Consider the following 72089-nt stretch of genomic DNA (forward strand, 5'->3'; position numbering starts at 1 on the left):
TAATAATAATAATAAATAAATAAAAATTGTCCAATTCATGGGTTCAATCCGACCCATGTGAGTTGGATTGGGTTGGGTTGAACTTATATGATGGGTTGAATTAGGTTGAATTTTTTTTAACCTACCATAATGGATTGAGTCAAAAAATGTCCTTAATTTGACCCAACCGACTCATGCACACCCTATTATAATATAAAATTTTAAATCACATTTGATTTCTACACCTTTAATAAATTTATTATGAAAAATTTTAATATATATATAAAAAAAATCCATTTAAAGCTCGATTTTGCTAGTACCTACCAATAACGTGGGCGCGAGCATCAGTGGGTTCTTCTGCTTCTCTCGTTTGTGTTAACTTATCAGCCCACACAGTAGGTTTGTGTTTTCATGAATTTTCTATATTTGTTTCCATTCACCACCTTTCAACCTCTTGGGTTGGACTAGTCTGCGTAGCTGTTGCTGAAGTTCCGGCTTGGGATTTGGCTAAGGTAGACCTCACTTTTCACTACCTTTCTTTTTATGCCCTGAACGTGTTTGACGTTTTGTCTAAACCAAAAAGCAACATAGTTATCCTCGCATTGGAATTGTCGTGGCATTGCTAAAGCCTAAACAAAAACCACCCTTGGAGCTTTAACAGAGAGCAAAGCCCAGATTGCATCAACTGTATAGCTCTCTTATACAGCCATACTCTCATTGCCAACATCTCAAAATCCCAATCATGAGATAACTACAATGGAAGTAGTCGTAGCAGCCCCTCAGTTGAAAGCAGTAGGACTAAGTTGTGTTCATGCTCATACTGTATCCATTTTCCCTAGTAGTACTAGTTTAAGTAAAAGTAAGTATGCACTTCAGATTCGGCAGCCTCTACGCAGCCCCAAACAAAATGTTTTCATCATTAATGATGATAATAATAATGACAAAACCGATACTTCAAAACCAATGGAAATGGCAATAAAAACTACTACTACTCCTAATAAGAAGAGAGGCAGCAGCAGGTGCACAAGCTCGGATATTTTGCGATTGATGGATGGGCTTGGCCTCCCCATACCCTATGACATGTATGCTTCCCTTATCCAAGAATGCACTCTCACTGCGGACTCTGCAAGAGCTATGGAGTTGCATGCCCGCATCACCCCGAGGCTCGAACTTCCATTGCCTTTGCTTAACCGACTCCTTCTCATGCACGTATCATGCGGTCTATTTGACACTGCCAGGCATTTGTTTGAACAAATGTTCCGTAAGGACATCCTCACTTGGGCCACCATGATTGTTGCTTATGCCAGCAATGAAGACTACCATGAAGCTGTAACTTTGTTTGTGAAAATGCAATCCCAATCCCAATTTAATTTTTTTGAATTACCCACATGGCTCATAGTTTGCGTTCTCAAGGCATGTTTGTACACTATGGATATGGAACTCGGAAAGCAACTCCATGGCAGCTTACTGAAGTTGGGTATTGCTAATGATTTCTTTCTCAACAGTTTCCTAATCGAATTTTATGGGAAATTCAAATGCCTAGAAGGTGCTGACTTTGTCTTTAATCAACTCCCACGTCACAATACTCTGACATGGACGGCCAGAATCATTAGCAGCTGCAGGGAAGAGCATTTCCATGATGTTTTCACTTACTTTAGGGAGATGGGAAGGGCAGGAATTAAGAAAAACAAGTTCACATTTTCTAGTGTTCTCAAGGCATGTGGTGGGATTCATGACCATGGGCATTGCGGTCGACAGGTCCATGCCAATGCCATCAAGCTTGGGCTGGATACAGATACTTTTGTGCAGTGCGGGTTAATTGACATGTATGGAAGAAGTGGGCTACTGCCAGATGCAAAACTGGTGTTTGAGATGAATGGTGACAACAAGAGAAACACTGCATGTTTGAATGCAATGGTTACCGGGTACATGCGCAACGGCTTTTACATTGAAGCCGTCAAGTTTCTGTATCAGATCAAGGCAGCTGGAGTGCAGCCCCCAGAATCTCTGCTCAACCAACTGAGGCTAGCTTGTGGTAGTAACGCTACTGAAAGCAAGATCTAAACGGACAGGTGGAATATATACTTGAGGCAGATGACATGCTCTTATAGTTTTCTTCTGTGACTCACCATCATTTGCGCATGACATTTTTGTCCAACAGCATTGAGTGGACGACCTTGCATAGCACCACTGAAACAAACCATAACTGGAATATTTTTTGTACCCCCCCCCCCCCCCCCCCTCTTTTATAAGTTTGTGCTTGTATAATCTGCAATAGAACCTAAAATCAGCTTTTAGCTACTGTAAATAAAACATACAACATATTTGAGTATAAGGTATTTATTCATCTTGGGCCACACATCTGAACTATTGATCTGGAGATTTTTGCATTTGCTGTCCAAGATATCCAGGTTCAAAATCATTGGTGTCACTGTTTAGTGTTTACCTTGAAGTTTTGAACAGCCTGACCTGGTGCTTTAATATTATATATAGCTATTGATGAGAGATCCGTGTGTTTTTTTAATGACTTGGGGAAGGAGGGGTAGGGGTAGGGGATTGCAGTTGTTCTGTTGGCTTTGTTTTCCCTTGGAATTTATGATGATGATGATGATGATGATGTTGAACAGGTATGTTTAACCACTGGTGGAGGTGCTGATATATGCGTATGGCATATCTGCATAAGCTGAGTTAGGATTAGTTTTTATTTTCTGCATCAATTTCTATTCAAAAGATTATCCTTCCTTTGCAAAAGTCAATTCTCTAATATACTATTTTTTGCTCAATACCAAGCAAGGTTTGATAGTTTTTGGTTCTAGAGCATTTATATATTCTGTAGGAACACATTCTGAAGGATCTACTCAAAAGGGAACAATGGAAAGCCAAAATTGGTTTCAGTTTAGACAGGACTCTTTTTTTACTACCAACAGTGCTTTGAACAAATAGCATCATGAAAGTCAGCCACAATCAAAAGAGTGTGGGAGGGGGGAGATCAACACATCCAATGGGGTAGGCACACTGACAATCTTCATTATTTGATGAAGTTATTTAATTTTCTTTATTCTGGATGTTGGATGTTGGTCAATATTCTTGTCAGTAACACTTCTGCACCCCCTCCCTCCTATCTTATTCCAACCCAAAGAAGATGAAAAAATAAAAGAGGATTTCTTATTATTGCTGAAACTGGTCCGTTTTGGTGAGACCTAGGGAGCTTCTTGCTTTATTGTGCAATAGATTACTGAGCAGTTAGTAAGTCCTACTCTCTCTCTCACACACACACATATCAGCACAACTTCAATAATAGCAAGGGTAGATGCATGGGCAATATTTCCAGGAGTTTAATTTTGATCTTTTATATTATGTATTCAGAAGCAGCCATTTTACAATACCCCTTGATGAAAATGGGAGATTTCTTGCAATCTTTATGATGGGAGGCATAGTGGCATACATATCCAATGGGTGAATTAGCATTCTGATGCAAGGCATTTCAAGTAACTATATGCCTATATCCTAATCCACTTGTGACTAATTAGTTAGTTAGTTAGTTAGTTAGACGATTTCTTAAGCATTAGCCTATAGGATTTAGACACTTGTCAACTATCTAGAGGCTGCCAATGCCAAACAACTAGTATAAGTAGGAGAATGTAAGCTCTTTGTAAATCAGTTTTTGGTAATTGAATGAATTGTTAGCCTTTGTGTTTTATTTGGAACTGTGTGTTCTTGCTGAGGAACTTATCCACCTATCAATGTGTTCTTAGCAACTCAGCCTTTCATTGTTTCTAAACCATAGACAAACAGCCCATCACATCCCCTGCATCACATTCCTAATTAATACACAAGGATACTAAGATGGATTTTAGTACGGTGTTTGAGCTATAAACTGTAATTGTTGGTTCCAGAATTCACCAAGCAGTTGCGGTGAGTGGCAAAATTGCACTTCATGATAAAATTCATTATCATCTTTCAGAAAAAAAAGAAAAAAAAAAAAGGTATGTCATGCATTTTAATGCTACACATTATTGTAACATTGTCTTGGTCCTGGTGTTATTACAATCTGTATTTTTTTGGCGAACATGTGCATGCACTTGACTTTTCATGCCATGGATACTTGAAATTTAAATGAATCCCTTGTTTTACTACTTACTGACAAATACAAGTTAGGCTTATTTATTGGTTTCATAGAAAATACAAGTTAATCGATCCCAGACGTTACTCAAACCTTCCTTGGAAAGATCTCTGTAGAAAATATCTCATGATTAAGATTGCTACAAGACGATCTCAAGCATGCTGTGAGAATAGGTCTTCCTCAGTAAAATTCTTTTGGGAAGATCTCTATCATACTTTGAGAACATGTCTTTCTTAGCAAATATTTCATTGGACAGATCTGTAAAATTGTCATAAGACAGACCTACATCCCGTTGTGGGATATATTCCTTCTATTTGTCCATTGGAGAGAAGAATCTAAAGTATTTTCTTCCACGGGTTCGGTTCTCACAAATATCAGGTGTCTTAGAAAAAAAAAACAAATTATCATTCTTGGTCACATAATATAAGGTTCATACATTTTTTATTAGATTCTAAATGTAGTATCAGTCAGACATTAATAGTGCCTGTTGATGTTGAATTTACGTAACCTGTGACTGTGATAATCTTTAACAATATGCAGGGTGACGGATGCAGACAATTGTTTTCAGATAGGAGGGGGAGGGGCCAATGATAATGAGTAATGGGGCATATATGAGCTTTGTCCATGCCAGATGGGGATGAAATGTTAGTGGATGTCATGTATTGTAAACATCTCCAACCTTGTTCTTGATGGGAGGATTAATGTTCTGAAAACGAAGGTAGAGATTATCTCAACTCCATTTGTAAGATTTTTTGTGCATTGCATAATTTCTTGACAGATCCTTTGTTAATGAGATTCTTGCTTTCAACATCGGGTCCCCCTTGCATCTGGATATATATGTGTATTTTTTTTTTTTCTTCTCCTGAATTGCATGTGGATGTATTAGCACTGTGATATTTGGACCAGATAAGGCAAGTAATGAGGATTTAATTGCTTGCTCATTGAAAAGGATTAGCAAGGAAAACACATCCGCACTAGTCACTACATATGAATATCTGGTTTTTAAGATTATTGATTTTATAAGATAAGATTGACTAATTGGTTGTTCAATTTGTTTGGTTTATTAATCTTTCAACCTGGGTTGGGTCAAACTAGAAAGAGTGGAATTAGACGATAGAACTTTAAGACTAGGGCTAAAAATCACTCACTTAATTATCTTGATCTCAAAAAATAGTAATGTCTGGGATACAATATTTTTTTTTTAATTTTATTTATTTATTCTTTGCAATTTTTTGTTTGGAAATAATTTTGTTAAAATAGAAACTCTATATTAAGGAAGAATAAATATATTATCATAATTGGGATGTTCATGTTACCCTCCCTTGGTTGAAAATGATTTTTTTTTTTTTGGTGTTGTGATTGTGAGTGAGGGTTTGGTTTGGGAATATGGGATGGTCCCCTAGCGCATTTATCGATACCAAAAGAAATAGAACGTTGCTATAGACACCAAAAATTCCATACACTCATAATTCATCTCCTTCTCACATGGAGTGGGACATTGCATACAACAATTGCGCAAAATAATAAATATGAGAGAGAGAGAGAGAGATAGAGAGAGTTTCAGTCTATATCTCTAGACTTTCGACAAGAAATATCAACTTTGAGCATCTTTTTTCCACCTCAAAATATCTATCCCAGATTGGCCCACCTAACCAACGAGGCATGAATATTGATACAATAATACTAGAGTACCATACACAACTCACAACTATTCTGCATGATAGAGAAAAAATAATAGGTTCATATGATAATAATAGATAACTAATCACAGTCTGTCACATAAAATAATTGTGATAAAATATGTAAGAACAATGTCTATTACACATGTATGCATCCACATCAGAATAAAAGCACCAAAATCATAACTCTTAAGTCAAGTTTTAAAATATGAAATTGTGACTTTAACAACCATTTTGAAAATGGATATTACTTACTAAAATTAGAGGCATGTATGGGTTTTCCCATTGCCATGGCCCATTTTATATTCACGTAGAGTAATAGATCAGGGGCCCGCTTTATCTTGTATGGTTGTATTCCATATATGGATAGGATAGTTTGTCTTACCATGGAACTTGGAAGTAGTGTGTTTTCAAAATTGTGGTCCAGAATATTTGCTTCTGCCTCACGCTTTATCTTGCGTTTCTTAATCTTTACTCTATTATATAGGATAGGAATAGTATAGTTTTATGGAATTTCTGCTTTCATTTTTCTTTTCTTTTTTCACTAAGGAAAACATTAAAATTACTATAAATTTTAATTTAAAAAAAAAATTTGTTTGCAAACTGATATGATAATAAATATAACCAAAATATATAAATTAATGTTACAGGCACAAACTATTTTATAACATTTTTACAAACTATTGATATGAAAATTTTTACTTGTTCTAACATCACATTTTTACTTATAATAACTATTTGGAAAATGCTAAACCCACATTAGTTGCTTGTAAAAATATTGTAAAATAGTTTGCGTATATAGCATTACTCATATATACTATATAAGAAAAGTCGGGCTTAAAATTGCTTTAAATGAAAAAATTTCTGAAAAAGAATAATAATTTTTTAATAATTTGCACCACTACTTTACTCTTGTCAATAAAATCTACTGGTTACCGAAATTTTCTAAATCACTGCCCCAAACTATGATTGAAAGAAACATGATAATGCCACGGTAATTTCTGATGCAGTATTGCCCAAAAAATGTTGAAGGTGTTACAAACTTGCATTACAAAATGGCATCTATGTGAGAAAGTTTATAAGTACAAAAATTTAATAATTGTTGATGTGACAAATTGTTAGTAATAATTAAAATTTAAAAATTTAAAAAAAAAAAAAAGTCAAAAGTGGGTCTAAATGAAATTCAGTACAAGCTTACCAACCCAATTGATGAAAAAATGCGGCCAATATTTATGTTTACTTAGGCGTTGCCCCATTCATAGTTCATTGGATGCTTAAGCTTGATTATCCTGCAATGTACGCTTTCCGAAGATCTGTCACTTTCTAGTGAAAAAATAATTCACTAAGTATTCACTCCTGAATTGAAGCCCATTACCCCACCACCATTTAAATGCCCATTCAGGACGCAATCATGGTATGGATTTTGCGAACAGTTTGGAAGTTGGAAGGAAATTGCAGCAACAACACATTCGGCAAGGACCCTACTTGTTAAGCGCCAACAGTTAAAGCCAAGCCATCAATTATTATTATAGGGATGACAAGAGGGCATGATGGGTCTGAATCTGATTATGGCCGTCAAGTTCACTTTTTAAAGGCAAGAAATTAAAACCCATGCTAGAATAAAGTGGATAGGTCAAGCCAAAGCATTGGTTTTGACACTACCAAGATAAAGATGAGAGAAAAAGAATGGGCAATTATTTGAGTTGAGAGAGAGGCTGAGAGAAAAGTGTTTTTCGAAATAATAATAGAATATATATATATACACATTATAAATATGATGTGTATGAAAAAGATTAAATTATATACATAAAAAAGAGAAACTCTCGCAAAGTACAATGGGTTGAGTGGAATGAGATAATTTTGCCAATTTTAAAAACATGTTAGGAGTTTTTCTTCTTCATCCAAAAAATTATATATGCTTCCTATATGCCAAAGTAAAAATTTAGGAGAGTAAGTATTATTCTAAGAAAGTATAAATACAAAGTAGATTTTACGAGTGATTGGGATGAAGGTTTCCTAAAGAACCAATCAGACTCAAAAGTGGTGCGGCTCTTGTGGTGTAAAAGATCTCTTTAATGGATCGCGTGATTTAGATCATGGGTCCATTTCGAATCTTCGATTGGATAGAATCCTTCTCCAAATTTTATAGATCTTGCATACTCAAAATGCGACCAATAGTGTAAGCATCAAAGTGTGTGGATATGGCTCACTGGCTTACTTTCCTTTAAAGGCTCATAAATAACCCCAATTAACAGAAATCTCTAACCCAATCCTCCCTAGCTTCCTCATAACATTTGTTGTGTTTACCCATTTAGTGGGGTAGTTGTACTTGTACATTTCTTTCGGAGAGGACCACAAAATGGATGCCTTATCTTCTTCTTTCCTCTCTACTTTCTCCACCCAAAAGCTTCTCTACCGAACAACACCACCACCACCATCATTATCTCCTATCCTCAATGTTAGGATTGAAGAAAAGCCCCAACAAACCACAACAACAAAAACTACACAACCCATTTCCACTTCAACCACCCCACCTCCAAAAACAACGTCCCAAACCCCATCCTCCATAAGATCATCATCATCATCATCATCTTCAAAAGTAGAGCCATCAGTGCCAGCACTGATTTTCAATGCATTAGACGACATAATCAACACCTTCATAGACCCTCCTATCAAACCATCGGTGGATCCAAAACACGTTCTCTCCCAAAACTTTGCTCCTGTACTCAACGAGCTTCCCCCAACAGAATGTAAAGTAATACAAGGCTCACTCCCACCATCTTTGAACGGTGCATACATTCGCAATGGCCCGAACCCTCAGTTCCTCCCCCGGGGCCCTTATCACCTATTCGATGGTGACGGCATGCTTCACTCTTTACGCATCTCACAAGGCAAAGCCTCGCTTTGCAGCCGATACGTGAAGACAAACAAGTACACGTTGGAACGCGAGGCAGGGTTTCCACTATTTCCCAATGTTTTCTCTGGTTTCAATGGCCTGACTGCCTCAGCAGCACGTGGTGCTTTATCTGCTGCTCGAATCCTTACAGGTCAAGTTGATCTTTCCAATGGCTTTGGCCTGGCGAATACGAGTTTGGTTTTGTTTGCGAATCGTTTGCTTGCACTAGGCGAGTCGGATTTGCCTTACTCGGTGAAACTGAGCTCAAACGGAGATATAGAAACTTTGGGACGCTACGATTTTGATGGGAAACTTTTTATGAGCATGACTGCTCATCCTAAAATCGACTCCGACACCGGTGAAGCCTTTGCGTTTCGATACGGCCCGGTTCCTCCATTTTTGACCTACTTCAGGTTCGATAAAAATGGAGTGAAACAACCAGATGTGCCCATATTCTCCATGACCCGTCCTTCTTTTTTGCATGACTTTGCTATAACAAAGAAGTACGCGATATTTGCTGACATACAAATTGGGATGAACCCATTGGAAATGATAGCAGGAGGGTCTCCTGTGGGATCAGACCCGTCGAAAGTGTCGAGAATTGGAGTGATACCTCGATATGCAAAGGACGAGTCTGAGATGAAATGGTTTGATGTGCCCGGGTTCAATATTATACATGCTATAAATGCATGGGATGAAGAAGATGGCAATGTAATAGAGATGGTTGCACCCAACATATTGTCTGTGGAACACACCTTGGAGAGAATGGAACTTATTCATGCGTTGGTGGAGAAAGTGAGGATCGACCTCAACACAGGGATTGTAAAAAGGTAAGTCAAAACTAACATAGTATTTTCTTCCAATATTTTCTTTCAGGGTAGTTCTAGTGTCACAACACGTCACATTGACGAATTATGGCACAAGTATTATTCATGGTTTTTTTTAATAATTAAAGGAAAATTCAACTTTCTCATGTCACGTCCCTTTTCATATCACCTTTTTTTTTTAATGGATTTTTCACGTCACCTTTAAACTAAGTTAAAAATAAAATTAATCTTTGTCATGACAATTTTTTTTTTTTTTTTGACAATTTTTTCTTGTCAATTAAACTCAAAGTAATCGGTTAAACATAAAATAATAACAATAAAAAAGTTATTTATGTCCTATTTTTCTACCGCGTTAAATACTTAACATCTCAATTCCTCTATTAATATATTTTTTTCTTACTAAAAGCTTTATAAGTCAACCGGTTGGTGTTTCTTGATATATCTATGACATATAAAATTCAAATCTCTCATCCAGTTGTAATTATCAAATTATAAACAACCAAAAAAAAAAACTTTAAAAAGTATGATGTGAAAAATATATTTTATTATAATATATTACATTTTGTATGATGTTTAAATTATAATATATTCATTTCTTCAAAACATTTTTTTTTCTAATAAAATATACAAAATATTTATTTGACCCACAAATAAAAATCAACAACCGCCGAATTATGATGAATGAAAATGATTAACTTTTGAAAAAAATAGAAAAGTCTCTAAGTACGCACATACTTAGAGGCTAGTTTTTATTATTGTCAATTAATTTTGCTCTCAATATTATCCCTTCTCAATATTATCCCTTGAACTAAAATCCTGATTCCATCACTAAAGGTATCCCATATCAGCGAGGAATCTAGATTTTGCGGTGATAAATCAGGCATATGTGGGGAAGAAGAACAAGTATGTGTACGCGGGGGTGGGTGATCCAATGCCAAAGATATCTGGGGTGGTGAAGTTGGACTTGTCCAAAGGAGATCAACGTGAAGATTGCACTGTGGCAAGTAGAATGTATGGGGAAGGGTGTTATGGGGGAGAGCCTTTTTTTGTGGCAAGAGGGGCTGCAGAGAATTTGGATGCAGAAGAGGATGATGGGTATGTTGTGTCTTATGTGCATGATGAGAATACAGGAGAGTCAAGGTTCTTGGTGATGGATGCCAAATCTCCCAATCTTGATCTTGTTGCCACCGTGAAGCTCCCACGCAGGGTTCCCTATGGGTTCCATGGATTATTTGTTGCGGAAAGTGACCTCAACAAGATATAGCAAAATTATAGAGAGTACAATAATGTCAAACCATCTCATATGAATAGTAAATCTCATTGATTTAATTTAATTTTTATTAGATTCTCCAAAAAAAATTTAAATTTTTATTAATGAGATTCACTATTCATATTATAAGTTTTATTATAATGTGAGAAGAAGGAGTTTGACAATGTTATACACATAATAAATTTCACTAATCAAGATTGTAAGTTATGATTAGTATAACATCTTTCACAACAAATTATATTAATTACTTATATCATTATTGTAATATACCAGTTACAACCATAAATGATTATGAGATTTATTGTTTCAATAAGAGTCTAACAAGTGGGGTTGTTTGTGCATAATGTGATGGCAGAAGAGTCAAGGTTTTTTGTGAGATGGATGATTTGATCTCCCAATCTTGAAGAAACCTTGCGTGGCCACTGTGAAGCTGCCACGCAAGGTTTCTTATATATGGGTAACATGGATGGTTTGTCCTGGAAATGAAAACGACCTCAACAAGCTCTAGTAAGTTGGTGTAATTTTGCCAAATAGAGTAATTTGAAGAAAAAATTAGGAGAAATGTATCCGGATAAATTTATTTAGTCATGTAGCACTTTTTTTGAAACTTAAGTTTGTCAAACTAGATTTCTAAGTATTATATTTAATCAAATTGCCATGTTAACCCGTAATGCTTGGAACTCAAGTTTGCTAAAATTAAGTTTGTCAAACTCAAGTTCCGAAAAAGTACTTTTAGTAATGTAGCACTTAAGTGCTACATTACTAAATAAGTTTTGCCGAATGTATTTCTCCTAAATCTTTCATAAAATTATGTTATTTGGCAAAAAATAAAGCCTGGTAAGTTGTAAGTAGCAAGTAGAAACTAGTAACTTCCCACCCCCTAGTTCCAAGAGTTAGAAATAATAAAATAGAAATAATAATAAAATACTAATGAGATACATATTTTACATTATTTCTCACTTATGACTTATGACACAACATAATAAATTTTACAATATTTTCGTAGGCTTGAGGTGTTAAATCAATGTTAGTGGTGATTACAATGAAGAGTAATTCTTAGGTACTCTCGAAACATGAAAAATAATGTTCTTTCCTCTCACATTCATAGTGAGATCCACTCGTTAAATTTATGATGTGGTCCACCATAAATGTGAGAAGAAAAATCATCATTTCACTGTATTTCGAAAGTACCTAATAATTTTTCTACAATGAAAATGATATTATAATTGTAAGGACGCGATTCGTGATGGACCGTAACAGTGTCGGGTTCGCACGTGAAAAGGCCCCTAACAATATCATTTGTAGAGCGTGGGTTTGGAAGGCTAGGCCTTGTTCGATAGGCGGTGGGTTTTTCGCGGTGTTCGTGTGAACTTAAGCTTTCCTACACCCCTGGAGTTTTTCTCCTGGAGGTGGGCTGGGAGGCCCTGGTTTCTGGCCATTTTTCCCAACTCCCCAATCGGTGCACCTTCCTTTTTATTATATAGTCCGTCTTGGTTGATCCTGACCCTCCACTTGTAGGCCAGGCAGGAGCTTGTTCCTGTGTCCATCCCATCAACTGTCCCGTCTAACTTTCTATTAGTTGCATGGATCGACGTTTGCACCGCCCAAACGTCTTTTCTCATTAACCAACTCTGGGTATTGGCAGGTACATTTACTGAAGGGGGTGGGACGCACTTTCCTTGGTCTGAGTTCACACCCTGCTTCCCTATGGGCCCCATTCCGTTCACATCCCTTTGAGGGGGCTGTTTGGGGATTGCCTACACCAAGGTGTTGGTCTTCCTGTTGAAGCTATGGAATGCCGAGGACAGGGTAAGTTCTCAGCCGTTCCCCTTGCTACCTCGGCCACTGAGCATTTGTCTTTGGCAAGGTACCTCCTCGGCACGGGCCCTGGGCCCAGATAGAGTTTGGGCCGGACTGCAGAGCTCTCGGACCCACAATAGCCCCTCAAAATCCTGCTATCCGTCCCCTCGGACGGATAGGAGGGTTTTGATGACATCATGGGTCTGCCAATGCCTATCAATCCTTGTCATCTAGCGATTCCCGAGGTTTTTCACCTGCCCAAGGCACGTTCCTAGAGCCGTTGGAAGGCGAAACGTGGCCTCATTAAATACGGGCGGCTTGGTGCTTCCCACGTTCAACGGTGTGATGGGAACCGAACGGTGGTGATCTCCTGGCCTCTTTGGGCGGGAAAAAGGGGTGCGCTGTTTACCCTAGAAAGTATAAAAGATTTTTTGGAGATAGATCCGTCTCTCCAGTTCTATACTTAAGAGTTTTAGTGCGTGTATCCAGGGTTCATCCGAATTTCCGCCCAAATTCAAGTCTATCTCAAGCACATACAGCCCATCCGAAGCGTAATTCTCTTTTTATGTAAGTTCCCTACCCCTATTAACTCACGTTTTTTCTTTTCTGGATTTATTTCTCTTTAGCTCCCTTTCTTCTCCGTCGCGGGTTAGGTTTGTTTTAGTAAATGGCGAAAGCGGCTAAACTGAGATTGAGGAAGTTGGTTGATACTGAAGAGGCGATGAATAAGTTCATCGTTGATTATAGGATTCCCCCTAACGTAAGGCTAGAACACTGTAAGATGGGGGAATGGCACATTAAGAGGGGAACGGGCGCGGTTGTAATTCCCGTCCTCGCCTTTGTAGAGGGAGGTATGAGAATCCCTATGGGACCAGTGACAAGGGGTTACCTCAGGCATTTCCGTTTAGCCCCTACCTAGTGCGCCGGCAATGTTCTTAGGATTTTGGGTTGTGTGGACGCTTTAAACGAGAAGATGGGTTTAAGACTGACCCACCATGATGTAAACTGGTGCTATAACCTCCAAAAATTGAAAGGAAAAACCTACTACATGAGGTCGAGGGATGATAGGATTCGGTTGATCCAGTGCCTCCCTGATTCCAACAAGGGACTGAACAAGGATTTTCTTATCGTCTCTAGGGAGTGGCATGATGGCGATCCATGCCCCGTAGTAGAAGGAGAACCAGGTGGGGTATTAGGAATGGAAGAGGGATAACCCTTTAAACCATTCTAAACTTACTTCCTTCGATGACTAACTATGCATATATGTTTGTTGTTTTTGTAGATGAACGCGCCTATAAACGGCATTTTCATTTAGTCAATCGGGCAGATTTGGAGACCGTTTTACAAGCGGCAGTTTTTGTGAATGACAGTGATGGCCAAGTTCGTGCAGCTCACAAAATACTAGGGTACCCTCCGGTTCAGAAGTCGTTCGGGGACGCGAAGCACGTGATCAGTGCCCGCCGTCCTTGGCTTCCAAAGATTACAGTGGTAGAGAAGGGGTTCTTGATCTCGCAGGAGCCAACTGTCCCCAAGAACATCCCCCTGGTGGGCCCTTCTTCGTCCCATCAAGCAGCAGAGGACGAGGGTGAACCAGGTCAGCCGGAGGAAGGGTTTGGGGTATTCGACTTAATCTACCAATCCGAGGACCCTCCGGGTGACCTAGGTGACCCAGCCTTGTCCGAGGCGGAATTATCATTAATAGGCACCTCTTCTCAAGCCGAGATGGGAGTCAAAAGAATACCTTTAACCCCCCTTCTCCAACTCCTCGAGAACCAACCAGGGAAGGATACCTAGGAGGCACCACAACCCAATGCTCCTCCTCCACCAGCTCGGCCCCTTACAATTCAAACCAGGTCATCCTCCACCAAGTCCCAACCACAGTCCACCCGTTACGAACCTCCCACTTCCTCCCAACCAGCTCGGTCTCCTCGACCCGAAGTTGCTGATTCTAAGAGAAAAAGGAGCCCCAAGGGCAAGGACATCGTGGACGAGGGAAAATCCCAACCTCCTAAGGAGAAGGATGAGACTCCGCCCACAAAACAACCGAAGATCGGACCCCAAGGCAGAGGCAAAGGACCCGCAGTTCAAACCTCTCAAGGCAAAGGAAAAGGAATTGATTCCCAATCCTCTCCGAGCGCCTGGCTTCCTGCCCCAATGCTTCACGGGGGTCCATTACTGGAAACTGCCTCTCTGAGGGACCTTGGAGACGGCGAGGGTGGATATGTGGCAGATGCATTAGGGAGAACCATGCTACTTCCTAATGACATGGAAGAGCTGAAGAGAATGAGGATGCAGGAGGTTTTTCTCAGTACTGAGAGATATTTGGGCATGGTAAGATTTCTTGAAACCTAACACTTTACTAATTCTTGTTACCAGTTTGTCACTCACTACACGTTCATCTTTCTTGACAGGCTCTCCAGGCAACCTATAGGATGGAGGAAGAAGTGCATGACAGGAGTAAGGTGGCCGAGAACGAACGCAAGAGGCGCATAACGGCCTCAAAGACTCTCGAAGCTACTGAAAAGGAACTTGCCCAAGTCAAGGATGACTTAACAATGACCACTCGCGAGAGGAATAACGTCTCGGCGGGCATTGCTAGTGCCCAAAAACAGGCCAAGGACCAAACCAAGCGCGCAATTGAAGCCGAGGACCAGCTGCAAATAGCCAGAACTCTGATCGAGGATTTAAATAAGCAGCTGGCCACGGCTCTGCATGAGAAAGGAGTGGCAGAATATGCCCGTGATGAAGCTGTAAGGGCAAAGCAGGAGGCCGAGTTTGCCAGGAATGAGGCGGAAGCTGCCAAGAATACGGCCGAGAACGATGGTTACAACATGGGAGTAGCTGAGACCCAGGCCATCCTTAAGGCGCAGATCCCTGGTGTGTGTAGGTTTTATTGCTCCCAGGTTTGGGAGGAAGCATTGAAGCGAGCTGGGGTGGATGCCTCATCCGATTTGTGGAGGGCGGAGAGCATATTCTACCCGGCAGCCATCCGCGAGGCCACTCCGACTAGCCCCGCGGCTATTCGTGATCAACCCGAGGAAGAGATCACCCCGTTGGAAGACTTGCAGGCCAGCGGTTCTTCTAGCAAGGCGCCCAAAGAAGGAGAACTTCAGGATGTGACAGTGATATCCCAGCGCATGAGTTCTGAGGCACCTAAAGAGGTTGCCGAGCCCGTGGCTGGCATTCAGGTGCCTAATACAGAGGAACCCACCATACTTGCAGAGCCGTCGCAGGCCACTTCCCTTGCTGTGGTTCCCCAGAGTACCAGTGCTGGTCCTGTTCAGCCTTCCCCAGAAGGGACCATCCTTCCAGGCACCGAAGCTGAATCTGCTCCCATTTCCCAAAATGTTACCGACAAAAAAGCAGAAAAGTAGAAACCTTCGTTGGGCTTTTTTGTATTCGTTTCTATTTGAACGATTAACTTGTTTCTTTTCCTTTCACAAACTTCCTAATTTATTGATGGTTTACAAGCATTTGAACATGTATATATGAAATCTTGCTTTTTCTTTTTCCTTCTGATTACATCGTTAACCGCCCTAATAGACGCGCACTATTTGCTTATGAACTTTGCGCTGATTTATTTTAACATGTACAAATAGCTATGCATGTAATACATTCATCACCATGTTCCCCGAACCCTAATTTGCTTGCGCCCACAAAGGCCTTAGATTTATTCCTAACCTTTGTCTTACGGAGATATAAGCACCATTTTTAACGTTACGCATAATAGTTAAAACTCGCTTAGTGCCTGGTTTTCCTCATCCAAGTAGTCGGTTTCCCCGTAGGCTTGAGTCCGAGGACCATACAATGCCTTGGTTCTGTCCAAAACCTAGTTTTCATTACATCCAGGTAGTTGGTTTCCCCTGAGGCTTGAGTCCGAGGACCATGCAATGCCTTGGTTCTGTCCAAAACCTAGTTTTCATTACATCCAGGTAGTTGGTTCCCCTGAGATTGAGTCCGAGGACCATGCAATGCCTTGGTTCTGTCCAAACCTAGTTTTCATTACATCCAGGTAGTTGGTTTCCCCTGAGGCTTGAGTCCGAGGACCATGCAATGCCTTGGTTCTGTCCAAAACCTAGTTTTCATTACATCCAGGTAGTTGGTTTCCCCTGAGGCTTGAGTCCGGTGGACCATGCAATGCCTTGTTCTGTCCAAAACCTAGTTTTCCATCCAGGTAGTTGGTTTCCCCTGAGGCTTGAGTCCGGTGGACCATGCAATGCCTTGGTTCTGTCCAAAACCTAGTTTTCTACATCCAGGTAGTTGGTTTCCCCTGAGGCTTGAGTCCGGTGGACCATGCAATGCCTTGGTTCTGTCCAAAACCTAGTTTTCTCATTGTGTGGGATCTTGGCTTTAGGGGAGTTAGCTCCTCGGCCAAGCCCCTAGAGTTTATCCATACGGTTAACGTTACAAGGTACCTAGTTTACTCTTTACAGGGGACCTTGGCTTTAAGGGAGTTGGCTCCCCAACCAAGCCCCTAATCAAGAAACACAGCCCCTAACAGAACTTTATACTAGAACTCTATAACCGACGGTTAGAAATAACGAAGAAGCTCCATCGACCCACTTCCTATACCAACACACAAGCCTTTCCCACAGACGGCGCCAATTGTAAGGACGCGATTCGTGACGGACCGTAACAGTGTCGGGTTCGCACGTGAAAAGGCCCCTAACAATATCATTTGTAGAGCGTGGGTTTGGAAGGCTAGGCCTTGTTCGATAGGCGGTGGGTTTTTCGCGGTGTTCGTATGAACTTAAGCTTTCCTACACCCCTGGAGTCTTTCTCCTGGAGGTGGGCTGGGAGGCCCTGGTTTCTGGCCATTTTTCCCAACCCCCCAATCGGTGCACCTTCCTTTTTATTATATAGTCCGTCTTGGCTGATCCTGACCCTCCACTTGTAGGTCAGGCAGGAGCTTGTTCCTGTGTCCATCCCATCAACTGTCCCGTCTAACTTTCTATTAGTTGCATGGATCGACGTTTGCACCGCCCAAACGTCTTTTCTCATTAACCAACTCTGGGTATTGGCAGGTACATTTACTGAAGGGGGTGGGACGCACTTTCCTTGGTCCGAGTTCACACCCTGCTTCCCTATGGGCCCCATTCCGTTCACATCCCTTTGAGGGGGCTGTTTGGGGATTGCCTACACCAAGGTGTTGGTCTTCCTGTTGAAGCTATGGAATGCCGAGGACAGGGTAAGTTCTCAGCCGTTCCCCTTGCTACCTCGGCCACTGAGCATTTGTCTTTGGCAAGGTACCTCCTCGGCACGGACCCTGGGCCCAGATAGAGTTTGGGCCGGACTGCAGAGCGCTCGGACCCACAATAATAAACTGTCACATCAACCAATTGGGAAAAATTTGGTGAAATTTATTTTGTTTTTAGTATTGTTTTTTTAGGTCCTGTTAATGGATACTTTATTAAAAAACTTTCAACCTAAAGTCATTTTTATTAACTTTTTGTATTTTTAAATATAGGTGGGACCCATTATAAGCCTTCTTAACTATTATCAATTAACAAAATCCTTGTTGTTTTTTCATACTACAGAATTATCAAATTTTTATTGATTTTCATATGATTTACAAATAACATCACTTTATTCTCTGTCATTATCACAATAATTTTTACAAAATATTTCATAACTATACAATTGTCATTAGATAATAATGTGATGTTAGTGGTCCCAATTTTAGGGGGTTTTATCAGACTGGACTGGTACCCAATTCCTAATTGAATCAATCAATCTAGTTTGGTTTTTAAAACTATGACAAAAACTCATAAAATTTGTCAACTTAGTCATCAAGAAAAATATCACCTTCATAGTTCTTGAGTATTTGTGAAAAATTTTACAACTTTATGCTTATGCTTAATTCATTAGAGTATTCACATATGAGGTTATAAAAAATTAGCTTTTAGTACCCAAAAAAAAAAAAAAAAAACTACTTTATTTATTTTAACATCTAACTTAACAATACACCATAAATTTCATGTTCTATTTCAACATGCAAATCTAATAAAATAATTAAAAAAAAAAAACTCAATAAAATAGTATAAGCAATACAATAAAAAATTCATTTAACTATGAGAGAGAGATTCTCCAAAAATAAAAATAAAAACTATGAGAGAGAGAGGGAATAAAAATAAGTAGCAAGTCAACTTATTCATATTGTAGCAACTTGTTAAAAAATTTAACTTTAACAACTTGGATGTAATTAAGTAGCTTTATTGTATTTGTGTGCAATAAATAACTATTTTCAAATAAAATATCATTAATATCACTTTTATTTATACAACTCACATAAATCATAATTAATATCACTTTTCTTTTCTGTTTTAAAAACAACATCACTTCTACTTTTACTTTTCACCAAAAGTTGGTGTAACTTCACATCATGTGTCCCTTGACCGACATGAAAGGCTGTATTGATTTTTTTTTTTTTTTAACTCAACTAGTAAAATATTTGATAGTCGAATAAGAAACTTGGTGTTCAATTTTCACCTACATCAAAAACCAATTAGTATCTTAATGAGTAATTATTATTAAAAATAGATACCACAAGTTGAAACTCTTTTTATCTATCATCAAGATCTAACACTATAAATTAAAATTCTCTTAAAAAAAAATTGGGGTCACATCCTGTCGCCATAACATTAAGTACATTGCCAATAATACAAGAACACAAGTGAAGGAGTGGTGAGTCTGGTTGCCCAAAATAATATCTTCTTGACTTTATGATAACGATTCCCACATTGCCAATAATACAAGAACACAAGTGAAGGAGTACTGGTGAGTCTGGTTGCCCAAAATAATATCTTCTTGACTTTATGATAACGATTCCCACATTGCCAATAATACAAGAACACAAGTGAAGGAGTGGTGAGTCTGGTTGCCCAAAATAATATCTTCTTGACTTTATTATAACGATTCCCCTCTGTGATCACATGTCTCCAAGTTATGGTTGCAAACTTGCAATACAGTGGGGACGCAAATTCCTGGCACCACACAGAGCAGTATTTGATGTTCCCTGATATGATTTATGAATACAAATATTTTTTTGACAAAGTTTCCTATAAACGTGCTCTCTTTATTATAATATCAATGTACCAATCAGTTTTATTTCTGAATAATAATAAACATACAAAATTTCTTTATAAAAAAATTTACAAACTGCTAATATGGTGAGTAATTATTGGTAAATAAAAAATGATATTCATAGTAGACTTAGATAAAAACCAATAAAGAGTTGAACACATTAAGTTATAAAATAGTTTGTAATTGTAGTATTACTTGTCTGGTTAATGTATGTCTTATTTTAAGAAATGTTTTATGAAAAATAAAAAAAAAAACAGGCAAAAAAGTTTTTTTTTTTTTCCCATAATTTACTAAAATGGCTTACTAATGAACTAACTGAAACTCACCTATAAACACAAATCTCAATCTTATAAATTAATCAATTTAAACATGCACACATTGATAGTATTCACATTGCTTATTTAGTGAGGGTTTGGATACATGTTTGCGTTTAAAGTTTGTGTTTTCTGGCTTTTTTTTTTTTTTCCCAGTGCGTGAACAGTAACATCACATGGGTTCACTATGCAGAGACAAAATGCACTGTTCATGCATTGTTCACACACTGTTCATGGGTCCCACGACACTATTCACACATTAAAAAATTATTTTGTTACCGTGTTTTCAGTTTTCAGTTTCAGGAAAAATAAGTTGTATCCAAACGGACCCTTAGAGTGCGTTTGGGTTGGGCGTTTTCTGCCCAATCCTGCGTTTGCGTTTTTTTTTTTTTTTTTTTTTTACGCGTTTTGGGGCGTTTTGGGTGTTGCGGCTACTGTTCATGCACTGTTCAATGAACAGTAGCCGCAAACTTTGACTTTTCAAATTTTTTTGACCAATCACAGCACATCGTGTACTGTTCACGGACCCACAAATTTCACTTTTCAGCAACTTTTTCATTAAAAATGGGTCCCACAATACTATTCACACATTTAAAAATTATTTCGTTACAGTGTTTTTCAGTTTTCAGTTTCAGTTTTCAGTTTTCAACTGTATCCAAACGGACCCTTAATATCATAAATTCGGTTTTACATTTCTTAATTTTAATTTTTAAGGTGGCGTTTGTTTTAAAGGAATAATATTCCAAGTCTAAATTCTCAAATGTGAGATACTTGAGAATCAAGAGGCCGGACTGTCTATATACCATATGTAGTGGGTTTTATTAGAATTTTTATAAAATTTTCGAAAATATGAAATCTTCTGTTTCATTTATTCTTATCAATTTTATAAGAGTTATATATTCTTCCTCAAATATTCTTAGGTTTATAACTACAATCTCAAGTGTATTGTCCGTAATGAATTGGGTTAAATTTTCTAAAATGTAATAGTTTAACATTAACAAATGCACAAAGTAAATCAGTATTTTTTTTTTAAGAAATAGTTTATGAGGACATCAAGCCATGTCAAAAAGTTATTTATAATTCTTTAAAGACAAACAATTCCATATAGTAGATAAAAATCAGTGTAAAAATAATAATCTATAATATATAAAAAAAAAAAAAAAAAAAAAAAGAGTTGAATACATAGTTGTGGGGATCCAAAAACACCAAGAATGAAGCACAAGTTGATGAAAAATGATCGACACAACTAATTTGTAAGAAAAGAGAAGGTAATCCACAATGGGAAGATTTGACAGAAAAATTGAAGATCAAGATCGATTAACTTACCGTGATTTACTAAAAATGGCCTTAGATGAGGATTACAAGTTGAATTCTAGCTATTACAAAGAGCTCTATATTTTTCTTCAAATGGATGTGGAGGTGACTATTGCTTTGGGTTTTGTGTCGTTTTCTTTGTGTCCTTGACGAGAATTCTAGGCCGAGGTCTCATTCTCTGCAATACTGCTGAAGTTTTTTTGGGCTAAGGGATCCTCGGATTTCTTCGGCTAGTAGCTCAGGTCATTCTGCTCTTCTTCGGCCTTTACTCCAATAGTCCTTTTTCGGCCCACAATCCACGTGAAGGAGACATCTACCCCCCACCCCCTACGATAGCATAATCACTTTATTAAAATAACTGTATTTTAATTAGTCAAAGGTGCTTCTCCAAAAAAAAAAAACTAAGTCAAAGATATTAATTTAGGATTATAAGTATCACTTTAAAAGAAATAAAAAGCTATAGGAATGTGGATACCACCTGTTTATATTAAAATATATTAATAACCATTTTATTTGTAAAATTTTCATAATTTTAGCTTATTTATTTATTAAAAAAAAAAACACTATATACACAATTTTATGAGTTGGTGAATAAATTCAATTGATATAAAGTTTGGCATATAATAAGCTTAATAAAGAAAAGAAACCATACGAACCTGATGATGTGATTGACAAAATAGTAATATATATATAATTGACATTTACAAGTACGAAAATAATTTTAAAAAATTCCTAAGTTCCATCAAATTGGCATGATATGATAAATAAAGCTAGTAATTTAGACCATATTTTTTGAAAACCGAACCAGTCAATTTCCGGAGTGGGATAATCTAGAGCCGACCAACTAGTGTCTCAGTTCGTTTTCTTTGACTTTTTGTCAATTGGGTTAGAGCACATTGTTCATTGCCCAAAGTCTTCTTCTTAGGCCTATAGAACTATATGGTTACTACTTACTACGCAAAGTGGTTATTAAAAAATAACGCACCAAACCTAACTACTCAAAAAGCCCAATTGTGCCTCACAAAATTTCATTCCTTGTTACGTAATCCTAGGAGACGAAAGAACACAGAAAATAAATAAATAAATATATATATACTCTTTTAACTAAATCACTATTGCTATTTCTGATGATTGAATAAAAATTTTGAGATTCAATTTTCGCTTACATCAAAAATTAATTAGTATTTTAATCTGATAATAAAGAGCAAACTTGGATCACTTCCTTTTAGTGAAAGGAAGTCTAAGTTTGGCAGGAGGGGGTTCATTAGAGGCTCCAATTGCACATGGTTTTCATGGGCAATTGGCATTTCAACCAGCTTTTACAACTGAATTAACCAAAAAAAATAAAACAGTTTATCCATTGGCCTTGGACATGGGGTTGTCACCTGTTTATAGATTATTGAAAACTGAATCCCTTTTAACTATTAAGCTTTTCTTTTTCTTTTTCTTTTCCTTTTTTTTCTACGGACAACTCTATCCACAACAAATTTCATAATTGCTAAGTTAGTCAACTATGACAGGAAAAATATTAGTGGATCCATAAACATTAAGTTGTGTCCACTACTCACAATTGACCAATTTAGCAATTGTGAAATTTGTTGTGAAAAAATTTGTGTTGATAGCATTACTGTATTTTGTTTCCAGTACAGCATATCTTTATTTAACTCCTCCAGAACATTTTCTACGAGCATTAGAGTTTGATTGCTCAAATACTCTGTAGGTACCCTACTGTTTATAGCTAATGTAGTTCTATTTCCATTTGGTACCCAAAACAAAATGGTAAAGCAAGCATCCAAACTCGTGTGGTTAGCCGTTGGATTTGTACTTTGTAGTAAATTTTACAGTCGTTTTAACCTCCTTTTGTACAAATTGCACAAATAGGCTTTGCATAATATGTACCAATATTATGTTAACCAAAATTGAGTCCTTAATATGACATACAGTTCATACTTCATAGGTCAAGCCGTCACGGAAACAAATGAAATGACTCTGGCCAGACCTGAACTAAAAGCAAATAAAGCCTGCACATGGTTCTAGACGTAAAAATGATACATATGTATATAAAGGTACACTCCAGGCTCTTAAAATTTTCATTGACCCTCCATTCTAGCTCTTCATAAAAATAAAAAATTTTGAAACATAAAGGGTCAAACAAAGAAATTAAAACAAACATGTAGGACCAAAATGAAAACTTTTAAACACAAACAGCCAATATAAAAACAAATCAAACTTGAAGGGCTAATGATAAAAAATTTGAAACATAAAAGACCAAAATGAAGACCACCCCAAATTTTAAGGGTCAAAAGTGTATTTTAGTCTTACTTTTTTTTCATTATCTTTTGGATAACTACTTTTAGCCCAAAGAGAGTACAAAAAGAGAAATTGTAATACGATTAGTTATCTTTTGGACAAATACTTACTTCTCCAAGAAAAGATTAGGAAGAACCTGCATTGTAATGAAATTGAACAATGTACGTATATTTCATGTATAAGAGGTGATTTGTGTATATCATTTTATGATTACTCCCCAGGATTCATCTCTTCAATCAAAGAAGGGGAGAAGTACTAGCAAGTGACAGCCAACTCGAGTCTAGTCTACCATGATATGAGGAATAAAACCATTCACCTTTGGTCCCATCATGTTTCACCCAATAATTGTCAATGACTATCCCTGATCAAAGGTTAATACAATTGGATTTGGAGGGCTTCAAAAACTTAACTGACAGGAGTGGCACAACATGGAGTGAGTGAAAACCATGACCCAGAATCCCAAAGCGCTAGCTTGTTTAGACTGGGTAATTTGTGAAAGAATATCTGATTAACGAGTGCCAAAATCTCTGCTGAGCAGAATCTGTTGGAGTTAGTGATCAGACCAGCACATCATTAGCCCTACAATAATCCTTGGAAAAAATCCTCTACATGCTCGTAGCATGTAGAATACACACACACACATAATGGAATGCTTTAAGGATCAAGAATTCAAGATGAATTAACCCATTAAAGAAATTAAATTTAAATTTTTTTTGTTAGTTAAGGTTAATAAGAGGCACTATCTTCGTTTATAAAAATATATATATATATATATATATATTTAAAGAAATCTGGATGCACCTGAAGCAACATTCATGGTGTGAGTTGAAAATGGAATTTTTTAAACCTTGGACAGCGAGTTTTCATTTTGGAAGCTCTCTTTTAATTGTTATGACTGAACTAATAGATATGTTTCTCATATGCAAGAGCAATTTATTACTAGGTGAGAGGTTCAAGCAGACCATTTCATTTATTATATATTTCGAGCATTTTTTTTTCTTTGGATAGTTATAATGGGGGAGGAGGGATTTGGACTCTAAACATCTCCGTTGGAAACAACAAAAAAGTGTCAGTTGACATACAAGGCTCTTGACATAGTGAGCATGTTAGAGAAAAGCATGTAACAAAAGAAAATACCTGTGTCAAACTAATTCTCGGCTGAAGTGGGTTTTTTTATATGGTACAAAAGAATGGCTAGAATTGAATAGGTAAAGCAAGACTTTCTAAGGAGATTTTGATAAACTGGTTTCTATTAAAAGAAATGTAATTTGAGAAAGAAAAAAATTTAAGTGACCATACCAGAATTTCTGGATAAGCATGCCCTAGACCTTCACCATGTGTGCTTCGGCTAGAGAAGAATTAAGGTCTTCTCGAGATTGTGATCTCCGACTTTGAAGATGCATCTGACTTCTGTGAGGAGGCCGGAAGGAAGCCATGATACTACCATCAATCTGGCCCAAATTACTTGAGGAGTAACTATGTAAAACACTGCTACTTGATGGGTACAAGGAGGACTCTATGAGCTGGATGCTGCTGCTGCTGCCACCGCCGCTGCCACTGAGACCATGTCCAAAGCCAAATGGTCTTTCTTGGGCTGTTGGACTCAGCGGCATCTTTCTTCCATCTACAAGAACACAACATAACAATAAAATAAATAAGAGGTAAATAATCTACAAGAACATAACATAACAATAAAATTAATAGTTCAAAAACTGTCAAAGATGAATGGCCAAATCAACTGAAAATAAAATACACGGAAATGACAAGAAGCATGTATAAAAAAATATAGAGTAAGACCATAATTAAGTATGCTTAACAATGCTTTGCAGAAATGTATAACAAGGTTAGGCCAGTCGGAAGAGTTAAGAAAGTGAAAAACTATATGTTAAATGGTAGCAAAGACTTCAAAACCAGGAAACTATACTGAGCCTAGCCTTCAAATTTCGTTTTATCCTCCCTTACAAGTAAATATATGTAATGTGTGTAATCAGTTCACCATAGAATATTCTTCTTGGACAGCCCTCAATTTCTCTTGTTTCCAATAAATTCTTAAACAGTCATGTAAAAATGGCAAGCACAATTCGTCCATTAAGATATATAATCATGTTTGTCAAATACTTGGTGCCAATTTTAGCGTAAAATTAATGAATCAAGTTGCAATAAGCCTCTCCCCTTAAGGTAACTGCACACATAGATAGTTGATCAATAGAATTGCATTGCAATCTAGCAGAAACTTTAAATCAATTAAAACTCAATATTACAAAGGTGGGCTTTTCTCTGATTTTCCCTCAAAATGTGAACAATCAAATATAAATTTTCATCCATGACCAGCAGAGTGCAAAGAAATTTGGAGGGATAGTAGGCCACCCAATAAAAAATAAAAGAAAGAAAATCCTATTTCATGCAAAAGCTTACAGTGTCCTGTTTAATGCAGAATTATATTAGCATACAATTAATATCTTAACCATATTCTTGTTTAAATTTCTCTAAGGAGTTCTTTTTAGTTTTTTAATAAGTAAAAATTTTCTCTAAGGAGTTGGGATGATCTTTGTATCCAAGAGATACTATCAGATCAAAATAGTTTGTCATATTAGTATACACTTGAAAGTTAGAACAAAATGATGTAACCAACAAGATATATTCTTATAATTATCCATGACTAAAAGATTTCTTTCATGATGAATCTTGAGACATGCACAAGTTTTAAAATAATTTGAGCAACCTCTAAGTCCTTTCATGTAGTTGTCATCTTACATCAAATTGATTGTGCCATGACATTGTCCATAGTGCCAAGTACAAAAAGATTATTCCAAAGAAAAGATTACCAAAAGCTAGAGTTAGAACTTAACTTTTCCATCCAAAGCAAAACACAACAATTGCAATCAATAGTCATAAAGAATAAGACATACTTCAAAATGAGCAGGATATATGAAACAGTATTAATTTTAAAGCATTACAGAACTATGCACAGATCCAAAAATCTTGTAGAGGAGCTTACCAGAACTGATGGGACTCCAACGCTGGAATCCGAAAGGAGATGAAATATTCGATGCACTATTATGCCTGAAAAGTGGGAGATATGACCTCCGGGAAAATCTTGGCATCCAATTGCCAACACATGATAACGCACAAACTAGGAGAACCAATGAAATAAACATAATGGCAATAAGAATTAATGGGTTTATCTTCACTTGAAATATCTCATAACTACGTAGCCGCATTCTTGATGAAAATGCCTTGCCAGCTTCCAACAGGGCAACTCCAAGAGTCCAAGTAATACTTCCAGAACCAATAATGATTTTTTTATCTGTAATGTGCAAGCCCTCTCTTAACAGTGACACAATATACGGAGCCCTAAAGCAGTACTGTTCAATGAAGGGCTGAGGTGCAACACTTTTTCTTGCAACTTCCCAGGTCTTTTCACAGAACTCCTGACCCTTTTCCAAAACATCATCAAGAGTGGCTTTTGAGGTCAAATTAAAAAATCGATACACCACAAAAAAGCCAGACATCCCATAGAACTCGCCATAAGGGCGAGGAAAACTATCAGGAAGAGCACAAGGCTGCAAATCACAGTCAATGCCTGGATTTTTATTTGACCATTCAGACAAATTAACAGCAACTTTTGCCAGCGCACTACATTCATCCCAGTTTGGAGCACCAACAAGTTGCACGGCAATGCCTGACTTTCCTCCTTTACCCAAATTTTTCCCTGCAATCACAGGGCTCCCAGTTTCCTTGTAATGCGAAGCACACTGAGAGCAGATGTATTGCTCCCTGTACCCAGAATGCAAGCAAGGATGCTTTATTTCTATTTTCTTGTTAACTAGATCTCCCTTAGTGACTTCTGGAAGCCTCTTAAAAAGTTGAACCACAGACTTGTCAAATGCATCATTCAAACCATAACCCGCAAGAGAATAGGCAGTGAGATGATGATTAACAGCTCCTATTCTAAGTTTTAAGCTATTCTCGTTATGTACAGGTCCCTTGCTCTCATATGTAACCTGCAATGATGAGCCGCCCAAGTCAAGTGCACCAAATGTTGGTTTTTTTGGCGTGACCCCTAATGTACCCGTGCGATGATTAAGTGCTATCCAGCCAAAATAAGCCTCCTCTGCCCCACTGATAATTTTAACACAATTTTTCTCACACTGGAAGGGTGAAGTTTTCAGTATGGACCGTGCCTTGTCTAGAAGCCATTCTGAATCAGCTTTGGGCAGCCTGCGAACCCCTGCTGTAGCATAAAGGAAGAGAGAGGTGGACTTATGTGCATTCCTGGGGATTTGCTTCTCTGCCCACCGAATAAGCGGTTTAATTGCACCGTTCAAGCCAGTCACATTGTGCACTAACTTATGAAACCCAGGCTCAGTCTCCATTCTATCGTAAGCCCGTCCAATCTGCGAGCTAGGCTTCTTACGAATACCTTCTGTAAATGATTTCAATGCAATAGGAAGTGTGCCTGCATTGTTGTGATCAAAAGATGCCTGATACACATAAACTCTAGTTCCAGTACTTCCACAATCGAGTACAACATAAAACTTCGATTCCCCAGGAGACCAATACGAATAAACATAAATAGAAATCATATAAATTAAAACACCCAACAAGACTAAGCACAACATGAGCATGAAAAGCCGCAAAAACTTGCTACGCTTTGACGGGGTTCCTCCTCCCACTCCCTTCTCCTTTGAAAAACTCGCGACAGCAGCATTGTCTCTATGCAACAAATGGGGATACTTTATATGGGCAGCAGCCCTATTATCACCATTCGCAATGGCAACATCATTATTATCAAGCGGACGATAAGCTGTTAAATCCTGGAGAGACGAAGATAATCTGAGGTTGTTCTTGTTATGACTAAAAGGCATCTGAGCATACATATAGGCAACACTACTCGACGATGAAGAAGAAGAAGAAGACGTGGCTGCCATCGATGATGATGATGACTGTTGCCCCGACAAATGACTTGTTACAACATCAGCAATTCTACCCAACATCTTAGATTGTTTTTTGAGGTTTCTATCTTTAACTTCTTGGCCTATGGTTTGTATTTGTGATTGCAACACACATTTTCTACAATCCTGATCAAATGTAAATAAAACACCCACAAATTAAAACATTAACAAACACAAAAGTAAAGATCAGAGAGTGGCATTTTTTAAAAAAAAAAATTTATAGTGCAAGAAATGAAAAAAATCAAAACCCAAAAACAGATCAGAAATTATAACAACTAAATTGAAATAATTTTCAAAATAAAATTAGGGTTACCTGGGTGGAGGAGAATGGGTCTTCGTTCTTTGCTTTGATTAACAATTTGTTGTGTTGTAGGAATTACAAAACTCTTGATCTTCTTTGTAAGTACTAAGTTGTAATGAGTAGGTAAGTTGTTGAAAGACTATGATTTTTGGGTATTTGTATGTGTTTGTTTAGAGAGAGAGAGAGGGAGAGAGATTCAGATCCAACAAACAATGAGTCTGACATGAAATGGTCTTTTTCGACAGCAAGAGAATGAAAGAAAGAAAAGACCCTCATTTGTAAATTCCTTAGTACTGACTTGGAACCGTTCCGTTTCTACTTTCTATTTACGTTTTTTTTATTATCTATCTATTTCTTTTCAATCCCCATATTTTCCTCAAATACATTTCTGTTCCCTTTATTTATAAATTATATATAATTCATTTTCTTCTCTTGAATAAATTTTAGATGAAATAAACAAAATAACATGTTTGATATATTTAAATATTTGGAAAATTTACTTAAAAGTTATAAATTCTCTTTTCTGTTTCTGATTATGTCTAAAGTCCCAAATTTATGGACACATTTCAATTTAAAATTTACTTCTATTCTATCTACATTTTTTGGGGGGAGGGGGGGGGGGTATTTTGGGCAGTAATGGAGTAGCCAAAGGTGGGAAATTATTAATTAAACAATATGTTTTACTTAAAGTTTATACATAAATAAGTTTTGATAACTATTGAATAAAGAGAGTAAAGAGAGAAAGCTTCATTTAGAAAGAAAAAGTTTTGCATAAAGTGAGAAGGTGATTCCCAAAAATTGAAATTTTGTTTTTAGGAAATATTGAAGTTGTTTACCTAAGTGAAACGCAAAGTTTTATGAACAATCTTCCATTTTTCTCTATTTAGTTACCACATAAAATAACAATATGACATGGATGGATAGGGATATCAAATTGAAACAATTGCTTCATAATTGGGATTCTAATGGCCAAAATTCAAATTTTGAACTCCAATCTAAAATAATATATAAACTTCGGGTACTTTTATGTAACTGTCCCCTATTTTATGGATGAAACTACAAATATATTTAAATTTCAAGGACAAAAGTTGAACCTGGATATATTTTAGAAAAAAAAAAAAAAATGGCATTTTTTAAAACTATTCAAACGCCTCTTAAACATATCAGCATATGTCGTGTATCCTACAACTCAAACATCACGGTAATTGTGTTTTAAAAAAAAATCATGGTATATAAAAATTAAAAAAAAAAAAAAAAATACACACCCAAACAAAAATCTATACTCTAAAAATGTTGTTATAATAGCATGTTAACGAGTAACAAAGTATATTGGTTCAATTTTGAGTCTTAAAATAGTTACACTGCATTAAGGCACTGAATAAATTTTTTTGGCTCATCCCATATTTTCAATGTTTACACTCTGGCTACACAATATCATGTGTACTGTTTATATAACCTATATGGGGTAGAAATCCAAGGCTCAAAGGATGATTGAGTTTGGATTAAGGCCCATTATAATTAACTAGTATGTAGTCTCGTGCTACCGCACGGGAATGGATATATTATTAATCATGAGTTTATTTATGTTTAAAAGGCTCAGTTAAATTTAAATTCATATTATTAACTAGAAAATTTTATTAACAAAATTTAGCAGTATATATATTTTACACAGAAAGATGAACCATGGTGACAATGTTTATCCAAAAGATCTATTCACGCTTTTGAATCTTCAATCTCTATTGGTGAATGAAATTTTCGCAACTTAAAAAATTTAAGATTAAAATTAAAAAAAATTAAAAAAAAAAAAAAAACACTTAGAGTTGTACTCATTTTGTAGTTTTACTATAAGTCATTTTGTAACATGATGGGCATTTGTGTGAAGAAAAAACCTCTAAAGTTCTATGGCTGATAAAAGAAATTCTCTCCAATATCTTTTTATAGAGAGATGGGTTTGTGCGTGTTTTTATACATCCTTCATAGTTGTATTATCACGAAACAGGTTCAATGGATTTAAATTGGTACTACTGATTCCTAAAGTATGAGTGTTTAATGTGTTATTGATTTCATCTCATTGGCTTCTGCACATGACAGCAAAATTAAAAATAATTAGATTGTACACATGTATAGTAAAATTGGACTCCAATTTTAGATTCTAATTGAACAATTGGAATGATAATATATGATAGTAACAACAATAGAAAAATTCAAATAAAATTTCGGATTAAATTGTAACAATCTGAATAAAAAATTCCAATAGAAAGACAGGGTGAAGTGATCCACTCCAAGAAAGTGACCAAACTTGTGTAAATATAGAATAATAAATCTCTCTCTGGAAAATTTACATTATTCATAACATTTACCTTCACTAAAAATTTTAAAAACATAGTGATTCACATCTGCCATCCAAACATATACAACCGGGTCCTCTCCAATTCGCGTGAGATTCCATTGATCACTAAGTTCCTTTCAGACTGCAAAAAGTATCATCCATCGGTCCACAGCAGTGCTTTCTTCATTGTTATAGGTGTCAAACCTGAACAAAAAACCAAATATAAGGATAGTGAATTTTAAGCATAATGTGCATCTAATCACATATTAGCAATTTATAACAAATATAAAGATGCAAACTTTATAAGTGAATAGTAAACAAAATTCAGTGTCAGAACCAAGAAGAAAGCACTTTAATCCGAAACTCAGTGCAAATGTAAAGATGCAAACTTTGTAAGCAATTTATAACAAAGATGCAAACTCTGGCTTTGCTATCTTTTTGGAAATTATGCAATGTACCTAAACCAAGTTCTTATCACCGATAATAATCTCTTTGGTTTTCACGTTTGACTGCAAAATCAAGAAAAAACTTAATTAGCACAGTAACTCACTTGACCCGATGCATAGAAGTGGTTTTAATGAGAATGAGCCCACATACATTTAGCCACATGATGAGTTCTTATCACCGATAATAATCTCTTTGGTTTTCACGTTAGACTGCAAAATCAAGAAAAAACTTAATTAGCATAATAACTCATTTGACCCGATACATAGAAGTGATTTTAATGAGAATGAGTTCACATACATTTAGCCACATAATGCAAAATTCAACTTCAATTTCAGATTCTAGACACATGGCACAAAATTAGAGTCCTAATTTGGAATTCAATTTCATACTCTCTCTGCTTCACCTATTATTATATATATAGATTTGTAGAGATGGGTTCACAGACCAAGACTTGGTCTCCTAAATGATAGATTATGTTAAAAAAAGAAAGTAAAGATAGAAGGATTGTTATTCAAGATAATGAGTTAAATTTATCTTCCTCGAAATAGTCGAGGAGCCTTAACACTTGATGGATTACAAAAGTAAGTAGTTTTCTACCTAATGTTTTGAACTTGATCCTTGTTCATTGGGGATCTCTTCTCCTTTATAGTGTTCCTGTTGATCCTAGCCTTCCACATGGAGGGTTGTTGATCTTAGGATACTTGTCCAATCCTTCCTTTTGAGGCCATATTGAGTAGGTTACAGGCTGTGTTGGCATTGCCTAGGTGTCATTCAGTCATTAATGCAACAGGCATAGTTAGTGCAGTGCATTCAATGCAGAAGTGATGAGAGCTTTTCTGGGAAGTTTCCCTTTATCCTTATTCACACTAGTCACTATTGTCTTCTTCGAATCATATGCGTTGGCCCTAGGTAGTCTTCATCTTGCTTTCTTTACGCAGTCCTTGTCCGAGTGTCTTCCTCAACTTAAGTGACTCTTTGGTTTAAAGACTCCTCTCACATTTTGCTTAGGTCATATAAGTTGATAGTTGGGCTTTCATAGCCCTTGGACCAAGCCCAATGATGCTAAAGCTACTAGCCTTGAAAAAATTTGAAAAAGAAAGAAAATGCTAGTAAAAAAGTGAGGTTTTAAGAAAATTATATATAAAAACTAAAAGTTAAAAGCTAAAATGGATGCCAAACAGACTCTATTAAGTCTTTTAATTATAGCTTAATGTTTAATTTAGCCCTCAATTATTAATACTATTAATTTCATTTTTTTTGTATAATTAATTATTTTTCTTAAATTTCTAAATAAGCTAGTTCTAACTGGATTTATAGATTGGTGGGTTGGTTAAATATATTGCCCTCCACCTGCCTAACCTGATACGTGCACTCCCTTGACTATGCTAGCTAAAACATTTGCCTTCACAACTTCATTTGCCTGCTAACAAGAAAAAGAGATTAGTCCAAACTCAAAAAATCAAACTCTTCAATCAAATGTTTTATTATTATTATTTTGATAAGTTTCAATGAGCCCAAGAGACTTTTGGAGCCCAAATGTCCAGCTTATTATGAAATTGATTTTTTTTTTTAGACATATATAATCAGTGATTTGTAATTTATGGATTTATTATAATTTTTTTTCATATAATAACCAATGAAACACCCAGAAATCCTATGGACCGATAAAAATATAAAATGCTAGATTGAATGTCATTGTCTAAATTAAGGATCCCATCACTCAGATACCCTCATGGGAGGTAACTTATTTATAAAATCTAATATAAATCTATATAAATAAATATATTCATATATATATAATATTATATATATAATATTATATATTATATAACCAGTCTAAAAATATATATTTAAAAATTATATATTTAAATCAAGTCTTACACTCACAAAATTTTTAAATAACACATTATTCAATAAAGTTAGTGGCATAAAAAATTTCACAACATTCTAAAATTAGTCTACTATCTCACACATGGGCTTACCACAATAGAAATTTTAAAAAAATTTCAATGTCAATTTGAGGATGAGATATACCATACTTCCAGTGCATGTATCCCTCCTCTCACATGGAGGAGGACCCTACACCTCCATGTGAGAGAGAGGAAATATACACCGGATACGTAGTGTATTTTCTCTAATTTGAGAATATTTGTGAGCATGACTTAAAACATTATTACATTTGAGCTTACTTCAATAAGTAAGACTTAAAGCCTAGTTTAATTTATATAAAACTCTATTATCTAAGCTTGAAGAAATTTGAAATATATTTTTTAATTTATATATGATTTTTGAATAAACCGTTCACGATCATAATACTAACTAGCCTCATCACACGCTCTTCGCACGTGGGATAAGGCTTTTTATTATTATTTTAAGTTTAAGGTAATTTTTCAATTTGAATTTATCTATTGTCAGTAAGGTTATATAGGAAGGAATTTTTAAGAAACTAAAATTTAAGATTTGAAATGGAGTAAACCGCTGATTTAGTGTTTGCTAGTTTTTAAAAAGAAATGTATCAAACGTATGTGAGATATATTTAAATAGAAAGTGTGCTAATCTTTAGGAAAAAAGTTTCTCTAGTAGTTTTTTTTTTTTTTTTTTTTAATTTTGTTGAATTACAATTTTAACCCCATTTTTTATTTTTTAAGAATAAAGATTATTTAATTAAATTAGGGGTATTTTTGACATTTTTTGAAGTCATAACTAATTTTCTGAATCCTCTTAATATATAGAGATTAAAGTAAAAGAATAAATGAGATATCCATACCTAAAATTAAGTTTAAAAAAAAGGTTTAAAAAACAATAAAACTATGAGCTCACATGAAATTAAGAAATTAAAATTTAAACTTTTTTTCAAAAGAAATCTCTAAATTTCAATAGCATTCATGTTCATCATTAAGTTAGAAAAAATTAATTTGTTTGATTAAATTGTATTTAATTATGGGTACAATTAATGGTGTCCTTAGACAGTATTTCCATAAAAACAAGTTTTTCCTAAAAATATTTCCTTAAAAAAAAGTCACAAGTGATTTTAATATGAGTGTAAATTCCTATAAAAGACATATATATGACATGGCAAACGATCAGATTCGAGTTGGGTCATTCAGGTTACGAGCCATTTTAAACGGATTGAAAATTGGTCGAGCAGGTTGATTAGGCCCATATTTTTCACATTTAAAAAAAAATAATAATAATAAAACAAATAAGTGCCAATTTTGTAGAGAGAATGAATCAAATTAGATTATTTGTTACTAATTTACTATTATACATGTAAAGGGAAAAAAACAAACAAACCAAAAAACATAAAGATTTCCATATCCATGCAATTCAGACAGTTTTGACTTTTGAGCATGACTAAAATTATTGACATACTTCAGATCCAATATATATTTGAATGATGTCTAAAAATGAGCCAACTCCATATTCGTCCATAGTGGTCGTCCAGAGAAGGAATAACAGAAAAAAAGCTACTCGTCCTTGACACGCTAGTCCATAGAGATTTTTGGACGAGCTCGTCGCGTCCACTCTACAGCTTTTGGACGACCTTCCGCCCATCATTGCTTATGACGAACTCAACGACGGTTATAAAAAAGAGGAACATAAAATATAACCTCCGTGGCAGTTATGGAGGTGTACTCTAAACTTTCCGAACTCCGTAAAGGTAGGGGAAGTTATTCAATAGATAACTGTTTCCTGAACCTATAAAATCACGAATCTCCGACAAACAAAGGTAAGTTTTTCCAAACACAATCCCCATAAGTTTGGAATTCCCTATTTCGGAATAAAAGACTAACTTTATCATCGGAGGGTTTGTGGCCGGTCGACCTCGGTCTCCTCTGATCTTTCGTTTCTTCTTTTTCTAGCCCCCAAAATCATCAAAATTCGTGCCATCCAGCCTACTGATTTTCTAAGTATTATTAGTTGGCATCGTCTATGGGAAAGAATTTGTTAGACTTTGTTGAGTTTTACAGTTCCTTTATTTGACAAAAAGGTTGTAATGGTTCAAACTAGATTGAGGGCTACCAACCCAGGCCATCAAGAAAGTAGGGATGCTTCTAGCCATCCCTATCGCGATCATTAATCTACACTTGCCATGCAACCAACCACTGTTCATGTGCAATCCATGGCAGCCGCTATGGCAAAGTTAACTCGCCAGAACCAAGAACTGACAAGGGAGATTCATCTTAGGAGGCAACGGCATGAGGCATATGGGGAAGAACAAGACCAAAGCCGGGGAGATGGAAGAAGTGTTGTGCCTGAAAGTCAATTAAGGGGCACCACATCAAGAAGGGTGCCACACTTGGAGAGAGAGATCGACCAGATGAGGAAGGTTACAGATGAGATGAGGGAGAACATGAGAAGAAAAAATCTTGTAGAGGATCTAGTTCACCTTACAGATTCCCCTTTCACAGCTTCCATCAATGGTCACCCCTTGCCTCCAAAATTCAAGATGCCTTCCTTGGATTCGTATGATAGAACGCATGACCCGTTTGATCACATTACTACTTTTAAGACTACAATGCACCTTCAGGGGGTCCCTAATGAAATTATGTGTAGAGCCTTCCCTACCACCCTCAAAGGTCAGGCACGAGTGTGGTTCAGTAAAATACCCCTGAATTCGGTAAGTTCTTTCAAAGAGTTGAGCAAGTTGTTCGTTAATAACTTCATTGGGGGACAAAGACACAAGCGTTCTTCATCTAGCCCGTCGACCATAGAACAAGGGGAGAATGAAAGCATGCGGTCCTTTATCACTTGTTTCAACAGGGAAGCCTTGACGGTGAATAAGGTGGATGATAAACTACTATTGGTGACCTTTCACAATAGGGTTAATTCTGATTTATTCATCTAGAAGATTTATGAGAAGGAGCCCCAATCCATGGCTGAACTCGTCCATTCAGCCCATAACTTTACGAATGTAGAAGATACGATCATAGCCAGGAAGAGGAAGAGAGCTGAAAGAATGGATGCAAACTCCACATGCCACTCTGAGCAAGTCCCTCGTCCAAAAAAGGGACGGATGGAAAATAAAAAGGACCACGATGGTAAGAGGGCTGGTCCTTCAGCACGGAGTCAACAATACACGCCACTGAACACACCACTTAAACAGGTCCTTATGCAAATCAAGGACAATTCTTCCTTGAAATGGCCAGAGAAAATGAAGGGAGATCCTAATAAGCGTAATAGAAACAAGTATTGCCGCTTCCATAGAGACCATGGGCATGACACAAATGAATGTTACAATTTAAAACAGCAGATTGAAAATCTTATAAGATAAGGAAAGTTGAGAAATTTTCTTGGACGAGAGCATAAGGATGAGAAGTTGAAAGGGAAGGTAGAAGAGTCGTCGCGCCCCCCGCTTAGAGAGATTAGAGTTATTAAAGGAGGAAGCTTGGCCGGTCAGTCATCCAAGTCCAGGAAGACGTATTCGAAAGTAGTGCAGAATGTTCAACTCTCTAGACGATCTCCAAGGACGACGCCCACGAACGAGTAAGCAATCACATTCACGGACGCGGACGCTGAAAGAGTTCACCACCCCCATGATGATGCCATTGTTATTACTTTGCTAATTGTTGATTATATAACTAGAAGAGTGTTGGTGGATAACGGAAGTTCAGCAAATATTTTGTATTACCCTGCCTTTTAGCAAATGAGGTTCGGACGAGATCATCTTCGTCCAATAAATTCACCCTTGGTAGGATTCGATGGAATGAAGGTGTAGCCTATAGGCACTGTCACATTACCTGTCGTGGTGAGGGCATACCCACAACAGGTAGCCAAGGATGTGAATTTCTTGGTGGTAGATTGTTCATCCTCCTACAATGCCATAATTGGAACACCAACTTTAAATAGTTGGAAAGCAGTTACGTTTACTTACCACCTGTCAGTCAAATTTCCAACGGAGCATGGGGTAGGACAAGTTCAAGGAGATCAACTGGCAGTAAGAGAGTGCTACCTGGCCATGTTGGCCATGAACGAGCAAGTTCAAACGATGAATATTGAAGAAAAAAGAATGGTGGCTAAGCCCATTGAAGTGTTGGAAGATATTTCTTTAGACGAGAAAAACCCAGAGAGGTGCACCAGGGTTGGAGCAGATTTAGAAGAGAGGATTAAGAAGGACATCGTCCGTTTCTTGAGGAAAAGTATTGATGTATTTTCTTGGAGTCATGAGGACATGTCGGGTATAGACCCTAGCGTCATCACCCACAGTTTAAATGTGTATCCCTCCTCTAAGCCTATACGACAGAAGGAAATGGTTTTTGCTCCTGAGAGAGACAATGCTATCAAAGAAGAAGTGCGGAAGTTGACCGTAGCGAAGTTCATTCGAGAAGTTTATTATCCAGACTAGCTGGCCAATGTAGTAATGGTCAAAAAGGCAAACGGTAAGTGGAGAATGTGTGTAGATTTCACCGATCTGAATAAGGCTTGCCCCAAGGACGGCTACCCGTTACCTCGCATTGACCAATTGGTAGATTCCACTATGGAGCATAAGCTACTTAGCTTTATGGATGCTTTCTCTGGATACAATCAGATAAGGATGGACAATGCAGATCAAGAAAAGACATCTTTTGTCACAAGCCAAGACTTATTCTGCTATAAGGTGATACCCTTTGGTTTAAAGAACACTAGGGCAACATATCAGAGGTTGGTTAACCACATGTTTTGTCCACAAATTGGGAAAAATGTAGAAGTCTACGTAGATGACATGTTGGTGAAAAGTTAGGATGAGGGAAAGTATCTGGACGACCTGCAGGAAACGTTTGACACACTCAGGCAGTATAACATGAGGTTGAACCCCAACAAGTGTGCTTTCGGAGTGTCATCCGAGAAATTCCTGGGGTTAATGGTTTCACATAGGGGGATTGAAGCAAATCCAGACAAGATCCAGGTGATACTAAACGTGGAACCTTCATGGAATATCAAAGAAGTCCAGTCTCTTACGGAACGAGTTGCTGCCCTCAACAGGTTTGTCTCTAAAGCTACTGATAAATGTTTGTCATTTTTTAAGGTACTTAAAAAGGCATTTGAGTGGACGGACGAGTGTTAAAAAGCCTTCCGGGACTTGAAAATTTACCTCACTACGGCTCCTTTACTAAGTCCATTCGTGTTAAGAAAGGAGTTGTATTTGTACTTAACAGTTATCCCATATGCCGTTAGTTCAACATTGATAAGGGAGGAAGGAAAAGTGCAAAAACCTATGTACTATACAAGCAGAGCAATGAGGGGAGCGGAAGGACGATATCCACTAATAGAGAAGCTCGCTTTTGCATTGATAACGGCTTCTAGGAAGCTAAGACATTACTTCCAAGCTCATGTCATCAATGTCATAACCAATCATCCGTTCAAGAAAGTGATGAACAAGCTAGAAGTTGTAGGACGACTGATCCAATGGGCTGTCGAGCTTAGTGAATTTGATATCAAATATCAACCAAGGCATGCAATAAAAGCTCAAGCCCTAGCAGATTTTATTATAGAGTTCACTCTGAGTTGTGAAGAATTAAACGAGGTAGAGAATAGAAAGAAATGGATTGTCCATGTGGATGGATCATCTACACAACAGGCAGGAGGAATAGGAGTTGTTTTATTATCCCTCGAGGGAGATAAATTGAAGTACAAGGTTTATCTGCAGTATTAAACAACCAACAATGAAGCTGAGTATGAAGCCCTTATTAAAGGGTTGGAATTAGCTAAATCTGTAAAAGCGGAATCGATACTCGTCTTGGGAGACTCTCAGCTAGTCATAGGCCAAGTAAATGGGACATGTGAAACCAAAGAAGAATGAATGAAGAAGTACCTTAATAAGGTGGTACACCTTATAAAGAACTTTAAGGAAACTGATTTCATTCAGATCCCAAGAGAAGAAAATATGGAAGCAGATACTTTAGCAAAAGAAGCCTCAGCAAGTGAGTTAATGGACAAGTTTGATGAAATTCAATACCTGCCCAGCATAGACTTTCCAGAGGTGCATCAGATAGAGGGTGAAGAAAATTGGATGACTTCAATAATATCATACTTGAAGGATGGAAAGCTTCTAAAAGGAAAAGACGAGACCAAGAAGCTCAGAGTCAGATCAGCCAGATATGTCCTCATGAATGAGGTGCTATACAAAAGGGGTTTTTCACAACCTTATCTGAGGTGTTTAGCTCCGAACAAGGCCAACTATGTATTGAGGGAGGTTCATGAAGGAGCATGTGACAACCACTCCGGAGCTAGATCACTTGTCCATAAAGTCGTCCGCGCAGGCTACTACTGGCCAAACATGCAAACTGATTCCAAGGCCTATGTCAAGGTCTGTGATCAATGCCAACGATTTAGTAATGTCCCCAAACAACCATTAGAATATCTCACCCCGATGATGGCCCCATGGCCTTTTGCACAATGGGGGCTAAACATCTTAGGTCCCTTTCCACTTGGGACGAGGCAAATGAAATTTCTGGTGGTAGGTATTGATTATTTCACCAAATGGGTAGAGGCAGAACCCTTAGCAGGTATCACGAAACAAAATGTCAAGAGCTTCGTCTGGAAGAATATTGTATGCAGGTTTGGGGTGCCCAGAGTATTAATGTCTGACAACGGAGGACAATTTGGCAATGCACTATTCAAGGACTTTTGTGAGCACTTCGGAATTCAAAATCATTATTCCTCACCTGCCCATCCCCATGCAAATGGCCAGGTTGAAGTTGCAAAACATTCCTTGTTGAAAATCATCAAGACTCGGCTTGAGGGGGGCAAAAAGAGTATAGCTAGATGAGCTACCAGGTGTTCTATGGGCATATAGAATGACGATGAGAACCCCTACAGGGGAAACTCCTTTCAAACTAGCCTATGGAAGCGAAGCAGTCATACCTGCAGAAGTGCATATGGCCAACCACAGGGTGACGATGTATCAGGATAAGGATAACGAGGAGCAACTCCATTTAAACCTCGATCTAATAGACGAGGTAAGGATGAGATGCAGAACATAGGACGGCAAGGTATAAAAACCGAGCTCATAGAAAATTGGGGTCTAATTGGGAAGGACATTACAGAGTTATCAACTATAAAAGGTAAGGATCCTACTACTTGGAGGCCTTGGACGAGAGAAAATTAGAGCATCCTTGGAATGTTGAGGACCTGAAGAGGTACTATCAGTAGAAGTGCTAACCTGGACGAGTGTTACTATGGACGAGTTTGGAGCCTGTTTGTCTACTTATGTTTAATAATGCTACTACTTTATTATTTATGTTGTTGTTATGAACAAAGTTATGGATTTGTTTGTACTTGTTAAACTCCCTAGAAGGCATTTGCTTCTAAGTATATGCCTCGTTTGTGAACAATATTTATGACATGTACATAATGTTGTGTGAATCTTAGTTTTTATGGTATTTCTCATTCAAATTAGTTCACAAGACGGCTGAAAAGCCCAAGATGAGCAAATTCTCTGGAGGCGAAGATGTAACATCAATAAGCTTTCCTAAGGGCAAAGCTAAGCAAAGCAAGGCATGCTTGTCCAAGTAAAGGACGAGGTAAAACCTTTGCTTCCCTGAGCAAAACACAGCAAGTTCAGAGGATGTTAGTCTGTACAATGGACGAGATAAATCATAATGCATGTCCAACCCATGGACGAGAAAATGCATAAGCAAGTGTTTAACTTATTGATTAAGACGCCTACTAAAACAATCCAATTTATGGATGAGTGAAAAGTTATGTCTTATCTTCGTTAAAGGTGAAAACCATCTAAGTTTAAGGACGAGTAATGCTGATAATCACCATTTCAAAAAGTCGAGTTATACTTGCAAAATTCAAATTATGACAAGAAAATGTATACGTATATACTTAAACAAGAAAGAATTACTTCTATGGACGAGTAAAAATTTGAAACAACATCAAAAAGAACTCTCGTCCATACAATAATAGAAAAGAAAGCTAAACAATTGTTTAAGGGCGGACAACCAACGTTCAAACACCCTTACGAAAGTAAAGCCAACTGTTGATAGCTCGTCCTAAAACTATGAACGAGCTTAGTGTACTTGAGTTACATTAAAATGTCCCAAGACAAATGACCAAACAAAACTCAAAGAAAATACATAAAAATACAAAGGTAACCAAAATATTAAAAGCTTGTCTTCAAGCAGGAGGGGCGTCGGTGTTTTGGTCATCTTGATGTGGCTGAGTGGTAGCGTTGTCCTCTATATTGACATCTTTTGAACTCGTCTGGAGGAGGGAGCTTGTAAGAGCACCACTAAGATTGAGCTTGATAGAACTGAATTCAATGTCAGGGAAGTTCTCCACGATGTCCATCCTGAAGTCCTCAAACCCAGCTACATAGTTGGTATCCAGTAAGTCCGTAGATTGCTTGGACACCTTAAACTCCGCAACTGCGTCTTCCTTGGCTATCTTAAGGAGAGCACTCAGCTCATCATTCCTTTTCTAAAAGTGGTCAAGACGAGTGTCCTTCTCTACAACATCAGTTTTCAGCTCTTCAATTTGATTCTGCAGCTCATTTGCCTCTTCCTTGGCCTTAGCAGCTATCTCAGCCCACCGTTTACTCTCGTCTTTCACCTCCTTGATCCTCCTCTCCAGCAAGGCCCTCATCTTGTCCAAATCAGTTGCTTGCCTAGACACAACGATGAACTTGGACATTGCCTGAGTCAAAGTTTTGTTAGAGTAAAAATACATGTCTACCTTACTAACAAGACGAGACAAAAAAAAAAAAAATGCTTGCATACCTTGAAAAGGTCATAAACGCCAGAATGCTCAAAGTCCTTCAAAGACATGTTGTAGTAAGCTGTCACGTCCGCATCTGTCACAACAATCCCAAACCTTTCCCAAGGTAGATCCTCATTCCCAATAAGGTTTTGAGGTATCTGTTGGGAAGGTTGAGACGAGGAAGGCACCTTGGTTGTGGAAGAGACCTGCATAGGAGGATCCTTGAACTCTGGATCATCAAGGATCTGAACATCCTTAGGCTCATGGATAGAGATGGACGAAGTGGACTGGACGTTCTTAGGCTTAGACGACCTATGCTTAGCTTTTTTCTCCCTGTGTCTGCTTGGGAGGTTCCTAAAGTCAACCCCTAAGGACAAGGTTTTTCTTTTGTCATCTGCTAATGGATGAGATTGGGACGGTACCTCCTGCCCAGCTACCTCATTCACCACTTCTTTACCCTTGTTCTCCTTCATTGTAGCCATTCCTAAAAAGAAAGATGTCAAAAAAAAAAAAAAAAAAAAGAAGAGAGAGGGAGGGACGACAAAAAAACTTATGTCTACGGACGGTGAGCTCGTGTGCGATGGCTTTAGCGGACGACTTAGGACCTAAGCCCCCAATGGCAAGACGTTGAAGATTTATCAAAGAATGAAAAACCCTATCAGTGTATAGACGAGCCTTTTGAATTCGCTCAATGTAAAACCTGCTTAAATGAGGTCGTCTAGCACCTATAAAAAAAAGATAAGGAAAATTATTAGGTAACTACCTACAAGAATAAATATAATAAATAACAAAGTCACAGCTATAAGCATACCTTCAGGACGAAGGTTCCCTAACTCTCTTTTGTAGGGCGGAAATGGGTCTTAGGCAACCTCAATGGGGCGTCCAGCCCAGAAACCTGAGACGAAGAAGAACTCCATCTTCCAGTTCCTATATGAGGTAACTATGGACTTAATTAATCTATAATCTTTTCCTCTAGCTGTAAATTGATAGAAGCCAAGGGATTGATTAATTTCGGAGGGCTTATAACAGTAGAGGAACTCGTCCACGGTAAGAGGACGGTTCCCCTCAAACACCTCCCTCCACAAAACTTGCATAAAGACAATTAACTTCCATGCATTGGGATTGAATTGACAGACACCTAAACCTAACTTAGTAAGTATTTCTCTAGCAAAAACATTCAAAGGTAACCTAAGTTCACCTAAAAGATAGTCTCCATAGATAACTATCCCAAAATGTGGTTGACAGCACCACGTCCCACGAATCGTGAACTTAGGTTTAAGGTCGTCTGGGATTTGATACCATTTCTTAAGTAAATCTAATCTCCTATCGTCCGTCTTGGAGGCTACTCCTATAGCACAACTATACACTAACTCAACCTCGTCCTGAACTATGGAGGAGGGAGCACTCGTACCAGCCTTGGATCCGGACTTAGTCCTCGAACTAAGTCCTTACTGGAGAACCTCTAAAGGAACCCCATGGACACCGGACGTGTACTTGTTCGTGGTGTTTCCTCCACTACTACTATTACTATTACTACTATCACTAGAGCCACTAAAACTACTAGGATCATGATATTCGTCTATGACTTTATCCACGCTATTACTAGACGAAAAAAGAACGGTCTCAGACATTTTTAAGAAAACTTAAAATCTGAGGACGAGAATTAAAAAAGTACCTGAATCTAGACGAGGAAACTAAGGATGGGAGGACACTTCTAGACGAGGCGCTATGACGAGGAAGCTCAAGGAAGGAAATTTCAGAAATGTGAAGGGTACCAGAGGAATTCTACTATTTATAGGCCGTAAGCTTAGATATCTGAAACGACGTAACCAATCAAAAAGTGACACGTGGCATGCTCCTTGGAAAAAAATAACTAGACACGACTGGTTACCAATGAGATTGTGACACATGGCACACTTAATGGCTGGCATTAAATACACATTATGAGAACAACATTAAATTTATCCTAGAGATGACCCATGGACAAGGGGGCAATTGATGGTGTCTAAAAATGAGCCAACTCCATATTCGTCCATAGTGGTCGTCCAGAGAAGGAATAACAAAAAACGAGCTACTTGTCCTTGACACGCTTGTCCATAGAGGTTTTTGGAAGAGCTCGTTGCGTCCACTCTACAGCTTTTGGACGACCTTCCGTCCATCATTGCTTATGACGAACTCAACGACTGTTATAGAAAAAAGGAACATAAAATATAACCTCCGTGGCAGTTATGGAGGTGTACTCTAAACTTTTCGGACTCCGTAAAGGTAGGGGAAGTTATTCAATAGATAACCGTTTCCTGAACCTATAAAAACACGAATCTCCGACAAATAAAGGTAAGTTTTTCCAGACACAATCCCCATAAGTTTGGAATTCCCTATTTCGGAATAAAAGACTCACTTTATCATCAGAGGGTTTGTGGCCGGTCGACCCCGGTCTCCTCTGATCTTTCGTTTCTTCTTTTTCTAGCCCTCAAAATCATCAAAATCCGTGCCATCCAGCCTACTGATTTTCTAAGTATTATCAATATATATATATATATATATATACAAAACTAAATGTCATGGACTATATCAAGTTATCAACCTTCTTAAGTGCACAAATTCCCGTTGTATTTAAAATACTAATATAGTTAGATTATATAGAGAGATAAAGTAAATATAAAAAAAACCTTTAAAAATAAACATAACAATTTAAGTAAAAAAGAACAAGTAAATATTTTATAAGAATCATATCTCAATCTAATCAACGTTGGTAGTAATTCAACACTACAAATGTTCATACTTGCGAATTGTAGTTCAAGTTGGCCAAATTCATCAGTATCTTCATTTACAATACAATATTTTAATATAACTTAAGTTTATAATGAAAACAAATCAAACCTTATCAATAAAGCGTTAAAAATGTATAATTTCTATGACTTTATTAATAAATTAAAATTCCTTCAAAATCTATATAACCAACTTTTAGTAGTCTTTTTTATTTTTTATAAGAACTTTTAGTAGTCTTTGAAGCAGAACCTAGTTTCATCGTAGTTAGTAGTCTTAGTTAATGAATGTTACCACTAGAAGTAGAGCTTAGTAGTTAGTAGTTAGTGCCGCTTAGTAGTGTAGTCTATGTAGACAATGGACAATAGAAGCTTTAGGCTTTAGCTTCCCTTTTGTTTTGTTTTTTGTTTTTTTTTTTTTGTTTTCACTTTCATTTAACTATTTAGGTTATGTTTGGTAACAATTTTTATTTTCTATTTTCAAAAACTTATTTTGGGAAATATAAAGAAAAAACAATTTTCTTGTATTTTTGAAATAAAAAACATGTTTGATTAGTTGAAATTAAAAAAAAAAAGTTTTTTAAAGAAAAAATAGAAAATACTAAAATATGTTGTTACTAGGATTTGAATTCTAATACTAATTCATTAAATGAGACAGATTCATTAAATTAAATGCCTATTTTCATTGAATTTTGAAAATTAGAAACTGAAAATAGAATTTTGCATGTTTTCAGTTTCCTTCACAAATTAAATTTTGAGAATAGTTTTTGTTTTCTATCCATTTTAGGTTACCAAACAAGTTTTTTAGTCTAAAAAATAGAAAATTGTTTTTAAAAACAGAAAATAAGAAGAAAAAACAGTTACCAAACATACCCTTATTTTTTTTAATAAATAGCACATCTTGCCATGTAATTTTAAATATTTTTTAGGGAAAAAAAAAGTTAAAAAATGGGTGGGCTACTGGTTAGGTCGGGTTGGGTTGGCTCGCAAAAAATGGACAGGCCGTATATTGGCTCATATTTAATTTGGGCCAAGAAAATCGGGTTTGGGCCGGGCCAAAACGGGCGGGTTTAGATCAAGTCAAAACGCACGTGTTCAGATCAAATCAAAATGAATAGGTTCAAGTTGGCTCAGTGAATTTTGGCCCGTTTTGCCACGAATTATACATTGAAATTGATTTATCATTTTTCTTTAAAAAAAAAAAAAAAAAAAAAAAACTTATAGAAAAAATTGATTGATTTATCTTCACCACCACACTGCCTCGGTTTTGTTCAATTCTAGTCTCTCTTCTCTAGAGTTTAGACCGACCTAGGGTTACGTACGGTTTCTTTCTTCCAAATCCAAAACCCAATTCGAAATCCCAACAAACACAATAACCTCACTACCTCAGTCTCTAAAACCCTAATTTTCTTCATTCTCTCGCTTAGCCCTAGCTTTCATCTCTGTCCAAAGAAATGGACCCAGAGATCGCCAAGACTCAGGAGGAGCGGAGGAAAATGGAGCAGCAATTAGCCTCCATGAATTCCCTCACCTTCGACACCGATCTCTACGGCGGAAACGACCGCGACTCCTACGTTACCTCCATCCCTGTCAACGAGGACGAGGACAACCTCGATTCCCTCATGGACAACGAGGTCGCTCGCAAATTGGCCTCCTATACTGCTCCCAAATCCCTCCTCAAAGAGATGCCCAGGGGTTCCGACGAGAACGACGACGTTTCGGGCTTCAAGAAGCCGCAGCGAATCATCGACCGCGAGGACGATTATCGGAAGCGGAGGTTGAATCGTGTCATCTCGCCGGAGAGGCACGACGCTTTCGCCGCCGGCGAGAAGACTCCGGACCCTTCGGTTAGGACTTACGCCGATGTCATGAGAGAGGAGGCGTTGAAGAGAGAGAAGGAGGAGACTTTGAAACTCATCGCTAAGAAGAAGAAGCAGCAGCAAGAGGAAGAGGAAGCCGCCCCCGAAAAGCCGCCGGCGGATTCTTCTGCGGCGGCGGCGGCGGCGCCCAAGAGAAGGAACCGGTGGGACCAATCGCAGGATGATGGCGGTGCCGGTGCTGCTGCTGCTAAGAAGGCCAAGACTGCGTCTACGTCGGATTGGGACTTGCCGGATACCACTCCCGGGCGGTGGGATGCGACGCCGACTCCTGGGAGATTAGGCGATGCTACGCCGTCTGCTTCCGTGGGGAGGAGGAATAGGTGGGATGAGACTCCGACGCCGGGGAGAGTGGTGGATTCGGATGCAACACCGGCAGCAGGCGGTGTTACCCCGGGGGCAACACCGGCGGGTATGACTTGGGATGCCACACCAAAGCTATCGGGTCTTGCCACGCCGACGCCAAAAAAGCAGAGGTCGAGGTGGGACGAAACGCCGGCTACTATGGGGAGTGCAACCCCAATGGCTGGGGCTACGCCGGCTGCAGTTACGCCCGGTGTTACTCCGGTTGGCGGGCTTGATCTGGCAACCCCGACTCCTGGAGCAATTAATTTGCGTGGAGCAATCACGCCGGAGCAGTATAATTTGTTGAGGTGGGAGAAGGATATTGAGGACAGGAATAGGCCATTGACAGATGAGGAGTTGGATGCAATGTTTCCGCAAGAGGGGTATAAGATTTTGGACCCGCCGGCATCCTATGTGCCAATTAGGACTCCGGCGAGGAAGCTGCTTGCTACCCCAACCCCGATGGGGACTCCTCTGTATGCCATTCCGGAGGAGAATCGTGGGCAGCAGTTCGATGTGCCCAAGGAAGCGCCTGGTGGGTTGCCATTCATGAAGCCTGAGGATTACCAGTACTTTGGGGCATTGTTGAATGAGGAGGAGGAAGAGAAAATGACTTCTGACGAGCTGAAAGAGAGGAAGATTATGAAGCTTCTGCTTAAGGTTAAGAATGGGACACCACCGCAGAGAAAAACGGCTTTGAGGCAGCTTACCGATAAGGCAAGAGAGTTTGGGGCTGGCCCGTTGTTTAACCGGATTCTGCCATTGCTTATGCAGCCCACTTTGGAGGACCAGGAGAGGCATCTTTTGGTGAAGGTTATTGACAGAGTGCTTTACAAACTTGATGAATTGGTACGCCCTTATGTTCATAAGATTCTTGTTGTGATTGAGCCTTTATTAATTGACGAGGATTACTATGCGCGTGTTGAGGGTAGAGAGATTATTTCTAATCTTAGTAAAGCTGCTGGTTTGGCTACTATGATTGCTGCTATGCGCCCGGATATTGATAATATAGATGAATATGTTAGGAACACCACTGCAAGAGCTTTCAGTGTGGTTGCTTCTGCTCTTGGGATTCCTGCTCTCTTGCCCTTCTTGAAGGCTGTCTGTCAAAGTAAGAAATCTTGGCAAGCTAGGCACACCGGGATTAAGATTGTTCAGCAGATTGCCATTTTGATTGGTTGTGCCGTGCTTCCTCATCTGAGGTCCCTCGTGGAAATCATTGAGCATGGTTTGCTTGATGAGAATCAGAAGGTGAGGACAATCACTGCGTTGTCTTTGGCTGCTCTTGCTGAGGCTGCTGCCCCATATGGTATTGAGAGCTTTGACTCGGTGTTGAAGCCTTTGTGGAAGGGGATCAGGTCTCACCGTGGGAAAGTGTTGGCTGCATTCTTGAAGGCAATTGGTTTTATTATTCCGCTTATGGATGCGCTGTATGCAAGTTACTATACTAAGGAGGTGATGGTCATTCTGATTCGTGAGTTCCAGTCACCAGATGAAGAAATGAAGAAGATTGTTCTGAAGGTGGTGAAGCAGTGTGTGAGTACAGAGGGTGTGGAGGCTGATTACATTCGCAGTGATATACTTCCTGAATTCTTTAGGAATTTCTGGGTCAGGAGGATGGCTTTGGATAGGAGAAACTATAGGCAACTTGTGGACACAACGGTGGAGATAGCAAATAAAACTGGTGTTGCCGATATAGTAGGGAGAATTGTTGAGGATCTTAAAGATGAGAGTGAACCTTACAGACGAATGGTTATGGAAACCATAGAAAAAGTGGTTACAAACTTGGGTGCATCTGATATTGATGCTCGGTTAGAGGAGCTTCTTATTGATGGAATCCTTTACGCCTTCCAAGAGCAGACCAGTGATGATGCCAATGTGATGCTTAATGGGTTTGGTGCAGTTGTGAATGCACTTGGGCAGAGAGTGAAGCCTTACCTACCCCAGATTTGTGGTACCATTAAATGGCGGTTGAATAACAAGAGTGCAAAGGTGAGACAGCAAGCAGCTGATCTCATTTCAAGGATCGCTGTTGTCATGAAGCAGTGTCAAGAGGAACAACTGATGGGTCATCTTGGTGTTGTCTTGTATGAGTATCTGGGAGAAGAATATCCTGAAGTTCTGGGATCGATTCTGGGAGCTCTGAAAGCAATTGTCAATGTTATTGGTATGACAAAGATGACTCCTCCTATAAAGGATTTGCTTCCTAGATTGACACCAATTTTGAAGAATAGGCATGAGAAAGTCCAGGAGAACTGCATTGACCTTGTTGGACGAATTGCTGACCGCGGTGCTGAGTTTGTTCCGGCGAGGGAGTGGATGAGGATTTGCTTTGAGCTTCTTGAGATGCTTAAAGCCCACAAGAAGGGTATTCGGCGAGCCACGGTGAACACCTTCGGATACATTGCCAAAGCCATTGGACCACAAGATGTCCTGGCTACCCTATTGAATAATCTCAAGGTGCAAGAGCGGCAGAACCGTGTGTGCACAACTGTGGCAATTGCCATAGTTGCAGAAACCTGCTCTCCCTTTACGGTGCTGCCAGCCTTGATGAATGAGTATCGTGTACCAGAGCTTAATGTGCAGAATGGTGTCTTGAAATCCCTCTCTTTTCTATTTGAGTACATTGGTGAAATGGGAAAAGACTACATCTATGCTGTGACCCCATTACTTGAAGATGCCCTCATGGATAGGGATTTGGTTCACAGGCAGACTGCAGCTTCTGCTGTCAAGCATATGGCTTTGGGGGTTGCTGGTTTGGGTTGTGAGGATGCTTTAGTCCATTTGCTGAACTACGTGTGGCCAAACATATTTGAGACTTCCCCTCACGTGATTAATGCTGTCATGGAAGCCATTGAAGGAATGAGGGTGGCCTTGGGTGCTGCTATTGTTCTAAATTACTGCCTTCAAGGGCTATTCCATCCTGCCCGTAAGGTTAGGGAGGTCTACTGGAAGATTTATAACTCACTATATATTGGAGCACAAGATGCGCTTGTGGCGGCTTATCCTACACTGGAGGATGAGCAGAACAACGTATACAGTAGGCCTGAGTTAATGATGTTTGTCTAAAGTGCAGCTTCATTGTACCTTAGAGAGCAGATCACATCGGGACTGATGTTATCATGATAGGCAATTTACTTCTCCTGGCTGATGTAGTTTCTTTAAATCATTATGTTAATTAAACTATATTGACTCTCTATTATGTCTCTGTGGGTACTTCCACCTCGCTTGCTTCTTAAATTATCTGTTATGTATGTAGGAGTATTCCAACTAATTGTTATTGATTCTCATACTTCTCATGTTACTTCTTGCCTTTGAAGTATGTTTTTCTATACTCACTCTTAGATTTCCTTTCTGTGGTGGTGGTGGTGGTGGTGGTGTTGTTTGTTTTTGTGTGTGTGTGTGTGTGGTATTAGAATCTAGTATCAACAATCTGCAACCTCATTGAATTTAGAGAAAGACCTTGTAAAGTTAAGGGCTGAGAGAGAGACAGAGAGATTAATCATTTGGGAGTTAGGGTTAAGGTTTCTGTTTCAGTAAGAGTTGGATTAATAAATTGGGAGTTAGCATTGGATTTTAATTGCAGTTTCTATTTCTTTTTGTTTCAAATATATCCTTTTGGTTCTTGTTTCTTTTCTAGAAATCTATTTGGGGTTCTCTGTATTTTTACAGGCTGGATACATTGCATATTTGTGGATATTGGACTAGGATTCCATGTGGTTAACCTGGTCTGAAGCTCTAAATTGTATATCACAAAGGGAAGAAAAGTTAGCCAGGTTTACATTATTTCTGTTATAGCTCTTTAAAATAAAAAATAAAAAAATTCTGCTATAACAAGTTATGCTTTAATTGCTTTCATCATTTGTATGCTGTTTACTCTTATATTTATGTGTCATTGTTACTCTCTCTCATAGGATAACTAATTTTAGAAGTGATTCATGCACCACTGAAGTTTAGTTGGCTATATTATGTGCTACTATCATAAAGAAAGAAATTCCTTTCTTTGTCCTGATTGAACTGTCAAGATTCTTGAATCTATAGTTTTTTTTTACCAAACTGCGAGTCCAGGCATATTGTAATTAAGTAGTAGCACATATTGTAATTAGTAATTTTATGAATTTGATGTCGCTGCTTCACTGAATTTGTGTAAAATTGTTAATGGAAGTTCAAATTGATAAAGCATAGTCCATATGATTGACCTTTTGAAGGATTGCCTGTAAGGTGTTTATTAGAATGATTGTTTGCCTGGCATTTCTCTATTAGCTTATGCTGTTGCTTCTTGTGGATGGATAAACGGTGGTGTCATTTATGGTGCATGACTGTATTGTTTTAGCTGTGTGGTGCTCTATAGGAAGGGGGTCTAGAAGGGGGAAAAGAAAATTTTGTATATAAAGCTTCGGCCTGAATGAGGTCTTTGTAAGAGCATAACTTGTCTATTTGGCCCCATGATTTCGCAGACCAAACACGCTAGTTGTTGATAAATGTGAAAAAGGCAACTGTTTGAATCTTTCGTTTTTTTGCATTTGTCAATAATCTTTGGTGGTGTTGATGTGAATCCAGATTTTCTATTAAGGTTAGATGCTTGAAGTTAGGTTTCTCTAAAAGTTGGAGCTTGTCTAATACAATTTTATTTTCTTTGAAGTTTCACATGCCAAAAATCCGTCACATTAGCATCAATAATCAAATGATCAGTGGTGCATTGTTTGTGGTTTATTCAATGGTGAATCTTGTTGCATCCCCATGAACACTTACAAAGATGAGGACCTGATTTCTATAAGAAAGTCATTGGTATATTTCTATGAATACTAGTTAGGACAGCACGTGTAAGGCATATGCTTGTTATGGAAAAAAAGTAGTGATTAAGGTCAATTCTAAATTTTATTTGTATTACAAGACAAAAATATAAATCATTTGATTTTTAAAGTATATAAAGATTTACATAAATAAAAAAAGACATTAATTTTAAGAATTTTGATAATTATGTCGTAAAAAGTTAATCTTATTCATATAAGAATTTTGATCAACCATAAAGTTAGAATAGCTATTTAACACAAATATTTATTTTACTATAATAATTTTTTAGTCCCTATTTGCCAAAGACAATATATCTACTCTCTAAAAACTTCTAAGAATAATAAGGAATATCGTTATCTTCCAACGATAAACAACTGAGTTTTGCTAAGAAATTATAAAAAAAATAAATAAATAAATAAGATAACAAAAGACATGTCATGGAATTTTTCATTAGATAAATTATAAGTTTTGAAAAATTAAACCTAGAAAATCAACATTCTTTAAATAACAAATAAAGTATTTTATATCATCATTCCAACTTTCTAAAAATTTCTACCATTTAAAACTCAAAATATGTAAAGAAAATTTTTGGAATGTTAAAATTTAGCGGGAGTAATTTAGACATTACACAATAAAATATTTTAAGAATTATAAGTTTTCATTAGGGTATAATTGAGAAAATAACAATATGACAAAAAAATATGATACACAAAGGTTAGGTAAAGGTAAATGCTTTAACTGTGGAAAACCTGGACACTTTAGTAAAGATTGTAAGCAAAAACCTGGTGCCGATAAATAAATAATATGCTTAGCATGATAACTTTGATTAAATGGTGAGTTGATACGTTATTATTATGTTCATTAAGTGATGTCCAATATTAGAAAGTGTTTAATTAGGTATCCAATGTCCAACAAGGGGATGAGTCCTGTAGTTGCACGATTTTCTTGGCCCAAATTCTAATGATCAGGCTTTGACTCAAGACGCAACCCACAATGAATGTTCGTAGAGAATGGGTGAAAGAACTTGGCTTCAGTGAGCCCGTTCGGTCGAATGCATGGATAAGGTGGTTGCAGAAGATAAAGACACGGGAAAGATTTCTCAAGTCTCCTTATATTCCTTTTCTCTTTAGGTCTTCTTACAGTTTTTCCGTCCCTTTCTTTGGGGGACTGCATTACATTATATAGCTCTCCTTCTTTCATCTAAACCTTACACCTGTTGATCATCTAAGCATCCACTTGAGCGCCTGTCCCATCAGCCGCCCTCACCACTCCCTTTGTGAGTTGCAGAGGCCAAGGCGGTACTGTTCAGGGGTCTTTTCCTCATTAATGCGGCCAAGAGGTTGGTTGGGGCGCAATTAATGTGGTGGTAGCTTTTCGAGGGATATTTTGGATTTTATTCATTTTTTATGTCTGGAGGGTGAACTGAATTGGCTGGGGATGGCTCTTGGTTTGGGCTTCGTGATGTCCGAGGAGGAGTTGCTCCTCGGACAGGCTTCCTGGGCGTTGCTGGGATTGAGTAACGCTTCATGTGTGGCCTCTCCTCGGAAAGGACGCTCCTCGGATGGGCCTGGATTTGGAGTGGCCCATTATTTTTGGGCCGGGCCCCACAATAGCCCCTCAAAACTCCGGTTTTTATCTCCTTCCGAGGAGAAAAGCGGGGTTTTGATGTTAATGAGTGGATAGGGATAAGGAGGACCTGGGGCGCGTGTGCAGATCGTGACCTTTGACGTGCCACAATTTTCGAGGCGTGGCCATTAATTTCCGGAGGCGTTATGTTCCCTTCATCCAACGGTGTGGCGCGGATCGAACGACCATCGTCCATTCGCGTATTTTTAGGCAGGAGTGATTTCCTCTCTCTCCTCCTGACTATATAAGGCGTCAGGGGGGGTTCAGTTCCTTCTTTTATCTGCGTTTCATAAACCTCAAAGGGCTCCAGAGATCTACAGCGAAACCCAGAGACATACAAGCACTTGCGCCCTTTACGCCGCCGTGACCATTTTCTGCGAAACGTCTCGTCTACGAGTGATTTCCAGGCATCCCGTCAAGCGTTTTGTGAAGGTACCAGTACATTTCGCTCATCTCGTCGTTTCAATTCTCTCCTCGGACCCTTCTTTTCTGCTCAGTCTTTACTTTCGTTTCCCAGTTCAGTTCAGATGGGTAGGTTCGAGAAACTAGTAAATACTCCGGCCGCTATGGAGGTCTTTAGGGCTAAATACCGCATCCCCCCGGGGGTTGGGCTGCGGTACTGTCCTCTTGAAGGAATAGTGACAGATAAACGTCCGGGAGAAGTTGTCATCCCCATGATTGCTTTCATAGAGGGAGGGATGACGCTTCCCATGCGTAGGATTACCAGGGAATACTTGTTCAACCATAGGTTGGCGCCGCAACAGTGTGCCCCAAATATGTTCAAGATATTAGGCTGTGTAGATGTCCTAGATGAGCGGATGAACCTAGGCCTTACTTGGCACGATGTGGCCTATCTGTACGAGTGTCACCGCCTCGGGGATGAGGGGTATTATCTTAAATCCCGGAACGAGGACGTTAGGTTGATCTCTTGTCTCCCGGTATCCAATAAGACCGTGAAGAATGACTTCCTCATTGCTTCTGGGGAGTGGTTCGACGGTATTCATTGTCCAACTCGGGCAGGAAACCCAGGTGCGGCGTCCTTTAGGATCGGTCCTTGTTAGGAGAGGAATTAGTGTTGAGGGTTTATTTTTACTGCTTTCCTCATAACTGGTAGATTTCTTGAACTAACCCCACTCTTCTTGGTTGCTTGCAGATAAATCTCACGTAGCTCCTCGGCTTAGCCTTGTGAACGTGCCAGCGTTGAACTACCTTCTTAGGTCGGAGATTTACGTTTCTGAGGACGGACAGTTGCGTGCGGCTCATCTAGTTTTGGGCTATCAACCTTTAAGCAGCTCTTTCCAGGCGATCGGTCACGCTATAAGGGCTGGCAGTCCGAGGCTGGCCAGGATTGACGTGTCCAAGGACGGGTTCCTAGCGACCACGATTTACCGCCAGTTGTGTTGCCCGGTGTTAGAAATCCCTACTTGGCAGAGCAGTTACCTCCGCCAGACGAGCCTGGCGTTGCCGTTCAAGTTGAAGAAGAAGCTGAGTCGTCTCGTCTCTCTCTTGAGGAAGAGATAGACGAGTTCCATTTTGAGGAGGAAGTCCAGCAATCCCCCTTAGCGGAATTTTCCGATCCCGAAGGAGAGCGGGATCGACATTCGGCAGTTGGTGCTCCTTCCCTTGTTATCTGCTCGGACGATACTTCGGACGAAGAGACGGAGCCCATGGCAGGAAAGGGAAAATCTCTGAAGGAGCTGTTGGGTTCCAGAGGGAAAGGCCAATCATCGAAGGGACCACCTCCACCACAAGCCAAGGCCCTTCCTCCCGTGGTCCCTCAAGGAACTTTGGAACCTGGTCTCAAGGTCAATCCGGACCTGAAGAAGAAGAGACCGGTTGACACCCCTGAGGAGGGTGAGGTGGCTGCTCAGCCCACCAAGCAGCAGAAGACTGCTCGGGCTCCAAGGAGCAGAAGGGGCAATTCCTCGGAGAGTAGGGACGAGGAGAGCCTTGCGGATGTACGTGTTACTCCGCGTGTATGGAGCCCCAAATTGGAGTTGGAGGGGGTTGCAATCCCTTATAATGCCTCGATCAGAGAGTACAACCGCGGCCGAGCTGGGTACGTGGCTGAGGCCTTAGAGCAGCCCCTGCTCCTTCCTCGGGACATGGAGGCTTACAGGCGTTTCTCTCAGTCCGAGATCTTCTTATCCCTTAAAAGGGATCTCGCGATGGTAAGTGATCCTTCTACTGTTTCATTAACTCTTTTGATCTCGTTAGATATTTTTAAAGCATTTTGGTTTTGTCTGTAGATTACTCAGCAGGTATTTGTGGCTGAGGAATTCTGCCGGAGTGAACGTAATCGGACTGAGGTCGAGATCCAGGCTCGGACGGAGGTGGAGAAGACCTTGGGGTCCCTCAGGCACGATCACCTTATACTCACGAACGAGTTCAAGGAGTCGGAGCACCGGCGCAAGAGTGCAGAATCTGGTCTGAAGAGCGCCGAGACCCAGGCGGAGGACCAGCGCAAGGAGCTATACTCGATGCAGCTCAACCTTGTCACCGAGAAGCAGGCAGTGCAGGATCTCAAAACTGCCTTGCAAAAGGTCGAGGATGAACTGAGAAGGGTCAAAGAGGAGGCTCAGCTGATCCGAGAGGCTACAGAGGCTGAGAAGAATGCTGCTCGCCAGCTTGGGGCTGAGGAGACGGAGGCCAGGCTATCAGAGGAGGTCCCCGAGGTGTGCAGGGATTACTGCAGTATCTCCTGGGCTCATGCTCTCGATGTTGCAGGAGTTCCTGCGGATTCGGCACTAAAACTGTCCGAGAACATCTTCTACCCTCAGGAGATCCGAGCGAATCCTGATGGTGCCCAAGTGACTTCAGAGCAGGATTTGGCGGCGCCTGATACCGCCCTTGTGCCTGAGATAACGAAGAGTCCCGCCGTAGACTCAGTCGTTGAGGCTCCTCCTCCTCAGCCCGAGCAGAAGGAAGATCCCCCTGTTGAGGCTTAGTCTTTTAGGCTTTTGTTTTTTGTACTCTTTCTTTCTTTTTCTTTTTTCTTTTTTTTTATGAGAGCCGTCCTGTTTTTCCATTTTTTGTAAGGACCTCTCTTTCCAGTGTACTCGAAATATTTATCTGGAATGTTAGTTTGGCTTTCTATGGATGTATGCCAGTAGCGTTTTACTTTAAATACTTGCAATGATGCAGATATGGCTCTCGATGGATGTGTGCAGCGCATAGAAATGATTTCCTTTAAGCGATAATCTCCCGATCTGTCACAAGTAATAGTTTCCCCTAAGTCTGTGGTCCGAAGTGCCATGCAGGACTTAGGTTCTGTTTAGAACTTATGCGATTCTGCTTTTTTGTACTTGGTTTCCCCATAGGCTTGAGTCCGAGGACCATGCAAGACCTTGGTTCTGTCCAAGACTTACGCGATTTTTCTTTTTGTACTTGGTTTCCCCATAGGCTTGAGTCCGAGGACCATGCAAGACCTTGGTTCTGTCCAAGACTTACGCGATTTTTCTTTTCTGTACTTGTTTTCCCCATAGGCTTGAGTCCGAGGACCATGCAAGACCTTGGTTCTGTCCAAGACTTACGCGATTTTACTTTTCGTACTTGGTTTCCCCATAGGCTTGAGATCCTTGGTTTCCCCATAGGCTTGAGTCCAGGACCATGCAAGACCTTGGTTCTGTCCACGATTTTACTTGGTTCTGTCCAAGACTTACGCGATTTTTCTTTTGCAAGACCTTGGTTCTGTCCACTTGCGATTTTCCCATAGGCTTGAGTCCTAGGACCATGCAAGACCTTGGTTCTGTCCAAGAGTTACGCGATTTTACTTTTCGTACTTGGTTTCCCCATAGGCTTGAGTCCGAGGACCATGCAAGACCTTGGTTCTGTCCAAGACTTACGCGATTTTTCTTTTTGTACTTGGTTTCCCCATAGGCTTGAGTCCGAGGACCATGCAAGACCTTGGTTCTGTCCAAGACTTACGCGATTTTTCTTTTTGTACTTGGTTGAGTCCGAGGACCATGCAAGACCTTGGTTCTGTCCAAGAGTACTTGCTAGGCTTGAGTCCGAGGACCATGCAAGACCTTGGTTCTGTCCAAGACTTACGCGATTTTCTTTTTGTACTTGGTTTCCCCATAGGCTTGAGTCCGAGGACCATGCAAGACCTTGGTTCTGTCCAAGACTTACGCGATTTTTCTTTTCGTACTTGGTTTCCCCATAGGCTTGAGTCCGAGGACCATGCAAGACCTTGGTTCTGTCCAAGACTTACGCGATTTTACTTTTCGTACTTGGTTTTCCCATAGGCTTGAGTCCGAGGACCATGCAAGACCTTGGTTCTGTCCAAGACTTACGCGATTTTTCTTTTTGTACTTGGTTTCCCCATAGGCTTGAGTCCGAGGACCATGCAAGACCTTGGTTCTGTCCAAGACTTACGCGATTTTTCTTTTTGTACTTGGTTTCCCCATAGGCTTGAGTCCGAGGACCATGCAAGACCTTGGTTCTGTCCAAGACTTACGCGATTTTTCTTTTTGTACTTGGTTTCCCCATAGGCTTGAGTCCGAGGACCATGCAAGACCTTGGTTCTGTCCAAGACTTACGAAGTTTTTTTTTAAGTGTTAATTTCCCCTAAGTCTGTGGTCCAAGGAGCCGCACAGGACTTAGGTTCTGTTTAAGACTCATAAGAATTGTCATGCAGATCAGCAAGAAGTGGATAGCCAATAAACAAAATGTGGGCGAAGCCATTTTCATTAATAATAATATCTTCTGAGGTTATTTACATTCCATGGTCGAGGCACAGCTTTTTCATCCAAATCTTCTAGATAGTAGGCGCCTATTCCAGCTACGGATGTTATACGGTACGGTCCTTCCCAATTGGGCCCCAACTTGCCCCAAGAGGGGTTTTTTGCGCTGCCAAGGACCTTCCTCACCACGAGATCGCCGGGACCGAGGGGTCGTAGCTTGACATTGGCATCGTATCCCTGTCTCAGCTTTTGGTGATAATAGGCCATATGAATCGTTGCTTTTTCCCTTCTTTCCTCGGCTAAGTCTAGATTTCTTTCCAACAACTCATCGTTACCGTCCGGAGTAAACGAAGCAGATCTCAGCGTAGGAAAGTTGTTCTCAATTGGGAGTACAGCTTCTGCCCCATAAGTCAATGAAAAGGGGGTCTCACCGGTTGACCGCCGTGGCGTTGTCCGATAGGTCCATAGAACGTGCGGGAGCTCTTCTACCCATCTTCCCTTTGCCTCATCTAGCCTTTTCTTTAGTCTGTTCACTATGACCTTGTTCACGGCCTCCACCTGCCCATTTCCCTGGGGATATGCAGGGGTGGAATATCGGTTAATGATTCCAAGCACGTGGCAGTACTTTCTAAAGCTTTTACTGTCGAATTGAAGACCATTGTCGGAGCTCTTCCACTTGTCCTCGGGAGGGGTATTTCACTTTTTGGTGAAGTGTGGAGGTCACGGCCTCCAGGGCATGGATCCACGGCCTTGCCATTATCGCAGTGTAAGGCGAATAAGCGTCAACCACAATAAAATTGACCTCCACTATCTCCGCTCCAGTCTGTACGGGCAGTCGGATCTGCCCTTTTGGCGTGACCATCCTTCCCTCAAAACTGAGAAGAGGGGAGTCATAAGCGGCCAAATCTTCTGGCTTCAGGTTCAGCCCCTTGTATAGGTCGGGGTACATTATCTCTACCGCGCTTCCCGAATCCACCATCACCCTCTTCACGTCGAAGCCCCCGATCCTCAGCGTGACCACTAAGGCATCATCGTGGGGTTGAATAGTTCCTCTCTTATCTTCGTCCGAGAAACCCAGTACCAGAGAGCTTCCCTTTCTTGACCTTTTGGGCTCTCCTTGCCTACCCTCAGGGGGGAACCGATCAACAACTAACACCCTGGGAGTGGGTGGCCCCGTCCTTCCTGGTGCAGCAAGGATGACATGTATCGTCCCGGTGGGGGGTCCCAAGGACACGTCCTTTCGGGGCTCTTGTGTTGTTTGGCCGGTATGGCCACTTGACGGGTGCAGTAGGTGACGTAGCTTTCCTTCTCGGACCAACTGATCTAGGTGATTCCATAGATTCCTGCAGTCCTCAGTAGTATGCCCATGATCCTGATGATAGTGGCAGTACAGGTTCCGGTTACGCCTGGAAGAGTCTCCGGCCATCTTTCCAGGCCACCTGAAGTAGGGCTCATTACGTACTTTCTCCAATACTTGTTGTACTGGCTCCCTGAATACGACATTCACTGCCTACGGGTTGCTCTGGCCCGCCTGTCGCGAAAAATCTCTCCTCGGCTGACCAGGATTGTGCCGTTCCGACCTGAAGTCGTTTGCTTTGGGGGGGATAACTTTATCCTTACCCCTCCCTTGCAGCTGATCTTCCTCCACTCTTTTGTACTTGTTAATCCTATCCCTCAGCTGATCGATGTTGGCAACCGGTTTACCAGTGAGGGATTTCCTCAAGCCATGGTCGGTGGGGAGCCCGCTCTTGAACGTGCTGATAGCGACCGCATCATGGTTGTCATCCAGGTCGTTGTACACCTCCCAGTATCTGTCCGAGTATGCTTTCAGAGTCTCTCCCTCGTGCATGGACAAGGACAGTAGCGAACCGAGGGGCCTGGGGACTCTGGTGCTGGTGATGAAGCGGGTGCAGAAATCCCGAGTGAGCTGCTTGTATGAGCTTACGGAATTTGCCTTTAGGCCATTGAACCACCTCATCGCCATTGATCCCAGGCTGGATGGGAAGATTTTACACATCAGGGCCTCATCTTTCGAGTAGATCGCCATCTTTTGGTTAAACTGGCTCACATGCTCTACCGGGTCCGTTCGACCGCTATAGATGGTGAATGTCGGCTGGTTGAACCGTCGAGGCAGCTTAGCCCCTTCAATTCTATACGTGAAGGGGGATCTTGAGACCTGGTCCAACGCCTTCTTCATGGCATCGTTTCCCGAGCCCCTGCTGGATGTGCTCTCATACTTCCGCACGTGGCGCGGTTCCTTTACGTAGGAAAAGGTTTCACTTGGGGGGGTCCTTGACCCCCGTCGGTAACTCACATCCTCCGCATTAGAGGACCCGTCTGAGTCTGAAGGAGATCGTTTTCGCTGGGTTCGTCGCAACTTTCTCTTCAGATCATTTATCTCTCTCTGCATGTCCTGGTGACTCCTTCGCCTCTGGGAAGCGTGGCTTCCTATCTGAGTGTGACTCTGGCTTGTCCGGATAGTTTGCACACTTCCCTCACGATCTCCCCTGTGGCCTGGGTTGACGGGGTTATTCTGCCTCTGGGACTCGACGGGTTGTGTCCGTTGGGAGTCGGCCTGGTGAGGATTCCCCTGGTGCGGATTTAGTTCTGCCATGCTCGACCGTTGTGCCTGCTGATGCCCTAGTTCTTCCCACAGACGGCGCCAATTGTAGTTGCACGATTTTCTTGGCCCAAATTCTAATGATCAGGCTTTGACTCAAGACGCAACCCACAATGAATGTTCGTAGAGAATGGGTGAAAGAACTTGGCTTCAGTGAGCCCGTTCGGTCGAATGCATGGATAAGGTGGTTGCAGAAGATAAAGACACGGGAAAGATTTCTCAAGTCTCCTTATATTCCTTTTCTCTTTAGGTCTTCTTACAGTTTTTTCCGTCCCTTTCTTTGGGGGACTGCATTACATTATATAGCTCTCCTTCTTTCATCTAAACCTTACACCTGTTGATCATCTAAGCATCCACTTGAGCGCCTGTCCCATCAGCCGCCCTCACCACTCCCTTTGTGAGTTGCAGAGGCCAAGGCGGTACTGTTCAGGGGTCTTTTCCTCATTAATGCGGCCAAGAGGTTGGTTGGGGCGCAATTAATGTGGTGGTAGCTTTTCGAGGGATATTTTGGATTTTATTCATTTTATATGTCTGGAGGGTGAACTGAATTGGCTGGGGATGGCTCTTGGTTTGGGCTTCGTGATGTCCGAGGAGGAGTTTCTCCTCGGACAGGCTTCCTGGGCGTTGCTGGGATTGAGTAACGCTTCATGTGTGGCCTCTCCTCGGAAAGGACGCTCCTCGGATGGGCCTGGATTTGGAGTGGCCCATTATTTTTGGGCCGGGCCCCACAAGTCCAATAGTCCATGTTTAGTTGCGGTTCAAGGTTCATGTTCAACATGATAAGGTATGTCCGGCAATGGTCCATGTCCAAATAATATATGTCCAAGGGTAATTCATTTCCAAATAATATATGTCCAATGGTAGTTCATTGATTTATTAATATGTATGTTCATTAATGAAGTATTAGTGAATTCATGATTATTAGATAGTGAGATGATATTAAAATGACTTGCATCCAGCGGTAAAACGATAATGAATAAAATATATTTAATAATATAAATTTGAAGATAAAATATAATGACTTATCTTCATATTTTGTAGCTCCAACCGTAACATCAGTGGAATTAGCATTTCAGCAACATGAGAAAAGGAGTTCAGCAACAAAATAACATTAGTCGAGTGGTATGATGACAATGAATAAAATATACTTAATAATATAAGTTTGAAGGGAAAATATAATGACTTATCTTCATAGTTTGGGGCTCCAGCCGTAGGACAGCAGCGGACTTAGACATTTCAGCAGCGTGATAGAATTAGTCCAGCGATACAATATGATATTATGAATCCTTCCGTGGTGACTTCATGATTGAAGGGGAAAAATGGGTGCAATTGGAAGGAGAGAGAGTATGTCCAGCCGTGTGCATAGGTTGGTTAAGTTTATCCCCTTTCATCATACACTTAAATGACTTTCCCCATGTAATACTCTTTTAGTTTTTAGTCAAATATGAGTGATATTGCCTTCCATAAGAAGGGCTTTTGATTTTATAAGTTTTTGCATTTCATAAGAAATGACTTTTAGTAATAAGTTCTTGGAAGAGTATTTGATATATTTTAAGATGTGTGGAGATGGTAAGAAATATGTATATATTGTGAGATATGGTGTTTGTAATATGTATGAGAATTATATGTAGATACTTTGTTGGACATAGATCTTATATATATATATATATATATATATACACACACACTTTAAGAGACAAGGAATTTAAAGATGTATGAGAAGTATGTATGGGTATTTTGTGGGGAATGTGTTTGGAAAATATATGGAAGTGAGATAAATAATATGAAGCTTAAATGTAGCAAGAGCTGTTGCTGGAGTTGTTTTTTGTGTTATGACATTAATTATGTTGCTTTCTAAGAAGGGATATTTTGTATGAGAAATAAAGAATGAGATGGAGATGTGTTTTGGGCAACAAAAATGATGAAGTTTCAGAATAATGGAGTGTGAGAAAGATGGATAATGGATAATGGTATGTTGTAACATGTGTGTTGTGTTGTTATCTATGAAGAAGGACTTTGTAAGAGAGATGAAGAAAAATATGGAGATATGGCAGCAAAATGAAGAGAGTTTCAGATTATGGGAGATAAGAGAGGGATCAATCCTCCTTAAGTGTGTAGTTTGGCCCTCTTTATATAGAGCCAAGCTTTGTAACTAGATCAGAACTTAGTTAAAGGAAAAAATAGCAAATGAGGAAAAGTCTTTGACAAAGTAAATGGTCTTTTATTTTTTAACCAAAAGAAGAAAGTTTGAGACTTAATGTTGGTGACACAGCTGGATGATGTCATGTGAATGACATCCTTTGCTTGGAGGACAATACTTGGCATTAAATTCATGGCTTAGCTAAAAATGGTAAGATAATCTTTATGAGATCCTTCTATTTCTTTGGGTATGACAGCAAGCTGCTGAGATTAGGCATTAATGAGCAAGTGATGTCATTTTTAGGACATATGTCAACCTACTGGAGCTTCTGCAGCTTAGTTGGAGCTATTACAGCTTCTGCAGAAGCTGTTTGCAGCTTCCGCTGGAGTTGTTTCAGCTTCTACAGAAGCTGTTGCAGCTTTCGCTGGAGCCTTTTTTGGTGTTTTCAGCTAAGTTTTCTCTTTTGGAAAATATATTTGGTGAAGTTTTAGAGATGTAATCATGGTCCTTTTGCATTTTAACCAAATCTTGGAGAGTAAAGAGAGCATTTAATGTTAGATATGAGATATTAATATATATTTAGCCATGTGCTTGGAATTGATTTAGATGATAATAATATAATTTATATGAAATACTATAATTACATCTTTAAACTTATATTATATGATGGACATTAATTTTTATATAAAGAGCACGAGGAGTTTTATCATTTTAAGTGTTATATGATATGAGAGGTTTACCCAAATGTTACCTATTACACATTGACCCGTCAGAGTTCAGGGAATTGGGGAATACACGCCAAGCAACATGCTTTCCTTTATCAACTTTGAACCACTGAAGCTTTACTGAACATACTTCTTAGCTCTCCAAACCACAACTCCCAAAATTCCCCCGATGAGACTCATGAGCTTGGATTATGAGCCAAAAATGAGATGTTGTGCCATGAGCTTGAACTATGGGCCTTGATGAGATTATATCGCCATGAGTTTTGAACTATGGGCTTCGGCATCATTTTTGTGAATAAGGACTCTTTTGGGCTTTAAAATAGATTCTCCCAAAATCTATGATAATATTGATGTGGTGTGGGTCACAATGAAATGAAACCATGTAGTGTGAAAAATTTGTCCTCAACACCTGGTAAGTTGAAAAACAAGTTTAACATGTTAAATATTGATGATAAAAATCAAAAAGAATTATTCAGAATCCTTGAATCAAACAATTCGTTTGATTCTTTGGAAGATGATTTTTCTTCTTCTTTTGATTCTTGCTATCAATCTATTTTTGATTCACCTAATATTAAAATTGGTTATAGAGATTCCTGTTGTAATGTTATTAAATTTGTTAATACTCTCACTAAGAGTGAAGAGAATGAAAAATTAATAATTCAATTGATAAATCAAATTCAAAACTCTGAATTACAAAAGAATATTTGGATAAGTTTAAGAAAAATTTGATAAAAGATGAAACTGGTAAAAAACTAAAATCAACTATAAGCTTTGAAGAAATTGGTATTAAACCTTATATCTCTACAGTCCGCCATTTAGAATGAACTGGTCATGATGATCCAAGAAAGTTCCTTACACCAGGAAAAAGTCCTATTTATGAGCCAATTTTATATTGTGGATTTTGCAACCAGTATGCTGTTTATCACGAACATGAATGTGATTCTCCAAGAGATCCTGGTGTGCTGTTGCAGGCAACCAAAAATAAAACCTATACTCCTAAAAATATATGTATTAGTGTGAGTAAGGATCGTTCCCACGGAGAGTATCTAACCTAATTTTATGCTACATGAACAAGGAGGGGGGGAGGGGATGAAGTATAATGAAAACAATTTTAAGGAAAAAAAAAAAAAAACTATGGAACAATTCAAATTAAAGTATCGAAATTAATAAAAAGAACAAACCTTGGTCTAAGTCAACATTCACCATCGGAATTTTACAACTGATCATCGACGCAAGTATATATCAATTCACACTTTGAATATTCACCATCGAAACAATTTTCCTATCTCTCCTTAGTCGTAGTTAATTAGAAAATAAGCGATCTAATAAACCCTAACTACTAAACAACCCAAGGCAAGCGCTAAAGGTTTAATCTAGTAGCAGTCTTAAGAATTAGAGAGATCAATGAAACTAAACAACACAAGCACTAACGGTTGTATTTAATTTAGTTGAGCATTCTTCCTTAGATCTAATAATTTCTGACACAGCAAATCATTAAATCTTGGTTGCTTCACAAGTTAGAGAGATCAAACAATTACGGATTTAATATCTAACTTAGCAGTAAATTGCAACAAATAATAAACTAGTAGGCCTCCTAGTAATTAAACGAGACAATTATGAAAATAAGCATAGACGAACATCCGATATTCAAAGCATAAATTGAACAATAAAAACAAATTAGATCTCAAAATTTTATTGATTCCTAGGCTTTAGTTCTCTTCGACCAAGTATAAAAGTTTAGCTAAGTAGGGCCATGATGAAAACTCAAAGGAAAAAATCAAAAAAGAGGGGAGAGAGAGGCACGTGTGTCCAATTCTGATTTCTCCTTCCCCTTTTACACGTTAATTCTCCCTTTCCGAAGCCTACAAAATCTCCTAAAAATATTATCAATAATAATATCCAAATTTAACTAATTAAGGAAAAATATTAAAATTAAAACAAAGTCCTAATATAACTAGGAAAGTGGTGTTTTTCAGCTGGAAATTTCGTGCACCAGATCTGGAAGCTTCTAAAAATAAACCTCATCAGATCTGCGTATTAGAATTGCAGGCAAAGGAACATTCCAGAACGTCAGCAGTGCAGGTGCAGCAACTTCAAGCCCAATTTCGACCTTGATGCAGCCCGTATCTCTCAAAACTCAAAACATGAAAGTTGTAGAGCTTTGTCTTGGCGTTCCATCGCATTTTGAATCATTTCAATCGGAGCTTGGATGAAAGAGTTATTCCCAGATTACGAAGTGATGTCAAAGCTGTCCAGAATCACCCAATTAGCTATGTTTTCCACTCAACGCCTCCATTTGCATCCTAAATCAAAATATAAGAGTAATGAGCACATTTAGGCACCAAATAAATATAAAAGACTAAACATTAAGGGAGAAAAATATGACAATTTGCATTCTCATCAGATGCTTATGATGGTTATCCATCCGATGCTCCTTCCATTGATTGATGAGTAGCTTCCCTAAGCTACCATTATTGCTACTATTGATTCCCTTGTTTGTTTGGCTTGCACAAAGACCAAAATGCTACAATATTTTTGAAAATATGTTGTTGAAAACCCTTACAATCTAGAATTGTTTGAAAATACCCCGGATTTGGCGGAAGATTGGTATTGATTCTCCTATTTGTCTGGCTTGTACAACGGCCAAAACACTTCAATATTTACCATTACTAAAAGCCTGTTTCCCACCAATACGATGCCTCTGAAGATTCCTAATAATGCTGCTCATTTGGTATTATTTGGCACAAAAGGACAACAATTATCTCTACATATCCTCCGTATGATTCCCCAAAAATTGGAGTCAAAAGTGGAAAATTTCACTTTTTACTATTCATCTATCACTATTCACCTATTACTGTTCATTTGTTACTGTGATCTTTTTTTTTTTTTTCTTGAAAAAATATTAAAAGTAATTATGCCAAATAATCTTTTTGATATTTTACGCCCCTTACTGGAGATGCTTGCTTTCTTGGGATTGATATTTCACCTGTGCTCATCTCATTGTTAATCAATTTGAAAGAAGAATCTTTATTGCAATCGATAGCAAAGTGCAGTTGCGGTGGCTCCAAAATCAGTTCAAAAGGTTCAAACTGCTGAAAATGTTTATATGTATATATATCCGGTTTGCTCAACTAATAAAATCTCTTGTCGTTGAATAAAAAATTTGGGGTTCGATTCCTGCGTATATCAAAAACTAATTGTTGTTTTGATCTAATGATAAAGAATAATCATCAGAAGCAGATGTCATAAGTTGAAACTTAAAAAAAAAAAAAAAATTGTAGAACAATTTTAATTATTTTTTTAGTTTCTTGGCTGTGTTTATGCAAAGCTTGAAGCAGATGGTGTTGGATGAGAATTTTGATTATGTTCACTTTTAACTCTCTACTTTACTCTTTTTTTTTTCTTTTTTTTCTTTTTTTAAAAAAGGTCCTCATGTTTGTAAGCCCAAAATGATTTCAAACGTGATTTTATACTTTGCAAATTTTTCTTTCTCAACTATTAGATACATGCTCCTATAATATATAAATAAATAAACCACACGTTACTCTAAGCTTACTACCGATATAAAGAGACTGTAAATTAAATAATGTTTTTTTTTTTTTTTTTTTTATGAGAAAAGAAATTAAATAATATTAAGTTAAATTAGTACATTTTTATTGGAACTCCTATAAGCTCACAACCAATATGATTTTCTCATTTACCATTCACAACTTATCAAAATGACAATTATGAAATGTTTTTTGAAAATTATTGTTGACTCCATAGTTATAGTTACTTACTGTTGCAAGTTAAGGCCACCAAGGCATGCATCATTTGTTGTTTGTAGTACTCATGTACAATGGTACATTTTTTTTTTTGAGAAGGATGTACAATGGTACATTTGAGAAGCTAACTAAGAAAAACAACCACGCCGCGTTTGCCACTTTTTTGCTTTAAACCTGATCAATTTACATAGCCCCAATATCATTGAGAGGATTCCCCAATTTCCTGAGAAGCCCAAATGGCTATCAGTGCACCGATCAAACTGGCCAAGAGAAGCCCATCAACACTACCAAGGTGTGGGAAACGTGGACCCATCATATATATGAACAATTGTAAACTTGAAAGAAACCCTATCAAAATAGAAAACATAGAACATATTTTTTCTTGAACTTTTTAAGGAGATACAGAATGAATCATGAGAACTTTATAAGATGATGCTGTTTTATCTGAACAAAGTCTACAGTAAAGAGAAGAAAATTATAAGAACTCTACATCACATCTCATCATAGGTTGGCTTAATCTGAAGATTTTGGCAATGCGGTAGAAGGCCCTGAGAAAATGAGACTCCTCTGGAATGGGATCTTGGGAATAGGTGAATCCTTGTGAATAATCGGCTCAGCAGGACGAATAACATGAGGAATATTCCCCATAGCTGCTTGTTTTTCTCTAAAAGTAGCCCAGGTCACCAAATAAAGACCAGCTATAATTAAAAATCCCCCAAAAACACTGTTTCCACAAGTAAAAACACCAAGTAAGCAATCATTCTGACAAAATGCCAAAGTTCTAGTGCTACAAAAATTGGAACAATAGCATTAAATTATAGTATATTTGACAGCAAAATGAAATTTTTTTTTGGGGGAAGTTTGGGGGAGGGGGGGTTAATGTAATATGATTTCATTAAGTAAATCAAGGCATCTTCAAACTGCAGCCATGGTAGAGCAAATGGTAATAAAAATTTTAACGGTAGTGATTGGAGCAAACCTCCCCAAATAGACAGGGCTTCCAAGAAAAATTCTTGACAGGAAGGCAGAAGCTGCAGGTTGGACTGGATTGTAGAGAGCAACCATAGCAGGGCCCAAGATTTTATTGCTCCATGTTAGGAGTCCATAATTAAGGGCAGATGCAATAGTTCCCTGAGGAAAAAAAAAACGAGTAATGTTATTAGCCATACTTTCCCCTTCCAATTATAGATTAAAGAAAAACGTAAAGTTTACAAAGTGAATACATACACATACATATATGTGTGTGCACACGTGATATCTCAGATTATTAACAAAGTCAATTGTATAACCAAAAAAAAAAAATTGTAAGACATTCATGGCAAATGTCTATCATTCCTTTACTTGCAAGAGGATTATAGTGACCGCCCTACAAATATGCATGCAACAGAGTCAGCATCCATAATTAATGGCATTTGGTGCCTTATTCCGAATCTAAGGAAGAGTAGGCTCCTGCTCCTGCTTCACTGCATCCCAATAGCTTGTGTATACACACACACACACACACACACACACACACACACCCCGTATGGGTGTTTGGATTCACCAACAAAAATTGAACAAAATCTCTGAATTATTCTTATTTGTCCAAAATGCACAACCTTAAAAAATGTCTGGGGGACCTCCTTCAAATGGGCTCCCAAAAACAACCATAGTAAATGTCATAATTGCAAAATCTCAAACAGAGTCAACTAATACAAATAAGGAAATAACTAAAATGCTGAAATAAAATCACAACAAATCAATGCTCTGGTGTACACATCAATATATATATATATATATATATATATTAAACCCTGACAGTTTAAAAGACTCAATTTATTCTGAGCAAGTTATGATTTTGATCCTTGAGTTGTGTTGAATTTCAATTTCGACATTAAACTACAGATTGTGTCAGTTTAGTCACTAGAGATTTGAAAATGCTTTAATGTAATTTTTGGATTGCTTGACTATTAATGGCCCATGGCCCAAAAATAGTTGACATGGCCAACATTATTGTACCCTAACATAAAAAATGCTAACTTTGATGTGTTGATGTTGAAAAGTATCAAAATTAAAGGATTTGAGCCAAATCAGCATCTTAAAGCCAAAAATGATCTATAATGACCTGAGGAAGAATGTCTAGCCACATCTATGCTATACTCCAAAAGGATTAATCAAGTTACATTTAGGGCTCCTTATAAATCACTTATATAGCCAAGATAAACTTACTAAAAATCCTGTTAGGACCTGCGTTGTGCTAAATTGATCCTAAGCCATGTGGTGGTATCAAGTTGACTCTAATATTATTTCTAACAACTTAAGGAGCCGCTAACCACATATGCGCTATACCCCAAAAGGACTAGTCAATTTATAATTAAGCTCCTCATAATAGTTATATATAGCCAAGATCTACCTAGTAAACATGCAACGTGGGACTCAACATACGCTCACATAACACGTGTGAATTAAATCATACACTCACATGACACTCATATAATCCAATCCTATATGGGATATCATATGATCCAAGTCAACTACACCTATGAAAAATTAAATCACATCAGCACCCATGTGACTTCATAATCAAACTGAGATGAAGAGGCAAATTGGGTACCAAATTCTGAATTGGAGTTAGGGCCAAGAGGACCATTTGGAGTTTTTTTATCCTCATGAAATCACTCAAGTTCATGAAATTCAGTTTAGAAATGAGTGCATGATGTATGAAAATGAGGTCAGATTTCAAAATTATCTGTCATAGTTGGGGTAAAATTGAGAGTTCCAGTCATTGATGATGCCTTTAGGCAGCTCCTCTCTTTTGTTTTCTGACTGTTTATGATAAAATTTCATCCTCTTTCTGAAAGAAAATTTTTTTATAGAAGGAGAAAAGAAATTGAAAAAACATAAAATCAAAATTGATCACCTCCACCTCCTTTCCTTCTCCAGTGTAAACCTCTTCTCCTCCAGAATAATCCTCAAATGACCTCCACTTCTCCAGTGGAGTTCTCACTATCTACATTTTTCTAAACACGTGATTACTAAACACACATCCTCCAATCATTGCACTCTAAGAAACACAAACCCGTTTAGGCTTTTCAATGAACACAATCCAAGAAAACTTGATCACCAACAAAACTACAACACATGGTGCGCCAATCCGCAACACAAAAGCACATGTGAACCAACTAAAGCCACATCCAAGAAAAAAAAAAGGGTTTTGAATCTCTTGTTTGAACCCAGGCAAATGAAGAAAGAGGAAAATAAAAATTTACAAAAAAAAAGAACAAAGAAAAAAAAGAAGAGCAATACCCATGAATGGAAAGAAACAAAAGTCTGTTGTGGCCAAATCTGTAGTATTTCCAATCATTGTAAGGGCAATGCATCCCACTCAAGCAGCAGGCAGCCAGGTCATCGTAACCATTTTTTATTTTTATAGGTAAGGTCATTGTAATCAATGTCTAGCACGAATATACCAGCACCACCATTCCTAAGCAAGGCATATGATATGGTGACGGACCCAATAGCGTTGTGGAGCCCCATTGACTACAACTTTGTGGTGCAGAACCCACCAAAAACCATGAAGACATGGCTCAATTTTTTGTTGGGGTTGCTTGGATTATTTTGGCCTAAGGATGGCATACCTGTGTTTTTCAAATTTTGACACCATTTAACATCAACATGTGCCACATCAGCATTTTATTAGGACAGATTTACAATGATGTTAGTCACGCCAGCTATTTCTGTTGATCCATTGATAGGCAAGTAAGCCAAAGGTAAAATTGAAGCGTTTTCAAACTTCAATGAATAAATTAACATAAGTAACTAGATTGGAATCTGAAGCATAATTAAGGGTCAAAATCATTGTTTAAACATTTTAGGAGAAATGCAAAACTTCACTTAAACTTTGGGTCAAAATCAAACTAACCCCTTGTTGTCCTTCTAATTTGAAATTAGAAGCCCTTCTGTCACCATTCAATGGTGCACGTCATAGCATTTTAATTTTTCTTCTTTCCTAACCCTAAACCCACCACAACTAAATGTAGAAAAATCCCTAATTTGTCCTACATCACCATGCCATGCATGGTTCACAAAACCCAGCTCAGCCTATAGGACTGGGGCTGACAGTGTGGACTAGGTAGGCTTTGAGTCCAAACCATCAGGATTTCATTTTGATCCATAAGTCTATTAATTTATGCATGAGTTTAATTAATATTTTATTTTCAGAAATGCTTATTACTCATAAAGTATATCTTGATATATAATTTATTATTATTATTAATTTAATTCTAATCAGCTTCAGATCTTAGCAGATAAAATCACACCAATACCAAAATTTAACCAATTAAGTCAAATATAACGACCCAGATTTTCGTATTTGAACCGGTGGATCCATTTGGTTTAGTAATAGAATCCTAATTGCAAAGAATTGGCACCAGCTTCGAATCTCTGGTCCCACCAT

General features: G+C 38.7%; 5 protein-coding genes across 13 annotated transcripts in view; 3 read left to right on the forward strand and 2 right to left on the reverse strand.

The window, feature by feature from the left end:
* The first annotated feature begins 297 nt into the window (after positions 1-297).
* LOC115971995 (pentatricopeptide repeat-containing protein At1g31790) lies at positions 298-4914 on the forward strand. Of its 7 annotated transcripts, none has more exons than XR_004087374.1 (3): positions 298-2051; positions 2607-3965; positions 4643-4914. XR_004087374.1 is itself a non-coding variant. In XM_031092126.1 (2 exons), the coding sequence occupies exon 1, from the start codon at positions 736-738 to the stop codon at positions 2041-2043; it is 1308 nt and encodes a 435-aa protein (XP_030947986.1). In that variant the 5' UTR covers positions 298-735; the 3' UTR covers positions 2044-2051; positions 4643-4914. The 7 variants fall into 7 exon arrangements, 1 of the variants encoding a protein (XP_030947986.1); XR_004087375.1 differs by having other exon boundaries at positions 2607-3894; XR_004087376.1 differs by having other exon boundaries at positions 2607-3467.
* Positions 4915-7967: 3053 nt separating this feature from the next.
* Positions 7968-10987, forward strand: LOC115971405 (probable carotenoid cleavage dioxygenase 4, chloroplastic). The gene is made up of 2 exons (XM_031091310.1): positions 7968-9507; positions 10339-10987. Exons 1-2 carry the CDS (start codon positions 8141-8143, stop codon positions 10766-10768), a joined length of 1797 nt encoding a protein of 598 aa, XP_030947170.1. The 5' UTR covers positions 7968-8140; the 3' UTR covers positions 10769-10987.
* A 10271-nt stretch (positions 10988-21258) lies between these two features.
* Positions 21259-29146, reverse strand: LOC115971360 (probable apyrase 7). 3 transcript variants are annotated; one of them, XM_031091238.1, is made up of 4 exons: positions 28864-29146; positions 26594-28676; positions 24895-25219; positions 21259-21612 (listed from the first exon to the last, which is right to left on the reverse strand). In XM_031091238.1, exons 2-3 carry the CDS (start codon positions 28590-28592, stop codon positions 24918-24920), a joined length of 2301 nt encoding a protein of 766 aa, XP_030947098.1. In that variant the 5' UTR covers positions 28593-28676; positions 28864-29146; the 3' UTR covers positions 21259-21612; positions 24895-24917. The 3 variants fall into 3 exon arrangements, with proteins under 3 accessions (XP_030947098.1, XP_030947097.1, XP_030947096.1); XM_031091237.1 differs by lacking the exon at positions 21259-21612 and adding an exon at positions 23548-24136; XM_031091236.1 differs by lacking the exon at positions 21259-21612 and having other exon boundaries at positions 24645-25219.
* A 17172-nt stretch (positions 29147-46318) lies between these two features.
* Positions 46319-50619, forward strand: LOC115970069 (splicing factor 3B subunit 1). The gene has a single exon (XM_031089738.1). The coding sequence runs from the start codon at positions 46533-46535 to the stop codon at positions 50367-50369; it is 3837 nt and encodes a 1278-aa protein (XP_030945598.1). The 5' UTR covers positions 46319-46532; the 3' UTR covers positions 50370-50619.
* A 17392-nt stretch (positions 50620-68011) lies between these two features.
* The window catches only part of LOC115972167 (WAT1-related protein At4g19185-like), an 11439-nt gene continuing 7361 nt past the window's right edge, over positions 68012-72089 (reverse strand). The window contains exons 6-7 of the mRNA XM_031092349.1: positions 68634-68785; positions 68012-68378 (exon numbers count right to left, since the gene is read on the reverse strand). Of these exons, the coding sequence (XP_030948209.1) occupies positions 68168-68378; positions 68634-68785 (363 nt within the window). The 3' untranslated portion in view covers positions 68012-68167. The remainder of the gene's footprint in view (positions 68379-68633; positions 68786-72089) is intronic.

The sequence above is a fragment of the Quercus lobata genome, chromosome 12, assembly GCF_001633185.2.
Source record: "Quercus lobata isolate SW786 chromosome 12, ValleyOak3.0 Primary Assembly, whole genome shotgun sequence".
Taxonomy (NCBI): Eukaryota; Viridiplantae; Streptophyta; class Magnoliopsida; order Fagales; family Fagaceae; genus Quercus; species Quercus lobata.

What these genes read in the sequence shown, in the direction of transcription:
- LOC115971995 (XM_031092126.1), top strand. Translation starts at nt 736, where the DNA reads ATGGAAGTAGTCGTAGCAGCCCCTCAGTTGAAAGCAGTAGGACTAAGT.
- LOC115971405 (XM_031091310.1), top strand. Translation starts at nt 8,141, where the DNA reads ATGGATGCCTTATCTTCTTCTTTCCTCTCTACTTTCTCCACCCAAAAG. An exon ending in AACACAGGGATTGTAAAAAG is followed by an intron (nt 9,508 to 10,338) that starts GTAAGTCAAAAC and finishes CCATCACTAAAG; the next exon opens with GTATCCCATATCAGCGAGGA.
- LOC115971360 (XM_031091238.1), bottom strand. Translation starts at nt 28,592, where the DNA reads ATGTTGGGTAGAATTGCTGATGTTGTAACAAGTCATTTGTCGGGGCAA. An exon ending in TTGGAGTCCCATCAGTTCTG is followed by an intron (nt 25,220 to 26,593) that starts GTAAGCTCCTCT and finishes GTGTTCTTGTAG; the next exon opens with ATGGAAGAAAGATGCCGCTG.
- LOC115970069 (XM_031089738.1), top strand. Translation starts at nt 46,533, where the DNA reads ATGGACCCAGAGATCGCCAAGACTCAGGAGGAGCGGAGGAAAATGGAG.